The sequence below is a fragment of the Alosa pseudoharengus genome, unplaced genomic scaffold (assembly GCF_046254945.1).
Source record: "Alosa pseudoharengus isolate Yale_2024_CS ecotype anadromous, Long Island Sound unplaced genomic scaffold, YU_APseudo_1.1 YU_APseudo_1.1_scf_15, whole genome shotgun sequence".
NCBI lineage: Eukaryota > Metazoa > Chordata > Actinopteri > Clupeiformes > Clupeidae > Alosa > Alosa pseudoharengus.
The window spans coordinates 26704728-26776816 of NW_027468620.1; the positions used below are offsets into that span (position 1 = coordinate 26704728).

At 40.5% G+C, this 72089-nt stretch overlaps 2 protein-coding genes and 3 long non-coding RNA genes across 9 annotated transcripts; 1 reads left to right on the forward strand and 4 right to left on the reverse strand.

The window, feature by feature from the left end:
• Positions 1 to 6174: 6174 nt before the first annotated feature.
• Positions 6175 to 41253, reverse strand: lhb (luteinizing hormone subunit beta). 4 transcript variants are annotated; one of them, XM_076286065.1, is made up of 4 exons: positions 40918 to 41253; positions 32809 to 32855; positions 8807 to 8987; positions 6175 to 6575 (listed from the first exon to the last, which is right to left on the reverse strand). In XM_076286065.1, exons 1-4 carry the CDS (start codon positions 40918 to 40920, stop codon positions 6312 to 6314), a joined length of 495 nt encoding a protein of 164 aa, XP_076142180.1. In that variant the 5' UTR covers positions 40921 to 41253; the 3' UTR covers positions 6175 to 6311. The 4 variants fall into 4 exon arrangements, with proteins under 4 accessions (XP_076142180.1, XP_076142181.1, XP_076142183.1 ...); XM_076286066.1 differs by having other exon boundaries at positions 32809 to 32859; positions 40918 to 41251; XM_076286068.1 differs by lacking the exon at positions 32809 to 32855 and having other exon boundaries at positions 40918 to 41252.
• On the forward strand, positions 26470 to 29424 carry cox20 (cytochrome c oxidase assembly factor COX20). Its single transcript, XM_076286070.1, has 4 exons — positions 26470 to 26681; positions 27126 to 27240; positions 27353 to 27416; positions 28105 to 29424. Exons 1-4 carry the CDS (start codon positions 26649 to 26651, stop codon positions 28241 to 28243), a joined length of 351 nt encoding a protein of 116 aa, XP_076142185.1. The 5' UTR covers positions 26470 to 26648; the 3' UTR covers positions 28244 to 29424.
• A 2443-nt stretch (positions 41254 to 43696) lies between the features above and the next one.
• Positions 43697 to 44711, reverse strand: LOC143123827 (uncharacterized). The gene is made up of 2 exons (XR_012986913.1): positions 44146 to 44711; positions 43697 to 43991 (listed from the first exon to the last, which is right to left on the reverse strand). It is a non-coding gene; the product is annotated as an uncharacterized LOC143123827 (long non-coding RNA).
• A 1704-nt stretch (positions 44712 to 46415) lies between these two features.
• LOC143123828 (uncharacterized) lies at positions 46416 to 49246 on the reverse strand. 2 transcript variants are annotated; one of them, XR_012986915.1, is made up of 4 exons: positions 49124 to 49246; positions 48404 to 48473; positions 47714 to 47874; positions 46416 to 46949 (listed from the first exon to the last, which is right to left on the reverse strand). It is a non-coding gene; the product is annotated as an uncharacterized LOC143123828 (long non-coding RNA). The 2 variants fall into 2 exon arrangements; XR_012986914.1 differs by having other exon boundaries at positions 46416 to 47874.
• A 7341-nt stretch (positions 49247 to 56587) lies between these two features.
• LOC143123829 (uncharacterized) lies at positions 56588 to 57564 on the reverse strand. The gene is made up of 3 exons (XR_012986916.1): positions 57550 to 57564; positions 57259 to 57431; positions 56588 to 57107 (listed from the first exon to the last, which is right to left on the reverse strand). It is a non-coding gene; the product is annotated as an uncharacterized LOC143123829 (long non-coding RNA).
• Positions 57565 to 72089: the final 14525 nt, after the last annotated feature.

A 72089-nucleotide genomic window follows, 5' to 3' on the forward strand; every position in this document is an offset into this window, starting at 1 on the left:
TCCCATGTTAACAGGTTAGACCGTGCACACCGCCTGCGTGACACGCACGTCTCAGGCGCAGCTCGAGCCGCACCAAAAACGCGTGCATGCTAGGAATAGGACTCACGCCTATTTTTCACGCCACAGGCAGCGTTTCCTAACCTGACTCTCGCCAGATGAATTTCGTTTCGCTTAGCTCCGCCTAGCTTCACTCACATCCATCTGGGACCTCTTCCATTGAGAGTGATTTCTGTGGTACAGCCAATCAGGACGCAGGGCGGGAGTTTCATAGATGTGACATATAGCGTAGAAACGACTGTGAGACTGTTATCAGCGTCACGGGTTGGCTTTGATGTGAGTGGTTGAAGTAGCACGTCAATAGATGACGGACAAGTGGCTTATTCATTCATATGCAAGCATTTTTTGATTAGGCCCAGCCTTCTGAAGCAACACTCCAATGGATTGGTCCCAGATGGATGAGTGGAGCTAGGCGGAACGAAATTCCTCTGGCGAGAGTCAGGTTAAGCGTTTCCATTCAAAACAGTGAAGGAAGACGTTTTAATTGGCAGAGAGGCCGCTGCAGCGCCGCATCAGACACGCTTCTGGTAAGCAAAGACATAGAAAACACCACGCAGCCACCAGGCTTGTGCAGAATTGTGCAGAATTGTTCCAGAATTGAATTGAAACTGGATCTTAAATTCCAATTCAATTCTTGAATTTCACTTGCATTTCTATTGAGGTAGCAAACAGGAAGCAGAATTGCAACTCGAATTGTGCACACGCAACTGACACGCAACAGACACGCGTCATTCATGCCATGTTCCTGGTGTGAATTGGGCCTTAGGCCGGTTGCAGACTGCCGGCGTGGCGTGAGTGTAGCGTGTCTGTTGGGTGTCAGTTGCATGGCGGCTGCGTGGCGTTTTATATCTCTATTCACACCAGAAACATATCTCTTTAGAATGGAAACGCTTCCTGTAGCTGACACTGGAAGGTCAGTTGAAGCATAGGAGCATTTGGGGCAGCCGTGGCCTACTGGTTAGCGCTTCGGACTTGTAACCGGAGGGTTGCCGGTTCGAACCCTGACCAGTAGGCATGGCTGAAGTGCCATTGAGCAAAGCACCTTACCCCTCACTGCTCCCCGAGTGTCGCTGTTGTTGCAGGCAGCTCACTGCACCGGGATTAGTGTGTGCTGAGTGTGTTTCACTAATTCACGGATCGGAATAAATGACGAGACCAAGTTTCCCTCACGGGATCAAAAGAGTATACATACTTATACTTAGGAGGAAATAAGATATTTTATGTGAATGTATCATTGTATAGTATATGTAAGAATTGGGTCATTATATTTGGATTATGTAATTCATGTAAATTGATCATGTTTAATTTTGTACTTGGGCGGAAAGGTGTGTTTCATGTGACCTTTCCTTATTCGACCCGGACGTGTTAGCGTTCAGAATGGACTAAGAATAAGGCCTCATTTATGTGAATCTAAAGTTGTACGTGAATCTAAAGTTGAACTGAATTCTACTGCTGGCTATCAGGCGCACACGGTAATGAACTGTTTTATATGTATCGTATTTTAAAGATTGATTGTATGTTTCTTGTTGTGATGTTATGTGTAAAACTGTTGTTGTATGTTTGTCTTTTTGTCTGTCTTAGTTTTCACAGTGTTCCAACAGTAAATAAACTTGGATATTAGACATCAGTACGAGACGTGGAGTCGGTGAATTTAAGCTATAGCCAGTGGATAGTTACACTTCCAACACGGCGACTCAAGCCGTGCCTGAGATGTGCGTGTCCCACAGGCAGTGAGCAACTGCGCTGAAAATGTGTGCATGCTAGAAATAAGACTGGCGCCTATTTTTCACACAACATGAAGTGTGTGATGTTATTGTAACTCAATGTTGTTTTCTGTTCCTCCGGAAACGCCTTAGCAATGCACATGTTTGTTTCTGCAGTTCAAAGGGTCCATAGGCCTATGAATACATACTGAACACACCCACACGCGCAGACACATAAAAACGTACATCATTTACATACACAAAAGTTACAAGAGTAGGGGCTGGAGTAGAAGATGGAGACAAATTGAAAAGCATGATATTTTTGCGGAGAGAATGTACAGGACTGAGCGACGGTCTCGCACAATTTATCAGAAACACTTTGGGCCAATCCCAAAGTGAGCCCTGAGGACTAAGGACTAAAGACCCACAGACTTAATTGATCTCAGGTGCTAAGTGAGTGAATGTGTGAGATCACATGGGCTCAGATAGGTATGAATGGGATTGGGACAGCACCAAAGTCTGAGTCTGTGAGTCCGGACTTTGGGATTGGCACATTGTCAAATGGCTGCTGTGTCCTGTTGTGAAAACACCCTCAAATCTAAGATGTTCTATATTCATAGTGCCACATACCTATCACACATACAAAGTATGAGCCGATTTGGCAAACCCCCATCTTCCGACCTCTGCCTGGTTTTCTCATGCAATGACTCTTTAAGTATACTTGAAGGCTACAAAAATCACTTGGTCCATACTTTAAAAGAATAATTGAAGTAGCATTTTCACCTGGATATATTGGTAACTGAAACTCATGCAATGTGTACTGAACATTGCTCGAAACTGCCACAAAAAGACTGTGAGGAGAGCCAGTGACTGCTATGATGAAGGTTGCACATTATATTGTTTGTTTTGTGGTAACTATGAGACAAACAGTAAACAAGAAATCAATCCCAGTTTCTCCTGGAAGCAGCCCACCTCTTCATTATATTCTATGAATTGCTCTTTGTGAACTTTTGTAATATCCTGTAATTGACCCACCTGACACTTGATCCTTTGTAAACTGAGCATGAGGCAGTAGACATTTATAACCCTGTGGACACTGCAGTGGTACCTGCAGACACTATGAAGACCTACCCGTGGGCAGCAGTGGTGGTGGTGGTGGTCCTAGTGGTGTGTCACGATGTTAAAGGACTCTTAACGAAGTGCAAACTGAAAAGCATCCTTGATTCTCTCTATGCAGGCAACAGCAAAAGCGAGGTCCTAGTCACCAAGTGTAAGTTCCCCAATATTTACAAAAGGAAGCTGGAAGTTATTTAATGATGAGGGTGAATTTGCTTTTGCTCTTGCACTGATTCTACTCTTTGCTGTGCTTTAACAGTGGTGTGTAAAGTTGAGTTGACCTCAGGCTTCAGCACCAGTCTGGTCACCCAACCCGGCCCGATCAAGTTTGACCAGAGGACACACCAGAACCTGCCAGACTGCAGCGGGAAGGGCATCGACATTGGCATGCTGTACGGTGCTTTCCAGCTCAGCAATCGGGTGGCCTGCACCGATGCCTCCACTGCCAGCCTTAACCTGTGCCAGATGCCCTGTACCGGTCAGTCACTGGACACTCCAGCAGTCTGGTTTTAAAGACTCAATGAGCCTTGTGTAACTCTGTGTGTGTAAATACTGGATGTGAACTTCAACTTCTGCTCTCTCTCTCTCTCTTGCTGTTGAAGCATTAATTCCACTGCTGCTTCCCACTGCTAATTTGGACAAACGAGGTCCCAATGACCACATATAAGATATCCCAGTGTGCATATGCTAATACTACTTTAAATAACTGCATTATCAGTGCTGTAGTATTTCAATTTGAGAAACAATATTAATAGCTCAACAACATACACTGAGAAGCACTACAATCAGATGGGAAACGATATTAATAGTTGGTAATAAGTAAGTATACTCTTTTGATCCCGTGAGGGACACTTGGCCTCTGCATTTATCCCAATCCGTGAATTAGTGAAACACACTCAGCACACAGTGAGGTGAAGCACACACTAATCCCGGCGCAGTGAGCTGTCTGCAACAACAGCGGCGCTGAGGGAGCAGTGAGGGGTTAGGTGCCTTGCTCAAGGGCACTTCAGTGCCTACTGGTCGGGGTTCGAAAGCACTAACCAGTAGGCCACGGCTGCCCCCCGTTTTTTATTGACAATGACAATACAGAGCTTTCATCTTTTTGTGTTTTAAGATCTGCTTCAGCTGAATGTCACAGACGACGCCATTTGCAATGAGCTGCTTCGAACCATACCAAATAAGTAAGTATAAAAATGGATTCTACTTAGATTCTTAGATTGTGTATTTAAACTGTCAAACCATCTCTTGTAAGGCACTTTGTTCCCGAGTACCTAGGGCCAACCTTGTAACGATCTTTGTTCCCAAGTACCTTTAGCTTGCGTCAACAATGACAAACACATCCGGTGTTTCCTGGATAGTTTTTTGTAATCCACGTCTGTCTTATAATGTTTATCTTAAATGATCCCTTCTATGCCATCGGCACGTTGTCCCCTACACTCCTCCCTTCTACTGTGCTCAGGTCATCCTAGGGTCACACCTAGCCTGGTTTTAAGGATGTGATGTATTGGGTGACTAAAAGATGTTAGCATAATGGGGTTTGATGTCATTTAAATAGTATCTATGTCTAAGGAGTCTGAACAATAGGATGTCATGAGTTTCAACCGACAGTGTTTATGGTAGACAGTATGAGTTTCTACTTACATTGTTTATAGACAACTATGTAAGAGTTACCACGTTTCATAGCTGCACATGCTATATCAAAGGAACTATGAATTTCCGTTAATCCAAATTTGGGTAAATTCTGCCATTTTCAGAAGATAAAGATAAAATTTTGACGAAAAGCCTAATTCTTTTTTAGCAAATATCCTGTCTATCATCACCAAATTAAATAATATTTTGCCTACTATACACCAAGCTTTACAAAGATTTCCCATGAAACAATTTTCTTGAATGACGTGTGTTGCTGATTTAATTTAATTTTTTATGTCATCATGAAGTAAAATTCCCAATGGTGATTCTGAAGCGGTGAAGATTCTGAAGATTATGTGAGTAAAAGCAGTACATGGTATATGCAGTATATGGTCTGTGACAACTATCTCTTATTAGAATGATATATTAATTCAGTGATCAGTTAATCAAGCAAATCTGTCAGTGGCATTTCCATACAAAAGGAATAAATGATACAAATCTGTTCTGCCTGTTGTGACCATCAATTCAATCTTCACCATACTTCACCATTTCTTTCACTTAAAGGAGATCAAGTTTGTTTCCAACTGAATGTGCCTCGCTGGAACCAAGAACTTACTTCTCAGAATGCTAGATGTATTCCAAATCAACTTTTTAAGTTTTAAATTTAACTTAAATATTAATACTGGTTTCCTTACTCCATGATTATTTATATCCATGTATTAAATACTATATGCCATTAATTGATTACACAGGAGCCTATAGAAACTTTAGTACATGAAGTATCATTAATTTGCTGTATTATGGTGTTTAACTCAATAAACATATCCTTCTGAAGATGCCCCAAATTTCCTCCATGTCTGGTTAATCACTATTTTATCCATGGTTAGTATTTTCCTAAATAATGAGAAAAGTAAGCATTGAGACTTTTATATAGAATATTATCTGGTTTCTTCTACATGAACTGATGGCAGAATGACATGGTCAATTATATTTGCATATAGGGGCAAGGCTCTATAGTGGCCGCCCTGCCCAACAAAAAACCTTAACTCACCTTAACCTTAAATCAGAAGCACAAAACCTGTTGCCATTGATAGTTTGACATTGGTAATTATATGTTTCAGTGGTAATTGTATATGAATTTGGGGTATCCCATTCAAGTCAATGGAGCGTTCTACTAGCATTGTGAAGAGTCGTATAATAAATCTATCTAGTCTATGATACCTTTATTGTTGATTATTGGTCCTGTTTCCTATATGGATTATGTTGGTGGTGTTATTATATTCCGTTTGACATGATTGCTGTTAATGTTGCATCCTGAGATTGAGACTTAATCTCAGGATACAAATAAGTGGTGGAAGCACCAAACATATTAATCATATTTAACTAGCTTTTGTTAGAAACTTAAGATGATCTAAAGGGAAATTCTATCTCTGCATTTACCCATTCATGGTTAAAGAACACATAAAGCACGCAATGAGCGTGAGTAATGAACACACACAAACCTGGAGCAGTGGGCAGCCACTGCTGTGGCACCCTGGGAGCAGTTGGGGGTTAGGTGCCTTACTCAAGGGCCTCTCAGCTGTGGATGTGGACATAGGTGATGGTCAACCAATCCTCCCACCCACATTTTTCCACAGTAGACACAGAATATTGTAAACTACACCGAGTGTTAGTTTGTTTGAGGGACATTTATTGAGAGAAGAGACCATTACATCCATTGGCACAACACTACTCTACTGGGGTGCTTATTAATCAATAAAATGCATGAGATTGGAATTCAGAATTCAGCACTGTCTACACAGGCAGCTAATAGTCATAGTGAGGCAGTCTCTGACTCTCATAGGCATGCATTCTCTCACTCATGCAAAATTCAGGCCCCAGGCTCTCCAGGGTGCAGTCAGATGTATCCATGGAGCACAAACTACACTTACAGCTCAGGGCCACTGGGTAGCTCACGAAAGGGTCCACGCCATCAGCACAGTCAGGCAGACGTACCGTCTCATAACGGAAGTTGCCATATGTGCACACATGCTGGGACACCATGGAGAATGGGCTTTTGTACACAGGCTCCTGGAAAATACAATACAAATGGAAAACAAAAACAAAAAAAAAACATTTAAATTTAAAAGTCAAATAATAACTACTGCCAATGTCCAACTAGCATGACATTGACGCATGGAAATACAAAAGTGTGGGCATCCAAAACATGAAACAGCAGAGCTTACATAAAATCTTCACAGCCCTTTTGATTACCAGACAGTATTACAATAAAGCTTCTTCTAATCAAAACTAATATACTGTATGTCTGATGACAAGTCACAAATGGCACAGATGCCAGCCCTTGAGGGAAAAAGAAAGAGACTAGGAAAAAAAGGTAGTGTGTGTCTCTGCAAAGGATTGAATGTATGATGGCTACCTGCAGGGGCGTCACTAGACCTTATTCACTGGGGCACGTGCCTTAGTAAAAGTCTCCAGTGCCCCAGTAAAATTCTAGCGCGGCTCTAGCTGGAAACGGCATTCATGAGCGCATCTCCGTGCCTGCTTTAATCATGGCTCGAGTCTGTCACTTACCAGCCAATAATAAAAAAAAACAAGGAATAAAGAAAGGGGCCATAATAGCCAATCAGGAAATAGCACCTCTGTAGCTGGCTAAGATTGAACGCAACAACCAATGAAAATCGTTCACATGATTCTTCCGAGTGTTTCGTTGTACTGCACACACATACACTGTGGATTGTGGAATCACTTTGAGCATAGAGTAAATCGTCCCCTGTTTAATGTTACAACAAATTCACAAATTGTTTGACAGAAAAAATTACAAGTTGATCGCTGTTAGAGAGTGTTAGGGTAACATAACATAACTAGCATCTGTTTTTCAATGCTTAGCGTCATTGTAGCCTAAATTTAGCAACAGTTTACCAGCTTGTGCTCTCTCCCTCACACACACACTCACACCATGCGTAGGCTGCATGCACACATACGGACAATTAATAAGGATTTATACGTATACTGTAGAGACTCCTGTAAAAGTAGCCTATACTGTTTGTGAAGCTGTCCTACTGTAAAACTAAACACAGCCTTCTGACTATTCAGAGATGGACATCAGAAAATTCTTCCTGAACAGAGGGAGAGAGGAACAGTGAGGAGGATGAGGGAGGTATGATAATTTTGCCCACATTAACGGTAACATTAACATTTATGCTGTAATAGCCAGTGCTGTGATTTGATCAATGGTTTAATGGCAAACTTAAATAAGTTTGCTGCATTTGCAAATGTAGCCTATAATAATATACACAGAATCAGAATAGCCATCTGTGTAGATTATTATAGGCTACATTTGCAAATTATCACCAAAAGTCAGTATGAAGGCTTTAGTAGGCTATTTAAGCTACAAAGAACTGCAGTATTGCCAGGATGTATATAGGACCCTTGCCTGGGAGGGAAGTATATCTCACTTTTGACTAAAAATAAGCTTCCCTTGTGTTAGTAGGAAAGCCTATTAAATTAATGCATGTGAGTATAGGCCTACTTATGCCTATGTGTTTGGATGTTGCTGGATAGTGGCTGCTACAACAATTGAGGGAGAGAGTGCTGGAGGAGGAGGAGGAGAAGGTCGAAGAGAGGGAGAAGAGAGGGGAGAAAGAGCACAGGCTGGGCAGTCCAATACCAGGCAGGAGGAGGAGGAGGAGGAGAGACAGGCAAGAAACGGATGAGGACATGATGGGGGCTAGGCGTAAAACTATTCAGAGTATGGAGGAGGATGTCTGTGACCTAGGGGAGATATGTGATGGTCCAAATCAGGCTAGCCATTTATTCATATTGCGCGCACAGTTATTATTATTTTTTTTTAATGTATTGGGAGTTGGGGGCCTGTGCCCCAGCAAAGCTCTAGGTCTAGAATCGCCCCTGGCTACCTGGCAACAGGTTGGAGAGATAAACAGCAATCAAAGCTCTCCCTCACCATCGGTGAAAGTTGAATGTTAAGGTTAAAGTTGCCATGGCCTTCCCAGTCTCCAGACTTGAATATAATAGAAAACGTGCAGAATTGTGCATGGCACATAGCCTGAAAAACTGTTTTTTGGGACAAATATGTCAGGAAAAATGCAAATGTATCATATCAAAAACAGAGCGCTGGCGACCGTCGGCTTGGAGTGTCTCAGGCTTTACATGTATGTGTGCACACACACACAGACGTGTAGTCGCCAAGTAACAAAAACATTAAACAGAATGCACACACACACACACACACACACACACACAGCACAACAGACAAGCACACTCTTGTATACACCCAAACATACTTTGGTCAGGCAGTGTCCACTGCAGATGGTGGTCTGGAACACCAGGCACCTCGGGCAGCCCTCTTTCTCAACGGACACAGTCTCATTGACCAGTACACAGGGCTGCAGGTGGAAGCACTGTGATGGCACAGCCAGTGCCGACAGAAAGAGCAGAATAGTGCACTGTGGGGTACGGGCCATCCTGTGAAAGACAAGCACATTAGAATCAGCATCATCACTTTTATGAAGAAAATACACCAGCTTCTGGAGTATAATGATTGTACAATAAAACATTGTGAGATTTGGGACAGAGTTTTGATTATATTGTATTTTAAAATAATCAATTCTCCTATCATAAGCATCTCTACAATGTATTTTCTGTACCATTAATTACTTTCTGTTTAACTCTGTGAACGTGCAAACCTCTCCTTCACTCAAATGTATTTTACCTCCAGTCAGTCAGTCAGTCCAGTTGGTAGAGAGTTAAGTGTGTTTACTGACATGTTTGCAGCATGGTTTATATAGCACATCAGATTTCACATGCAGGTTGACAGTCTATGACTGCCAATGCTGTTACCTTCAGTTACACTCAAATTAATTCCATGTTAATCCCAAGGTGGATCATAACACTCTGACACAGTCACTTCCTACTGAATCCGGCGAGGGACAAACACATTGACCCCCAAGTGACTAAGGTACACAGAATTCAGCATGACCTTACAATGCCATTTTTTTTCTCTTATAATAACAGCTTAATCAGTGGTGATCTAATCTGGAATGAAAGTCACACAAGGGACAGTGAAGGAGCTGGCCAGGTTAGAGCCTCCACGGATCTGATGTAAAAAGTGAGAATAATTCTCAATTCTCATGTCACTAATCTCAAATGCTTGGTGGTATTGCCTAGTAGTTCATGGCTGTTCAGAACAAACTTTTCTGAATTACACATTTCTTACTGAGTAAAGGTGAAATACGAACAATTAAAAAACAATTATTACGGATCTAAAACTGTTATTGCTGTGCAGTGGGGCCAATCACTTCATTCAGCAGCAGCATACCCTGAAGCCAGGGGACAACCTGAGACCTCTGCACCTGGCTCAGTTGAAGAAGCCTGTGGACATGTTACAGCTGGAAATATAAAACCTTTGCTATTAGTTTGTGTCATTTTGTGCCCTTTGTGATTCGTCACCTGATGCCCAAGGTTGGAACCCATAGCAAAGAGCTGCTTTGACAAACTTGTTGCTAAGAAACTCAGAGGAATAAAGAACACCAGTCTGTTTGCATATGCTCTGCATCATTTGACCGTTTTGGAATGATTTGACTAATCTATGGTTTGACAACCATTTGAATGGTTTGACAACTAAATAATCTTACTATTTGATCATTTGATAAAACAATTTACATAATACCTTTTTCAGAATTACATTACTTTTTGAAGCCATATTGTGCAGTTCCACGACATCATTGATTTCCATCATAATTACAGTAGCTACTGTAACATCTTCAAGAGATCAGATCTATTGTTTTTCATTAAATCTAGTCTAAGTAGGTGGTTAAAACGATCATTGTTATCTTTTTATCTTGTGGCCATGTTTTTTTTATATGGACGTTTTCAAAAATCGTTATTTTGCAAACTTTAAACGCACATCATTATACCAAAGTCATGCATTTTACATATTTCCACGTCAGATGCCCCGCAAATTGACAGCATACCATGTCCAACAGCAGCTAAATTTGCTGATCTGATATGACTGCATCTTGGTTGTGATAAACACTTGCATCTACTAGCCTCCAGGTAGCGATGACTTCTGATGTCAAGTAACAACCATTTAGGATATGTTGTAGGATGTTTACAAAATTGATTTCTATCTATATATTGGACTTTTAGTCTAAGTCAACACAGGGTAACATATGTGAAAAATATACGCCTATGTTAACTGGTGATATCACAATTTAAAATGGGCATATGCAAACCTCGAAACAGTAATTAGATTCATCTTGCCTCACATACCAAAACCTAACCGATGTACTGTACAACCAACTGGCATGGCCCCACTTAACACTTTATTCCGTTTTGGGGGTTAACACATCAGTCATGCGGAAACGTTATCATTACAGACAGTGCATGAAAATACACTGTACTGTTCTTCCTATGCTTTTTCTCTACTGTTCTTCCTAGGCTTCTTCTTCTTCTTCTAACACAGTTAATGCAGTTTCAACCACTTAACGTAGATACTTCATTCAAACTGTGTTGCGTAGGTCTTACGTAGGACATGTGGGCTTTGATGTTTTAATGAATTTTTTTAATGAACTATTCATTAAAAACTATTCACATTTAGCATTGGGCTGATGACATCACAATAGGGCCATTAAGCAATTAGAATCCTGTGCCAGGTGGCCAGGCCAGAGCCACATAAAGGTAGAGTTGCGACAATGGGTGTTCAAAATTTATTAAGGTCACGTGGTTCATGTAAACTTCATAGCAACTTCCAGCATAGCAACCAACATGTACCATCATTAAAGGTGCTCTAAGCGATGCTGGGTAACGTCACTTCTGTTGACTTTCAAACAAAACAGAGAGTTAGCTCACGACTTCCTCCCCCTCCCTCCCGTGCTGCTCCCGTGTAATCTAAAATTCTCCTAAACGTGCATCTCGTCTGTGATTTGCTGGAACAGTTTATTATGTTTTTATGGGCTAGGTTTGCCCAGGTTCTTTTTGTTGCCATTTTTGGAGCCTGGGCTGTCCACAGAGAACGCGTTTTTTAACAGTGTATTCAGGACACAGACAGCTAGCGGTTGGTTAGGTGATGTTTGCAGTAAGTGACAAAATGTTTTAGCCTAAAAAACATGTGGCATCGCTAGAGCACCGTTAACCTAGCAACCAGCATAGCAACCACCATAACTACCCTAGCAACAGCCTAGCAACCATAACTACCCTAGCAACAGCCTAGCAACCACCTCAAGTACCCTAGCAACAGCCATAGCAACCATGTCAAATACCCTAGCAACAGCCTATTGCAACCACTTCCACAATGACAACCTAGCAACAAACATAGCAATCAACATGATTACCCTAGCAACCAGCATAGCAACCACCATAACTAATCTAGCAACAGCCTAGAAACCACCTCAAGTACCCTAGCAACAGCATAGCAACCTAGCTAAGTAACATGGTTAGCATTGTTAGTATAGCTTCTAGCAAACATCAGCTGAGGTTAGCTAAGTAACATGGTTAACATAGTTAGCATGGTTAATATTGTTAGCATAATTAACATTGTTAGCATAACTGCTAGATAACATTAGCTAAGTTAACTAAGTAACATGGTTAACATTGTTACCATAGTTAACATCAGTGTTGGGAATAACGCCGTTTAAAAGAACGGCGTTAGGTAACGACGTTATTTTTTCAGTAACGGGGTAATCTAATTAATTACTTTTCCCGTTGTTACAACGTCGTTAACGTTACTAGACGTTAAATGTGGTGCGTTACTATGCATTGATTGAATAAACTGTGTAATCCAAACGCACCGCTGGCTCACAGCTAGTGAGGAGATGGGTTAATAACGACGTAAGCGATTATGATTGGCTAAGGCAGAGTCATGTTTCATGATAGCCAATCAGAGCCAGTGTTTTTACACACTTGCCAGCACACACGCCACACACACACACGCACCAGCTAAAATAGAGATTCGACGAAACAGCAGTGGTCAGGAGCAATCCGATGAAAAGTTGGCATTTTCAAGGTGGAGATATGCACTACTTCAAATGCATTGTGGTCAAAGGCAAGAACGTGCATGTAATGTGTACATTATGTCCAGGAGCGAAGACTTTGTCGACATCCGTTGTAAGCAACTCTGAAGCATCTCATACACGCATCTAAAGCTAGTTACCTCCACCACAGATGATAGCTCGCCATCCACTAGCAAAGAAGGACTCGGAGCAAAGTCCTCCAAGCAGCAAAAGCTAGATCTTTCTGCCTCAACAACAAAAACCTATGACACAGGCTGAAGTCAACCGTAGGTCTGTCGATGTGCAATATCTTGAATTTTCCCTTGGGGATCAATAAAGTATCTATCTATCTATCTAATAAATATCGAAAGTTATGTAGCCTACAAACACCTGTCTATTCTACTCATTTCAACTGGCTGCTCAAAAAATCTAAATTCTTTGACATATAGCAAATTTTTTTTAACAGTAACACAAATAGTTACTTTCCCTGGTAACGAGTTACTATTATCATAGAGTAATTCAGTTACTAACTCAGTTACTTTTTGGAACAAGTAGTAAGTAACTATAACTAATTATTTTTATAAAGTAACGTTCCCAACACTGGTTAACATTGTTACCATAGTTAACATTATTAACATTGTAATTTGTTTGTTTAGTTTGTTTAGTGTTTCCAATTCTGCATATCGCATTTTTTGACTAATGCGACTTATACTCCGGAGCGACTTATAGTCCGGAAAATACGGTATAAGTATAAACATATAACCAAACTCCACTGTACAATAGAGACAGTAAGAGATAAGAAAAACTAACAAAACTAAATACTAAATATACTATATAAATTAAATGTAAAAAATCCAGTGTGCTTGAGAGTGATCAAGCATGAGACGCTTGTAGTGACAGGGCCTGTAGTTCTGTGTGCATGGTGAGGTGCTCAAGAGAGTGAGTGTCATGGTGAAGGTCCAAAAGTAGTCCAACAGTAGTCCTGTAGTTCTGTGTGTATGGTAAGGTGCTCAAGAGAGTGAGTGTCATAGTGAAGGTGCAAAAAGTAGTCCAACATTAGTCCAACAGTGCAACAGTGCAATAATAAGGTCTAGAGACCAGCATAAATAATATGGGCAAAAAGGAGAGTAAAGTATAATGTAGACAAGGTAATATAAAAAACTATAAAAAACTATGTCAGTGCAAGAACAGGTTGAGGTAATAGGGTTACAGCCATTCATTATTGTAGCAGAAGTCATTGATCATGTGTGCTAATATAGCATGAAAAACAGTGTAGCAGGAAAACAGTAGTAAAAACATTAGGCTGTGGACATTTATTAAACAGTAGTAAAACAGTAGTAAAGCAGCAGTGGGTAGTCAGTACTCAAGCATGGAGAGGGTGGAGAGGCAGACAGACTAAGCAGAGAAGTCTATTTCTCCTCAATTCCCTTTAGTGAAGCATTGAACAGTTCAATGGCCCTGGGGACAAATGACTTCCTCAGCCTTTCAGTTGTGCATGGCAGTATACGGAAATGAGTGCTGTGCACCAAATGCTATAGCAAGACATGGAAACGGAGGGCAATGGAGAAGGAGACAGAGCGGAGAGCGATCACATCTGCTATCACGCATATGCTTTACTGACCTCCGGCAAAAAATAAGTAGACCAACAGTACAATTTCATGAACTTCTTTTTGATAAGGACAGGCTCTGCCACCCGCTAAGGGCAATCCAAACTTTTCTCATCTATTGTTCACCGTTGGTGGAACGTGCTACTAGTTCCTAACAGAGCAGGGACGTCCCTCTCTACCTTCAAAAAACTTCTGAAGACCCAGCTCTTCAGAGAGTAGGCTACCTCCTCTCCTAGCACTACAAACAACCAGACATGCTAAATCTAGCAGCTACCACTTGACTATCCTCCTTCTAGAACTGTCAATTGATTCTGCAATGTTTCATGACCAATGACCATGTCCTCTCCCTCAGATTCGTGAAAGACTGCAAAAGAGCGGATTGCCTTCAGATGCGAAAGTGACTTGGAAGAAGCAGACAGATGGCAATGTTTTCCACGAAAAAAAAAGAAAAAGACCGTGCGGAAGAGGGATGATCTTTAAGATCCGATCCAGATGTTTCTGAAACAACATTAATAAGTAACAATAACTAATAAACCAGCACATTAGCCAATAGCATTTCCTAGTAACCTCTACGCTCTTTATTATACTGTTTGATATGTTAATAGCTGGTTAATATCTTAATAGCTGGTTAATAGCTTTTAAAAGCAACTCTGTCAAGGTATGTCCAGTGTGTTTTCTAGACTTGCACTACTTCAATATATTAATCTTAAAAAAAGAGTCATTGTTTAATTATTGCTCCTAGCTCAGATTTTTCATAATTCACCATGGACAAATGAAAACTTGTAAAATGTATACCTTTTTACTGCTTGGTTGGTATTCTGTTGAAAACCTATTGGTCTAAAAGTAGGATTCTGTAGTAGGTTTCGAGTGATCTTGAATGCCACGTTTCCAATGACTTGCATATTGTATTGCATTGTAAGCTCTACTATTACAAGAGATAGCCTGTCTCTGGCAAGTTATTATGATGCTTTAGATGGGTAATGCAGAGTGTTTTGACATTATAAAGAAACAAAAAGATTATCCACACTCTGTCTCGTATGCTCCCAGTTTAATGGTATTACGTGGCATTAAACTGGGAGCATACAAGACAGCGAGCAAAAATCTTTTCTTTTTTTCTGTGTGTTTGTGTTTGCTAGTATCCAACACCTGTCGAATTTTTATGTGTGTACATTCGTACACAACGGTTCATTTTTTGACATAATGTCATTTCATTACATTTCTTCACTGTTGCTATTTCTGTATTGACCAAATTAACAACTAGATGTCTCAAAAATAATTAGCCTATTTGATGAAAAGGAAAAAATAAGGATAGCAACTCTCCTTGACACAAAAGGGCTTAAAGCAAAGGCTACTGTTAAATCTTGGTGTCTGATCTTAATCTAAATTTCAACAACCACATGAAAACAGATCCCCCTGGCCTGCACTGGCTTCCAGTAAGTCACAGAATTGACAATAAAAGAGCACTGCTGGTTTATAGCAGGTCAAAGCAGCCCCAGGCCCGTCCTTATGTGCAGGGGCACACAGGGACAGGTTACTGCCTTGTCCTTGAATGCTTTCTTTAAAGGACACAGAGAGAATTATACATGCATTTGTTTAATCTCGACTTCATTACTGCAACGCCTTATTCCCCTAAATCATCAATCCAGCTCTCGTTTATAGACTGTTCAGAACTCAGCAGCCAGACTTCACCTCACATCACCCCAGTTCTGGTCAATCTTCACTGATTGCCAGTGAGTTTTAGGATTGATTTTAAAGTCCTCCTTATAACCAATAAAGCATTATATGATTTGGCACCTGACTGTTTAAAAGATTTATTAACCCCCTACTGTCTGGCTCGGCCCCTCAGATTCTCCAGCCTGGGACTTTTATTTGTTCCAGAAAGTAAACTGTCAACTAGGGGTGACCGATCGTCAGTGTTGGGAGGGTTACTTTCAAAACGTATTCCGTTACAGAATACAGAATGCATGCCCAAAAATGTAATCTGTAACGTATTCCGTTACGTTACTCAATCTGAGTAACGTATTCTGAATACTTAGATTACTTTCGCATTGAATTGCATTTTATAAGTGTAGGAATCCGGCCATCAAATCCTGCTTAGGCCTACTAAACAGGCCTATTCTGGTGTGTTCTTCTGTTCCAAATGGCTGAAGTGTTAGGCCCACATAGGAGAATGTAAAGGCAACTAAGCTACCTGATACAACTTTAAAATAGCAAGGTGACCACTAAAACTACAGCAGGCGACTAGGCTAATTAAAACAAACAAAATAAATAGGCTACTTTAAGGGCGTAGCCAGAAATTATAATTAAGGTGTGCCTGTGAGATTTTTCGGTGGCATCAACCCAGTAGGCTACAAGTGAGGGGCGCATATGACAGGTGGAACGCAAATGACTTGTAAATGTAAACACTATGGGCTAGGCTAATGTATATCAGTGCTCTCAAAATGAACGTGATCGCGTAATGACAATCAAAAACCGTAAATGTAGATCTAATTAGAAAAAAATAATAATCCATAAAGCTATTTAAAGTTAGAATAAAAAACTTAGAATGCAGTGCCTATTTTAGAGATTGGTTTTATTGTAGGTCTAAATCAACACGTGAACTAGGCTTTGCTTGCTTAGCAAACTGTGTAACCGATTGGCCGAAGTAGCCTGAGCTATTAATACTTGGGAAAATATCCTTTGAACAGACATCAGGAACCACGATCAGTGAGGAACAGGAGTTACCTCCACTTACTTTACTCCTAATTTGCTGTGCAAACAGTCATTTCAGGGTCTCCAATGACGCATCCATAATGCGCACTGGCTGCGTTTTGAGGCTAGTGCAAGACGGCGGGGCTTGGATTTAAACATGTAAACAATTTCATCATAGATTGCTTTCAGGAGCTTCTGGGAAATGGAGTTGCCTTAATTTATTTAGAGAGTGAACAAACTTATGAAACAGAGAAGTATCGTAATGTAATCCATTGATTTCAACAATGTAACTGTATTCTAAATACCAACTATTTAACTTGTAACTGTATCGGAATACAGTTACTCATAATTTGTATTCTGAATATGTAACGCCGGTACATGTATTCCGTTACTCCCCAACACTGCCGATCGTTTGCAGTTAGAGCACCCAAGCTTTGGAACAGCCTCCCTTATAACATCAAATATGCACCATCAGTGGCTGTTTTCAAATCTAGTCTTAAGACCCGCTTATATACAATTGCATTCCTTAAATAGTGAATGATTCCACTCATGTCTCTGCTACTGTAATTTATTATCATTACTATCATTTTTGTTTGTTTATTTTATCTTGGGTACTGTACTGTATGGTTTTTTCCTTTTGTTTCCTATATTGAGTTAAGTTTGTGTTTGATAGTTTGTCCTTTTATTTATTACTAAATGTATTACTATTTTATTATGACCGCCGCTAGCGAAGCTAGCGAAGCGGTCATATAGGGATTGTCAAAGTTTTTTTTTTTTTTTTTTTTTTTTTCGTCATCTACTTCCTGAAATTTTGGTCAACGATACCCGGGGCACCGAAACACCGGGGCACATGAAATTTGGTGGGTATGTAGCCCCACTAGACTTTTACGGAAAATTTTCGTTTGGTCCCCGGGGGCCACTCCCCCTCCGCGCTGGGCCCCCCGAAACCCAAAAAATGCAGTTTTTCCTAAATAACTACCTGAACCGTGGCACCGAGGATGAAGACATTTTTATGGTATGTTGGTCTCAAGGGCCCACATCAACCTAGCCCATAATCACTCATTTGTGATTTGCACCCCCCCGGTAAAAAATGAAAATGCAATATCATTCTGCTTTAATCGCCCTTCTCTTCAGTTGAGACGTTCAGAACTGCACCAAATTTTATGTGTATGATTAACCTGACATTCTCTGGGGGTATGCCAAGTTTCGTAGAATTTCATCCATGGGGGGGGTCTAAAAAATTAAGTTATGTGTACATTTAGTGACTGTACACTCATTGGCCTGTAGATGGTGGTGCACACATATACACACGCACACACACACACAGGCACGTATACCATCAGTATCGGCAATTAGAACGGCCGATACATAATTACAAATTCTGTAGGATTAAAGGAAACCCAAATATTCATCATAATAATAATTTGGCTGCATTTCCAGTATTGGCGTCACGTAGTCGTTTGTCCACTAGATGGCGCATCGTTGCAGTGAGACGTAATTTTGTTGGAAGTTAATCTAAAGTGGGTTGGAAAGACACTATGCTTCCTACAAGGACAAGACAGTAGGCTACAGTAGTTTACCGCAGAGAACGTCTAAGGGTAGGATGATTTCTGCATGACATGTAATTCCGAAATAAATCTGAGAATGTTTATCGGACATGCTTGTTTTTTACTGCAGGTAGGCTACGTTAATCCTATCAATAGCAGAATGTAGGTAAAATAATGTTACCATTAGCATGGTTGAGTGATGGATAAACCTATGCGTTTATAGGCTACCAAGCAAATTGATAACAGCACTAATTGTATCTTTCGACTGTCATCTCATTTGCTAATGACCATAGGCTACTAACAGGAGCTAAGTGAGTTAGCCACAATACGTTCGCTACGTGATGGTTTTTTTAATGGAAAATATATAGGCTACCTGAAAGATAACCTGTCTATGATGCATCCTAAACACCGGGCTGGGACATTTCTGACATTTTATTGGTCTCAAAAAGCATCTGAGTCAACGTTCATTCCCAAACACCCATATAGGCTACTTCAATCCTCTATTTTCAAAGGTGATTCAAGTAAGGAAGAGCATGGCTCAAAGTAAAGTAACTGAAACTACATAAATTCGTCAAAGTGAATAATTTGTGTCAACTCGCCGCAATGTAGATTTATTAACGCACCCGTGATGATCTACATCTCCATTTAAACCAGATGTTTTAGAGCGTACGTTGAGATGTATTCAGGGCAGGGCTGTACCTACACATATTTGTTGCACGTGCTACAAAAATCATTCTTTGCGATGAATGATTTAGTACCAACGTTACACCGGCCAGATACAGTTTTGCTTAAGGCTATACCGTGAGACTGAGGCGCTTTTTGTTTGTTCGAAGTGCGTGTTTAGGGTGTGAGAGGGGAGTCGATGTGCTTTGATTCCAGCTTGGTAGTTGTAGTCTATGCGATTAAAAAACACGTGTGTGTGAAGTATCCAAACAATGATAACGCTTTCATTATGGCTGCTTTAGCCACAGACCTTGAGCTACTGTACAGTGGGTTGGGTTCCATTTAGAAGTGTCCACTTCATTCGCCCTTTCGGTGATTCAGCTACTTGAAATGTATTACTACTGATATGCAAAACTATTAACTTTTCGCAAAGAGGTGGCAGCTTGATACTGTAAGGTGTAGGTTCCAAAGGAGATTTTATTTGGGTCGCCAGCATAGCCTAGTGACAATTTGTGTTGTGTAATAGGCCTAGCATAGGGCCTACCTTATATAGCTTATAGTTTATAGTTTGTTAACAGTCACGGTTTTGTCATAACTCCCTCTATGCATTTTTGCATTTACAATAGCTCTGAAACCGGGGGGGGGGCGAACACGTCGCAGGGGGGGGGGGGGGGGGGGGTGTCGCCAGTGCGTGGATATTTCAATCGCAAAATTAAACAATATTTCTATCGGGCGCCTACCATGGACTAGGCTGGGTGAAAATCAAAAGATTGCGTCAAAAGATTGAGCTTGGTCTGGCGAAAGCCAGACTAACCATGGACCTCATAGTTGCAAAATGCAAGGGAACATGAATCAGCATATTATTTGCACAAACAATAACGGACAGTAGCTCTTCAACTTTGCCCGTTAAAATGTGTATGAACAGTCTCGCAACGCATTTCATGAAGGCCCTTTTGGACATGTCAGTTATTTGCACCACTGGGTAAAACGGCATTTTGTTTTAGACTACTGGTATTTAATTTGTGCATTGACAATAAAGCTGAATATCATATGAACTAGATGACTAAACTTATGCATATGTAGAAGAAGAAACATTCACAAAAATCCGTTACATGACCTCTCTTCTTGATAGCTGTTGAAAACTGCATGGAACTGACAGGGATTGTTTTGTTTAATAATAAATAAATAAATACATTATGCTGCTACCTTCTGCTTTTCCCAAATACAATGTAGCCTACAGGTGTACCTTTCATCAGTCTAGTTGCAATGGATGGACTGTGATGAACTGCCCTACTTGTGATTGTTTAGAGATTTTAAAGGTTTTATAACAATGCTGCAAATTTTTTGGCCCAGAAACAAATCTATTCACCTTTGCAGCGCCAGTAGGCTACTTTGTGTGCGGAATGTGTGCACACACACATTCCAAACAAATATACACAAAAGTTTCAAGAGTGGGGGATGGAGTAGAAGATGGAGACAAATTCATTAATATGATTTATTTTCGCGGAATGGATGTACAGGACTGAGCGGCGGTCATATTTTGTACCGCTTAGGGTTAGAGAATGTTCCAGATCATATCTGGAATTGTGATGAGACTGGGCTCCAAGATCACTTCCTCTCCACCAGGGTGGTTGCCGAGGCTGGGTCAACTTGTTTTGAGATCACTGCTGAAGAAAAAGAAGAAACCTCAACCTGCCTTTCCAGCATCAACGCTGGTGGTGGGTATGGGCCAAACCTGATCATCTTCAAGAGCAAGAGGATGAAGGCAGGTTGGCTCTTTGGGGCTCCCAAGTATACTTTCCTCAGGATGTCGGATAACGGGTGGATAAACACGGAATTATTCACTGAATGAGGCAAGTTTTTTCTCCAAAGCCTGCCCAAGGACGATCCACGACCCCACTTGCTCCTTGTTGATGGCCACTCCTCCCATGTGTACAACACTGACTTTTTTAATTTGATGAAAGACAACAATGTATGTGTGTTTAGCCTTCCCGCTCACACTACACGCAACTCCAAGCCATCCTCCGTGTGATGACAATAACGGGGATGATGATGATGATTCCTACCATCAAGAAATTCTCAATCTTCCAGACCACACCCCTTGCCACCCTCTGCATGATGCTGTTTAGCCAGCAATCTCTCCGCAATCTCCACAGCACCTTCTTCAGTCCGCCATTGTTACCCCACCACCTCTGGCACAGGAAGTTGAAGTGGTGAGGTCTCCTTCAAAAATAATTCCGTGGAAAATCCATGCATTTCCACAGAATTATTTTTGGAATCTGATCCCTTATCATACCTGTTCATTCGTGCTCGTCGCTCGACTTATCGTGACTAAATTCAAGATGGCGGTGAACGGTAAACTTCCTAAAGGTACTGTCTGTTTAATCGTCTTATAAATAAACTACCAGTGTTTTTTCAAAGTTCTCAATATCTGGTTTTAAATGTGAAGGCCCTCGGAAGTCTACCAATGAAGTATGGAGCTACTTTGAGCCTCGTAAATGGTGTAAAACAGTGATTTATTTGCATGGCTAGGCCCGATGCCCAAGGCACCCCCATCGAAAAACTGTTAGTAGCATCGGCTAACTAGCGCCAGATTTCTGAGCGCAGGGGACAAGCCGAGATGAGCTATAAGACATACGTTCACACTCGGTATCATGTTTCAACACACTTTAGGTCAATATCACACCGGAATTCTCCTTTAAGCTTACAGAAGAATAAAAAATCTTTTGGGAATTGGTCTTAATGCCTTACTTTTCTTTGTAATGAATAATGTATCGTAAATAAATAAATGTTCTTCCTCAAAATATAGGAGGCATAAATCAAATTCCTATAGAGGCATGCAGATTTTTATTTTTTTATAGGCCAGTTATTTCATGGGTCCAGGATACTGTGCATCCTGATAAAGTTCCCTTGGCCTTTGGAATTAAAATAGCCCCACATCATCATACCCTTCATCATACCTATTGGCATCTGCTACTTTCCATAAGATCATCTCTCAAAGCAAATCAAACCAGCTATTAGGCTAACTGAAATAAAACCATGTAACCAACTAAGTAAGTATCCCTAAAAATTTTGCAACACTAAAGTAGCCATAAGAAGTTGAACCTCTGAACGTCTGAGTACCTGACATTCAAAAGGTTATTACATGGTCTGTCAGTGTCGATACAAACATTTTGATGGGGTCACCGGGCTGGGGCACAGACCCAGAGAGGGGTGGCACATGAATATAACATGTGAAAATTAAAATGCATTTTAAAGCCTAGATTCAGTATTAAATTATGCATTATTAATAAGCAAACTGTTTATTTTGTGTATAGGCCAAAGAAGAATTTAAAGGGACACCAGGCAAGCCTGATGCTTTTTCTCTACGAAACTCCCCCTCGCTCGGTCTGAAGCTCTTTTCCTTTTCTTTGCATCTTCCGTCAAGGGTTTTCGCTGCTTCTTCGCCGGCTCTGCCATTATACACACGTTTGCAACAATCGCTAGCGTTTCGTTAGCCTCCCTCTGTGCTGTGGATGCAGGATGGAAACTGAAACTGCTTCGGTCGCCGGGTACGATACACTGAACTTGCAAGCGGGATATTCTTCCTACAGGCAGTAGGGGCGGGCGAGAGAGTCTTCATTCGCCCTATAATGAGTCATTTAACCATATACCGACTTACGAAGATAAGTAATTAACACGAAAACGTTGCCTGGTGTCCCTTTAAAAAAGCATTTTTACATAATGAAGTTGTAGAACATCTAAAGCATAACTTAGGCAATGCAACAAGAATCAAAGTATTTTTAAGTAAAGCAGTGGTCAATTAGAATGACGTTTTTTATCACATAGGCTATGTGTAGGTTAGATGTGCACAACTTAATTTCAATGGGGAAAAAACGTTTTTGAGCTCATGCATGGGATTGTAGCCCATAATATAGCCTAAACAATCAAACAAACTAATAAATAACACCTAAGGGACCGTTCGTTATTTATAAAACGGGTCAGCGGAGGGATTTTGAGTGCTTCAATCAAAAGTTGCATGACCCTCCACTGCCTGCAAGACAATTTTCAACGACCCTCCAGCAGTCTTTTCAAAATAGACATGACCCTCACCGGCCAAATGTCGATATATTCCACCCACGCTATAGGGCGCTATGAAAGCACATCGACTCTAACAATTGTTTTAAAGCACCCTCTGCTTTTCTGATCTTACACATCACACTTCACCAAGATGGTGGCCATTTCAGATTTACTCACTAACATTGTTGTGGAAACACAATAAGCATGGAAACTAAATGCACACTTCCTGCAACTGCATTAGCCTACTTGAAATAATTTACTCCTCTAGTAAGTATTCACATGAAATAAAACAATAAAACATTGAGACCATTCAACAAAGCACACTAATGAACTTGTTGCTATGGACTCGTCTCTAGGCTTCCTCAGTCATTGTAAAGCAGCCGAAGCTGAACATTATCCAAAACTCAATTTCTCAGACGAGCGTCAATTTGCGACCTTGCTACACTCCTTCCTTCTCAAATGACTTGAAAAGGCCGTTTGCACAATTTCACAAATAATCACAGGGACCGAAAAATACCTAACATGCCAACTTTTTCCGGGTTTGGTTTAGGCCTATCATTTTAACTTTTCCCCGCTGTCTTGCCGTTTTAATATTTTCCCGTAGAATATCCCATATTACTGTAATACTCTCATAACATTAGTCCTGCATTCTGGCCTGTCTCTGTGTTGTCCTGTTGTTACCCCTTGCCCTTCCAGAGAAACAGATGTATTCAAATCATCGTTTTGCTTGCTTGAATGCGACCTCAGAGTGATGTTAACCTACAGTAGGCCTATTTAAGTTAACGACGTGGTTGTCGTGAGGGCACGATTCATTGGCGCTTGCCGTGTTCGGCCATAGGCTATGTCTACGTGCGCACCTGCCAGACTAAGAGCCAAAGAAATCCCCCTGTAGCCTATATTCACTCCAAGTTGGCCTACCATAACTTACCAACTCTAGCCTACACTGTAGACCATAAACTGGCTATTTATATGACCAATGTATTTGTATTCTGTATTCTGTATTCTGCTTTATGAAGCAGAATTACGCACTGCTACTTGGAACGTAACACAATTTTGTTGGCAGGAGAGAGAATGACAGCGATTAACAAATTGCACTTGTTGCTGATTACCAATAAATAGGGCCTACTATATATTTTTTTGCAAACAACAAAAACAGAAAGGATGGAGACAGCAAAGCTAGAGATGGGCAGGAACAAGGTCAATTGGTAGAAATGCTTGTCAAAACGTTATGGGCTGGATGTGTGGATGAATGAAGCACAAGTATGCTTTATAAGCATGCACACTGTTTAAAGTTAGGCTAGGCTACACGGTAAACTACAAGTAAACCAAAGTTAGCTTTTTTACACTCTTAAAACGAATGTGTTATCCCTGTCTGGACACAGACATGTGTTAAAAAATGATGCAAGTTGTGTTGTTTTCAACAAAAGTTGTGTTATTTTCAACACATATTGTGTAACAAATAAAAAAAGGAAACAACACAAACTGTGTTGTCCCTATCTAGACACAGAGATGTGTTGAAAACAATGCAAGTTGTGTTGTTTTCAACACATTCGTTTTAAGAGTGTAGGGCTGGATAAAGTTGACCAAATGGATATAGGCTGTTAGGCGTGAATAAAGTAGGCTACTTTGTTGCTCCAACCCTTCCAACGTTAATGGGGACGGATGTTGACATTTTCCGTATTTTGCGTGAGAAACCCGGGAAATCTCCCTTATTTTCATTGTTCAATGTTGACAGAGCTATGGAATGAAAGAGAACGTTATATGGCGACAGAAATCAACAATCAAACAAGCCACTTTGATTTTTTGCTGTTTTCATTAATAAAAAAGATGGGTGACCCCCCCCTCCTTGACAAAAAAAAGTTAGGTGACCCTCCCCTCAACAAAGAATAAAAAGACATGACCCTCCACCATTTTCCTCCGGTGACCCCGTTTATAAATAACGAACGGTCCCTAACATCTCTCTTAGGGTGGCTGACTAAATTCTGGGAGTGGCCTCCATCTACCCCTGGAATAGATTTTAATTAAAAATTTCCAGTTCTGTTTTTAAGTGTGCATGAAACTGTGGAGGTTGAGCTTAACGACATCCTCTAGAACAGTGTTTCCCAAACTTTTTTTCTGGCGACCCACTTTTTAAAAATGACAGACCATCGCGACCCATTTCACTTCAAATCTACCCTGCAACCACCAATATTGTTTTAGGCCACAGGTTCTCCAACTTTTCTATACCTCCCCCAACCATACATTGATATAGGATCCCCGCTTTGAACACGGTTGTGTTGCATTTTGAGCACCATCAGCGTGAAAAGTTGGAAATGACTACTGAAAAGATACGTTTTAATGCGCATCCGAGAGTAGGGGAAATTTTCGCATGTTGTGCAGTCGTCATTCGTCAGCATAAGCTGTTCCTGTATTTCTAAAAAAAAAAATTGTAGGCTCGTTGCGTTGCAGACAAATGGGTCCATAACACCGTGGACGTCAATTCCAATGTAAACAGCAAATAACTCAAGTCGTTATATTGTATTGTTGTATTATATTATATTGTATAGTCATTATATCAGAACAAGAGGCGTTTGCGCAATAGCCGGAAGAATGCGTCTTTACTTTGGAGTTAGCGAGGTAGAAAACGAGAGGAATAGTGTTTAAAATGCCCATTAAAATTGTAGACTATAATGCACTGTTGTACATTTTCAATCAGAAATAAGAATGTGAGGAGGTTGCTATTAACTTTAAAGATTGCATCTGCAATCGAAACTGTATGCAAATTGAATGGCCTTATGTCCGGTCTATGGATGTCTGCTTCAGTTGACAGCGCGGTCACTAGATTTGAATCGGTAAAGTTGAGGATCTGGTATCTATTAATGTTTGTGCAAATAGGCGGATTCATGTCCCTTGCAGTTTGCAACTGCGAGGTACATGGCAGGCGCCCCACAGAACGGTTTCATTTTGAGAGGTAGATCATGCCGGCACCCCCTCTGCGATGCGTTCATCCCCCAGTTTCATGCGCCAGTTTCATGAGCTTTTATGACAAAACCGTGACTGTGGTAGTTAACAATCTACATCCTTATTGAAAACTGTTAGCTTTTCTGGTATCAAATGACAAATGGTATCAGTTAGGCCTATAACACAACATAAATTGTGCTGGGCGACCCAAATAAAATCTCCTGCGACCCACCCGTCGGTCGCGACCCAGACTTTGGGAAACACTGCTCTAGAAGGTAGTGAATTGCCAACCAAAACAGATAGCCTAGACCAATAAATGCAAATATGATTTTGCTATCTGGGACATTCCTTGTAGTTCTAAAATTGATTAACTGCAGAATAGTGCAACCAAAGTTGTTACACCCTAGGAACTGAAGTCGTTCACCTCGTTTCTGTCAGAACGATATTGGTGCTACACTCAACTTTTACCTAAGATCAGAGCCCGTTTATCATTCTCTGCTAAGATCCATGCACACAAGACATGTCAGATGCTTTTGCTGTCTCTGGATGTCCTTTAACTACCTCAACAGTGTTTAGAGACATGGTCATTTGAAATTCGCTAGTTTGTCACCCTTTCGGACTGTTATTGCAATGGCTGGCGAGGAGCAAGGTGACAAAAAACAGGTTCGATATATTTACATCCTACATTATGAATGATGTCACACTTACCAGTCAATCCTCTCCCATTAGCATTCACGTTAGCGTTAGCTGTATAGTGTAGTTTGTGTGCAGTCATTATTATTAGGTGTAGGCCTACTTTTTGAACATTGAAGATGTCAGTGGTGGTCCTGCGATAACTAAACCACCAAGCGATGTGTTTAAATGTCAAATAGCTAGTGCTAGCTAACGTAACTTGCTAATGTTAGGTCACCTCCACTCTCCTTTTCCTTAAAAGCACTGTCTGTCGAGGATATCGTCTACAACTGCGTAATGCCAGAAGAAGCACTAATACTAGCGTTTTCCATTTGTTAAAAATTATCTTTTGGTAACCTAGGCTTCTTCCAGTAATCTTGTTATGTAGGACATCTTGTAAGCTAACAATTTTCTCTCTCAAATGTAAATTCTTAGGGATTCAAATTAATGGGGATTCTAGACATCCAGAACACCGCATGTGCCAGGGAAGCACTACTGCACGGCGCAGGGGGGTCTTTAGTGGCAGGACTCCTTCACTTCTTAGCCACAAGTAAGTCCTACATCTCTGTAGCACTGGGCAGTGTAAATGAAAATATGCTACTCTACATCTTTCTTTCACTGACAGACCGAGATGTTTTGCTCATCATACCCCTTATTTACAGGTCGGGTGAAGAGGTCATTTGATGTTGGCTTTGCTGGGTTCTTTCTGACAACACTGGGATCATGGTTAGTACTGTCAACCGGGCACAGCTATTGGACGGTTCAGTCATACATACCAGTGGAACAAGCTGTGTGTCTAGATCAGTGAAGTTAGTCGTTTGGTTTGAGGAAATACGAGCTTAATTCCACTTAAAGGAGAATCCCATGTGTCATGTGTGTTAAAATTGAGTCCGTATGTCATTCTATTATAATACAGTTTGGTGATTTGTCTGGCATTTTCTCAGATATCTTACTCACTAAAAGTACTAGAACTGTAGCCTACATTTTGTAGTCATGTATTGTTGATAGTCTCTCATATGGTCTTTGAGGTTCCAATAACTTAACTGGAAGAGTGAAGGACACCAACGTCATAGATATCATAGATATATTGGGGCAGCCGTGGCCTACTGGTTAGCGCTTCGGACTTGTAACCGGAGGGTTGCCCGTTCGAACCCCGACCAGTAGTTATGTAGTTCACGGCTGAAGTGGGTGAAGTGCCCTCGGCACTGCTCCCCTGTTGTTGCAGGCAGCTCACTGCGCCGGGATTAGTGTGTGCTATGTATGTATGGATATATATATATGTATGTATCCACTCATACAGTTAATCTTTTTTGATACATTAACAAATGCAGAACATTTATCATGTAGCACCTTTGTGTTTATAGGTATGGCAACCTTTGGTGAAAAGGTTTCCTGTTGTGTTTTTTTTTTTCAGGTGCTACTGCAGATACAACAATGCAATGCTGCGTGTTCAACAGAGAGTGATACAGGAAGGGATAAAGAACAAAGTCATGTATGAAGGCACCAGTATTGACCCCACACGGAAGCCCAAAGTAGATGAGAAGAACTCCTAGCACCCAGGCTGTCTTTTTGCAAAGCGCTAATGCCACCATTGTCACTCACTCACATTTCATTTCACTGTTATTAAGACACACTTTTTAAATGAAGTACTATGTCTGGAAACTGTGAATCTTATAGTGGTATGTGAATAGTCTTCCTAAATCTTTTGGAAGTCATTTGGATCATTGACCATCAAGCCATGTGATTAGATTTCAAGGTGTAAAGTATAGTGTGACAAGTTCAATGCAGTGAAAGGACATTCTAAATGAAGTGTTTTTCAGACCACTCTCTAACTAGTCTGAACATTTTATGGTGAATTTTTATCAAGCCTGCACCTTAGAACATTGACAGGGAAGATGTTGTATAATCAGGTGGCCACTAGATGGCAGTTCACACACTGTGTAATATATCAGACAACATTTCAGCATATAGTTGCTGCACAGGAAACACATTTGGGTGAGATGCCTTTCGTGGTTCTTTAGTCCAGCAAAGGTGTCGACCTGTTTTCCTTTCATCGCAGTCTTCAAGTGCACTTCAAAGCATTAAAGTGTAATTCCAGCGAAAATTGACCCAAGGGTGTTTCTCTGCATTAAAACACATCAAATAAGCCGTGGAGACCGTTTCTTTCGTTGATCAACCACTACAGAGCATGCTCCGGTATACGCTATAGCCCCAAATAGCAAACAGTGGATTAGCTAAGGGCCATGAGCGAAACGCTTCCCAAGTATCAATTATTTTTAACCAGTAATATTGTTCAAAACAGCATCAAACCTCGTCAGTAGCTTGCTCAGGGTCCCTTCACATAAAACAAAGAACCAACAATCAGAAAGACTGGCTGGGCCACTTCAGAGAGACTACACCCAGGGATGACCGGAGCACTCAGAGAACTTTTAAACTTTTTTTATTAAGGTGCACAAATGACTGACGTTTCGACACACTGCGTCTTCCTCAGAGTCTACTATGGGGCTATAGCGTATACCGGAGCAAGCTCTGTAGTAGTTGATCAATGAAAAATATTGTCTCCACGGCCTATTTGATGTGTTTTAATGCAGAAAAACATCATTGGGTCAATTTTCGCTGGAATTACACTTTAATATAAGGTGCAGTGAAATCTTGCTGTTGTTTTGCAATATGGCTTATGGTAAGCTTATGGTTTATTAATGAAATGTATAATTAAATGGTAATTGAATTTTGACAGACTCTTATCTGGTCACTTCTTAAAGTTTTTATTTGAAAATTAAATTTGTATTCAATTTTTATTGACTTTCCAGTAAAAGATGTAAGCACTTGTGGAAAGTTTAGTAATAGGCTTGCGCTTAACACATGGAGTTTATGAAATCATAGCTTTAAACAATCTGTCTTGCGTAAAGAAATTGTTTTTTTCTCTCTGTCAGGGTTTGATTACTTTCTACTCGGTAACACTTTATAATAACTACACACAATTCATCATTTATTAAGTCTTTGTTACTTATTAGTTAATGGTTTGTTCATCATTAGTAATTTATTGTTCATAATTTATTATCAGTAAAGCAAGTGTTCACACAGTTATTAATGGTTTGTTCATAGTAAATAAGTCTATATCTAAAATATGTTTATACATTATTGTTAATACTTAATAAATGATGCAATAATATGTTTTTGATGAAGTAATATTTCTATTATTTAACAGTTGTTACATACACATACACTAATGATTAGTTAGAATGTAAATGTAATCTTTACAACTCATTTGAAAATGGCATAGAAAGGCATAGAAAGTCCTCACTTTAGATAAGTTCACAAAATATCATTAACTAACCACTTGTAACTCCTGAGTTAATCATGAATTATAGTATTAGGAATTGGTTTATAAAATATGTATCCTCACCCTAACTAATCATTAGTGCATGTGTATGTAACAACTGTTAAATAATGGAAATATTACTTCATCAACACAATATTATTGCATCATTTATTAAGTAATCTATAAACATATTTTAGATATAGGCTTATTTACTATGAACAAACCATTTATAACTGTGTGTACAAATACTTTTTTTGATGAGAATTAACATAGGAGCAATGCTTTACAAATGATGAACAAAGTAATTGGGGGCCAAGCAGCGAAGCTGCGAGGCAACCATTGTGTTTCTATGATTTCTTCTTATTATTATTATTTAACATCTTTCTTCCGCCATTGGAGTCTATGGCAGCCCATAGAACCGTCTGGTGAAAAGTTGTGAAATTTGGCACACTGATTGAGGACAGTCTCATGGTCAATTTCACCAAGTTTCATGTTGGCACCTTGACCGCTCTAGCGCCACCAACAGGCCAAAGTTGGACGTGCGTTCACGCACGTAACTTCTGACCCGTATGACCGATTGTCAAAAATGAGGTATCGTTGGATTCCTTGGGCCAAGACGAGTTCAACGCACCCTATGACGTCATTTTCCGCCATGATGGATTTTCCGCCATTTTGGATTTTATCAAAAACACTAAAACGGCTTCTCTGGTCACAAATTTTGTCCAATCGACACCAAACTTCACACACATCATCTACAGAACACGCTACTTTAGCGAATTACTTTTTGTCTTCGGAAATAAAACCGTTCGCCCGTAACAGCCAATCAAATTTTGTGGCGAAGCCGCCAAACAGGAAGTGAACTCATATCTCAGCAACCCTTTCATGTATCATAACCAAACGTAGTATATAGACTACTGACCCCATCAAGAGGACGCTCAAACATTTTGGTGACCTTTGGCCTCTAGGGGGCGCTGTAATTAAGAAATATGCCTTTTGGCCTGTAGCTGCTGTTGTGTTTAGAATTAAAACACACTAGTGGTGTCTGACAATACTGTGGAAGGTCCTTTGGTCAACAGAGGACAACTTGTGACATCACCATAATTGATTTGGCCGCCATATTGGATTTAATCAAAAACACGAATAAGTATTCGCAAGTCACAAATTTCAGCTGATCCTCACCAAAATTGGCAGAGACCATCTTCAGACCATGCCTTATCAGTGTATTTTTTTCTGGAACAATTGATAGAAGCGTTCGCCTGTAACAGCCAATCGAAATTTGCGGCGAAGCCGCCAAACAGGAAGTGAGCTCATATCTCAGCAACGCTTTCATGTATCAAAACCAAACTTAGTACATGGTCCTCAGGACCCACCAGGAGGACGCTCAAGAAATTTGGTGACCTTTGACCTCTAGGGGGCTCTGTAATTGGCAAAAATGTATTTTGGCCTGTAGTTGCTGCATTATTCTGCAATGGAGGTCAATGGCAGCCCATAGAACCGTATGGTTCATCCTGATGATGCACAAATAATTTGGTGACCTTTGACCTCTATGGGCATTGAAATCATAGCAAGCATGATCATATCTCAATCAATCTTTTATTTTTGATGTGAAACTGATGACGGCGAGTTCAATCCAGTTAATTCTAAAGCGTGCGTGCAAGGTTGGGGCAGGGTGGGACGGGCACGGGCGATTGCGGCGGTGGGTTGCCTGGCTGAGGGGGCGGCGACACTCAGCCCTGGTTCAGCCGCACAAAATCAGTTATGTTTTGATGTGAAACTTGACCTTGTAACTCAGTCAATCTTGGGTTGTTTGACATGGAACTTGCTGTGACTGCTTAATGCTATATGCCTGATGCCACGGCATTGAGTTGCATGGCAAATCTGGACTGCTGAGCTGTCTGCTTGGCCCCCACATTGCTGCTTGCAGCTATATTTTTGTAATAGTTTGCAACTGGTTTATAATGGGAAAATGATTTCATTTATAAGTAGTTGTTTCATAGCCTAGAAATCTAGACGCACCCTAGCGGCGGCAAATTATTTTGCTCAGCTTGTACGTCTAGTATCGAACCATAGGAATTTCTATTGGCTTAACATCGTGGATGACGGCCAATCACAGCGCTCTATTTCGTTAGAGAGTCTTAAGGCGGGCTTAACAGGATAACGACATCCTGCGACGGTGAACAACAAGGAAGGTGGCTATGGCAAACGAAGAGCGGTTGTTTGAATCGGCGTTGGCGTCAACTTTGGAGGAGTTGGACTTTGCTTTGGAAGTGCTTTTCTTTGAAAGTAGATCAACACAATGCACTTAAGTCATTCCTTTCGAAGAAGGATGTAATTGCCGTTTTGCCGACCGGATACGGATATGGTCGTAGCGCTGGCCTATTGCATGCCTAGGCAGTTTGAAAGACAATTCTCTGCCCGCCCCTTGGATTAAGCGAGGTGAATGATTCGATGCCAGACTATACATGTCAATGATATAGGATGGCCCGCCAGGCTAGTTGTTTCATCATTTATTAAGTAAAAATCATGTACTTACAAACATATTTTTTGGATAGGCTTATTTTCTATGAACAAACCATTTATAACTGTGTTAACAAATGCTTTACTGATGATAAATTATGTATGAACAAGAAATTACTAATGATGAACAAACCATTAACTAATAAGTAACAAAGGCTTAATAAATGATGAATTGTGTGTAGTTATTATAAAGTGTTACCTTCTACTCTTCTGTACTCATTCAGAGCTTACACAGATGTTAGTTTGTCACATAGGACACACACACACACACATACTTACAACTTAAAGTGTCTTGTGTTGACAGCAGCGCACAAATTCCTTCCTGCCTTCCTTTAGTTTGTTTGTCACCAGCAATTGAAAACATAAAATACTGCATGTTGATTATGGTCTTGTGAAGGCAATTTTATTTATATAGTTCTTCACACCATCGGAAACAGGGAGAACAAGCAATAATAGTACAAGTACAAAGGACAAATAGTATAATTAAGACAATAATTCAATAAAATAAATACAAATGTTTTAAGAAGTTATTAAACACATCACTAAAAGTCATAAAACAATCATAAAACAGTGCAGCCAGTTTAAATAAATACATTTGATCAGGTGAAAGCAACGGAATACTTTGGTTTTAGATTTAAAACTGGTAGTAGGTGGAGCATATTTTATATTGGAAAGTTTGTTCCAGAGCTGGACTGCATTACATTAATACACAGGATTAGATGTTAAAATCCCTTGTGCCAAAATCCAAGGTAAAAACACATTCAGAAGCCCCTGCTCAAGTTTAACTTTAAAAAGCACACTACCCAAAAATCCGCCAACAAATGGTCACAAGCACAATGCAAATGGCCTATCCAACAGCAGTAGCCTATATAGTATGCGGCATGTCATTGGGGTTATCAAGTGGGCACCCTCATTCACCGATGTTTCGTTAAGTTAGGCCCACGACACCTCATGAAGGCTTAACAGTGAAACCAGCGTCCTGGAGACACTCCCCTCCATGCTGCCACCATATTACCACATTGAAATATCCAATACTCAAAATACTCTTAACCAGCCCAGGCATGGTCTAAGTTGGCTAGGTCGGTCCGTCCCGTTGATGTGGACTGAACCATAAACCATAAAGAACCTTAGCCAAGTACCATCACCCTAGGCACAGCCCATCACAAACACAAAACAAATTAGCCAGTTAGCTTAGCCCATTATCTTAGGCCCCATCCCAAACACAAAACAAATTAGCCAGCAGTTAGCAGTTAGCTTACGCCCCATGCTGCCCCATATTACCACAACAAGCATCCAAATACCCTTAACCAACCTAGGCATGGTCTAAGTTGGCTAGGTCGGTCCGTCCCGTTGATGTGGACTGAACCATAAACCATAAAGAACCTTAGCCAAGTACCATCAACCTAGGCACAGTCCATCACAAACACAAAACAAATGAGCCAGTTAGCTTACCTTAGCTTGCGCCCCAGGAAGGGTAACTTCTCCTTACCCACCACCAAAACAAATGAGCCAGTTAGCTTACCTTAGCTTGCGCCCCAGGAAGGGTAACTTCTCCTTACCCACGACCAAAACAAATGAGCCAGTTAGCTTACCTTAGCTTGCGCCCCAGGAAGGGTAACTTCTCCTTACCCACAACCATTCGCTTGCCCGTTCTGCTGCTAAGGACATGTTACTAACCACCTGCCTTAGACTTCGACCACAAATGCCCAATTCAGACAGCAAGCCAATAGCAGATCTGGCCACAAACCCACGTGCACCGATTTCAATAGGCCTTAATCGTGCACTCCAACCTCGCTTAGCTGCCTCCTCTGCTATTTCAGTATATTTAGCTCTCTTCAGCTCATTGGCCACTTCCACTCTGTCTTCCCAAGGAACAGTGAGTTCAATGAAGTAAATTATCTTCTCTGAATCCGACCATAGAATTACGTCAGGACGTAGCTTAGTACTCACTATATGTGGAGGTACCGCCATCTGCTGGCCAAGATCAACCTTCATTTCCCAGCCCGCCCCATTTTTCAACTGGCCGGTTTTACACCTGGCCTTCGCGGAACAAGGTTTATCCCCCTGACGTACAAAGTTAATTTGCCTTACCCCTTTACTAGCTGCTAATGAATTGACTTCTCTTCTTTTATCCTCTATTGCCGCTGCCACACATTTCAATACCTGGTTATGACGCCACGTATACCGCCCCTGGGTGAGACTTACCTTGCATCCTGATAGGATATGGTGGAGACTGCCCACACACGAGCAAAGTATGCATTTATCATCCTCACCAAACCATTGACTTAAATTCTTGGGAGATGGGAGCACATCATATGTAGCACCTAACATAAATCTGATCTTACCAGCTTCCATGCCCCATAGATCTTTCCATTTAATCTGTCTTTTTTCCACCCCTTCCCAGTTCACCCACTGCCCTTGTTTTGCCTTAGTACATCTTACAGCCTCCTCCTGTCTATGCATTTCCTCCACTACCATTTTCCTCTTTTCTCCTGCAGAAGCCTTACTCCACAAGGGTTTACTTGCACCCACCCCTAGACCCCCCCGCCCGTGCTGCACATGGCCCATTATATCTCTATGCTTCAATGCTGATTGAGCTTGCTTAACTGCCTGCTCTGGGTTCCACTTCCTCCCTGCATTAACTGAGGGTGCAACTTTCCTCACCACTGGGTCCTTGGACTGAGTAAGAGTCAATTCCAATCTAGCCTTAGCACACTTAAATTCCTCTGTCAGACTAGATATTGGCAACTCTACAATACCCTTCCCATACAAGGCTACACTGCTTAAGCAGCGTGGGACTCCGAGCCATTTTCTGACAAAGGAGTTGATCATTTTTTCCAACCTCTCTACCTTTGACAGAGGAACTTCATAAACTGTCAATGGCCACATTAGCCGAGGCAACAAACCAAACTGCAAACACCACAGCTTGAGCTTACCTGGCAGCCCCGACTTGTCAATTTTTGCAATACCTTGCCTAGTGACCTGTCTCAAGTCTTCAACCTGTGATTTATCACTAAGGCTTGCATCATACCACCTTCCCAGGCTCTTCACTGGTTTCTCCAGAACTGTGGGAATCACCTCCTTATTTATAGCAAACTTCTTATCTGTTACCTTCCCTTTAATAATTGAGAGACTCCTAGACTTACTTGGTTTCACCTTCATTCTGGCCCATTGCAGATTACTATTTAACTTACCCAGCAACCTGTTGGTGCATGGAACGGTTGTCGTCAAGGTTGTCATGTCGTCCATGAAAGCCCGAATCGGGGGGAGGCGTGGCCCTCCCTGCAACTTCTCCCCGCCCACTACCCATTTTGAGGCCCTAATAATGACCTCCATTGCCATTGTAAAAGCAAGTGGGGAGATGGTACATCCGGCCATGATTCCTATCTCAAGTTGTTGCCAACCTGTGGTGTAATCAGCTGTAGTAAAACATAATTGAATATCCAGAAAGTATGCTTTTACTAGGCTTTTAATGCTACCTGGGATTCTGAAATAATCAAAGGCCTCCCACAACAGACTATGCGGCACAGACCCAAAAGCATTAGCCAAATCCAAGAACACAACGTGCAGGTCTCTCTTCTCACGCTTTGCTAATTGAATTTGGTGCCAAATCATGCTGGTATGCTCTAAGCACCCGGAGAAGCCAGGAATTCCAGCTTTTTGCACCGTGGTATCAATTAGTTTATTCCTTTCAAGGTAATTTGTCAGTCTCCGTGCCACCACACTAAAGAAAACCTTCCCTTCAACATTCAGTAGACTAATTGGCCTAAATTGATTAATCTCCACTGCGTCCTTTTCTTTGGGAATAAATATTCCCCCAGCCCTCCGCCAAGCCTTGGGAATACTCTGCTTTTTCCAAACTATCTTCATTAATTGCCATAAAAATCTTAAAACATCTGGTGCACTCTTATACAACCGGTAGGGCACTCCATTAGGTCCCGGGGCTGAAGAGGCCCTTGCACGTTTTATTACTTCTTGCACCTCTTTCCACCTTGGTGGACTATCGTCACATTGGCTACTTAATTCACCAATAGGTGGGATATCAGCAGGAAGTACCATCTCCCTGAACCTCTCCCTATCTTTGTGCACTCCCTCTAAATACTCCTCAAGCTTCTGCTTAGGTTCCAAAAGACTACCACTCTTCTGCATTACGAATAAAGACTTAACAAACTTAAATGGGTCTTTATAGAATGCTAGTCGGGCTCGTGATTTCTTCTTCCTATTTTTCCTAATATTTTCAGCTCTTCTTAGCACTACTAACCGCTCCCTCACATCTGCCTGTAGACAGTCAATACCTTCCTTCTCATCATCTGTAGCTTTTCTCCACTGTTTCTTAAGCTGCCTCCTCTCCTTGATAAGTTTATCTATCTCCTGCTGGCGCCTAGATTTAACTACCTCATGTAGCCGTTTTGTCCTTCTCTCAATAGTCCCAAATCTTTCCTTACCATAGCTATAAATAATGTCTCCCATTTTCTCTAATTTGCTTTCAGCCGTCCCCTTGAGCTGACCCAGGATACTGACCAAATCACTATTAACATCTTCCCACATTCTACATTCTGCTGCACCTGGCCATCTAACCCCAGGCCTATGACCATTAATCTTCTCCCTCCTTGGCTGACTGGCCTCTCTCTCTGCCTCAGTGCTAGAACTTACCTCAACAACAGGGGTACTGATGTCCTGCGAACTGTGGGTTTCTTCCTGTCGCTGGACTTCAACCGACTGACTTGATGCACTTCTTAAGAAATAGCTATCAATGCGGGGACCCTGTGTTCCCTCTACCAAGCACTTCTTTTTCCCTTGATGAATTTTCAGGCCCTTTAGACTTGTAACCTTCTGCCAACCACACACACACATCTGCAGCTTTTTCTCAGTTTTCTCTGAAATAGTGGCTTCCACAAACATGTTTTCCTTACTCGTAATCAAATTCGTTCCAGGGTCAGTAACCATGTCTATCACAAGTGAGTCATCTTCCGCCCCTGCTCTCGCTGACTCTAGGGGTATTTTTTCATTATGTCGTACTGTAGCTTAGTAGGGTGCAGCCCATAGCTTAGTGAAGCCTGGGCTACTGCCACAATGAGCTGCTAACCCATTGTAGCCCCGGCGGGGTCTATTCCCTCCTGTCAGCCGTCTTTCCGTGCTGTCACAAGGTCTTTACCTAGTTGCCAGCTGCCCTATTCACAGCAGTCACTAGCCTACGCTAGCTTCAGCATTACATTAATACACAGGATTAGATGTTAAAATCCCTTGTGCCAAAATCCAAGGTAAAAACACATTCAGAAGCCCCTGCTCAAGTTTAACTTTAAAAAGCACACTACCCACAAATCCGCCAACAAATGGTCACAAGCACAATGCAAATGGCCTATCCAACAGCAGTAGCCTATATAGTATGCGGCATGTCATTGGGGTTATCAAGTGGGCACCCTCATTCACCGATGTTTCGTTAAGTTAGGCCCACGACACCTCATGAAGGCTTAACAGTGAAACCAGCGTCCTGGAGACACTCCCCTCCATGCTGCCACCATATTACCACATTGAAATATCCAATACTCAAAATACTCTTAACCAGCCCAGGCATGGTCTAAGTTGGCTAGGTCGGTCCGTCCCGTTGATGTGGACTGAACCATAAACCATAAAGAACCTTAGCCAAGTACCATCACCCTAGGCACAGCCCATCACAAACACAAAACTGCATATTAGCTAAATGCTGTGTCACCATGTTTTGTTCTGAAAGAGAGGTTTCTTAACAAGTGCTTCTCCTGTGACCTGCCATGTCCGGAAGTTATGTGTTATTGAAACATGTCTGAAATGTATTTAGGTCCCAACCCATTTAGTAATTTATAGACAAGCAACAGTGTTTCGTTTGTTTGTCAGAATCCCAGCAGATCATTACTCATTGAATCAGGAGTCATTGAATCACTCATAAATCATTGAATCATGTGCCATGAGCATCTGCAACTGCACTAATCCTATATTCCTGCTGCACTGACCCCAATCATCTGCAACTGCAAGCTCTATCCCGCTGCAATGACCCCAAGCTCTGTAATGGCAAGCTGTACTCCCCTGCAATGACCCTTAGCTCTGTAATGGCAAGCTTTACTCCCTGCACTGACCCCGAGCTCTGCAACTGCAAGCTGTATTCCCCTGCACTGACCCTGAGCTCTGCAACTGCAAGCTGTATTCCCCTGCACTGATCCCGAGCTCTGCAACTGCAAGTTTATTGCCTATGTCAAGTTAACCATGGAGCCTACCCATTCTTTTAGGATTGGTGCAGTCTTCGCACTTCAACCCTATCAGACTCTAGCTAACTACATTGCATATTGCAGCTCCATTGCTTATCAGGCTGATCCTCTCTTTGCTACAGATGACGGCCGGCCAGTCACCGCTTTTGGTTTCAGTCCCAACTTAAACCCATACCACGAATCGGAATTCCTGCTGATCGTTATTCCACCCACTCTTTCAGAATCGGTGCAGCCAACAATGGCCTGCCAGATCTAACCCTCAAAGCCCTAGGTTGGTGATCCTCTGACTTGTAACACTTACATCAGATCGAATTCTTGTCTCTGATGTTTATAACAAACCAAACCATTTGAAAATCGGTAGCAAATTGAGCAAGTTATGGTAATTTAAAAAGTATGCACCATTGAAACACAATGTTATGAGTAGTGAGCTGACTGTGGCAAGATGGCCGTGAGGTGCGGACGACGTCAACCTCCATTGGCCAGCAGCGTGGACGAGACATCTAGCCTTTATTATATATATCTATGGTCAGGACCCCGACTAGTAGTGACCTAGACAAAAGCGCTCCCACGTTTATTTATGTCTGACGCGCCCACCGTTAGCCTAGCTGAGCATAGCTCATTGGGCAGAACCAACAAGCCTATCTCCCAAAAGTGACAAAAGAACTCCAACATGGTCCTATTTACATGTTGTGTAAATGTACCACAACTCACTGGTGTTTGAACTTTTAACTAGCCTATATTTTTACACTTGTTTGGTTTTACATTGCATTGGGTATCCATGTGTTTTAGAACATAAAAGTTCTGAAAATCACTCCTGAGAACTTCCGTATCTTTTGAATCTTGTTCTTTTGGTTGTGCTGTTTTGCTGATATGCAAGTCTGTCCCTATGTACAGAGAGAAAGCGTCAAGAGAAAGATCAAAGTTGGCCAACTTAGTGCAAGAACAGCACACATACAAGCACAGATCATTTTACAATACATTGCTATGTATTTTTATAGGCCTTCCCACTGTTCACAGAAAGACCATCAAGCAGCTCCAGGTGGTAAAAAATGCACATGCAAGAGTTCTTATGAAGACCAAAAGAACAGACCACATCACTCCTACACTTAAATCCCTGTGCTGGCTTCCAGCAACGTTGAGTTGATTTTAATACTGCTGCTTGTCTGTAAATCACTAAATAAGTTAGGACCAAACTACCTGTTCAAGATGTTTTTAACAATTGATACCTTCCAGACGTCTCAGATCACAGGAGAAGCACTTGTTAAGAAAACCCTCAGAACAAAATGTGGTGTAGCAGCATGTGGTTCAGCTCTGAAATTAACTTCTCACCGACATAAAATATGCTCCGACTACTACCAGTTTTAAATGAAGACCTAAGATGATTTCTCCTTAGCTGATCAAATGTATGTATCCATCTATGTCTATCTATCTTTATTTATTTTAACCGACTGCACTGTGCTCTGTGTTTAATGACTTTTTAAAAATATACATATTTATTTTCTTGATTCATTTTTATTATTTTATTTGTCCTTTATGCTTTTACTTATTATTGCTTGGTACTCTCTGTTTTCTGATGATGTAAAGCACCAGAAAATAGAGCGATATTTGCCCAGAACACTATGTTCTTCAGCAACATAAAACAAAAACTGAAAATTCTCAACCAAGCCATTAACATATAGGCTTATCAATGTCTACAACATTGAAGTATTCAGTTTAACATCAAATAGTTAAGTTCAACAATCCTCAAATCAAACTTCCCTAGTCCCTTGAAATGGCAGCCATCTCAATTTACGGACAGGAAAGTTAACTTGTACAAAGTTACGGTGCATAAAGCCTTCAGTGTATTATTACCATACTTAAATGATTCATCAATGAATGAGACACTTGGAGCACTTGCTTTTAGTCAAAATGGTCATAGCTATTTCCAATAATTCCCATATGTGGAGAGGCTCTAATTTGTGTGACATTCAATTCACCCAGCAAAATTTTCATAAGCACAAGCTAATGCTGGTAATTCTATTGTTTTATTAAATTAGTCAAAATAAATTTGCCCATATAACCATGCGCATGATCTTGCACACAAACATGAGTGGGTCAGCGAACAGACAAGTAGTTCTCAGCTATTTAATTCACACAGTCTCACACTCACCATTTCTATGAAGGTCACTGTTCCTGTAAATGTTACCACCTGTTCTTATTATGTGGTTTTCAGTGCAGAAGTCTGTTCACAGTGCATCTTGTGGTTTCAAAAAATGTTTCAGAAAGACTGGCAGAATACCGTCTCAAAGTCAGGGTGGGCTGGCCAGATAAGATTAAAAATGAAGAAAATAAATGCATTTCCATTCAAAATGCTTCTTCCAAAAAATTCAGATGAAATGTGTGACTGTCTTACAGGTTTGTATGTTTAAAAAGATACATTGCTGGGAATGCCTTACACTTCAAAAACAGCTTGTGTTATTAATCTTATATTAAGATAAAAAGTATTGTTTTTAGTATAAAGGCTTTCTCACTTTCTCGTAAAATCATTTGACTTAGTTTAGAGTTTGACTTATTTCATGACATATTATCAATAAAACAGTGGCTGCCAGTACATAAAGCAAATTTGTTTTAAGAACATTTGGTTTTAAAATAAAGTATCTAACACTTGGTTAGATAAGCATTGTTTGGATTGTAGGTATGTTTTTTTACATTCAGAACACAAAACATCTTTTGGTTTTCTTTGGGTTTTTTTCTTTTGTGTGGTTCCACTAAAATGTCTGTGTATTACTTGTCCCTATGCCCCATACCAGTTGTGTACAACTTGCAACATGATTTCTGCTTTGAGAGAAAGTGTATCTACATTGTGTGTGAGTGTGTTGGGGGGTGGTGGTGGTGGGGGGGTGTCTACCACCAATCTGCCACTCAATCTCATTCTGAGTCATCACCTGAAATTTCTCTGTGTGGTTACCATCACATGTACCCTTTGGTTGCAAAAACAGTGTGCAGCTTGTCTCTGCACAAGATACATTTTCCATTCACAGTTTCACACCTCTGGCCCTAAATGGAAGGCAAAGTCTAAAGTCTATAAGCTATATAATAACACGGCTGAATCAATTTGCTAATTCAATACAATGAGAACCAAAGAACAAACATTGGTGGGTCAGCACAGTGCTCCCACACACCACACAACAGGTTTAGTTCATGCATGAGACAGTGGCTGCACTTTGCCCATAATTTAAACAAGATAGTTAAAGGCAGGGCAGAGAAAAGTAGAGATGTGAGGAAATAAGGGTGTACTTTAATATACAACAGGTGGAGGTAGATCATCAAGTATGGCACTTAAAAAGTGAGTGGAGTCTGAAACTAGCTAGCAAAGAGCCAAGAGACTTGCCCTCAAATATATAATGAAGAAAATGTTCAATTGTTCAAATGTTTAATGTTGAAGCATTTTGGATTATTTTTTGTTTTAGTTTTTAATAGTGATTTATCATTGATAAACACTACAATGAGCGACACCAACAAATCATATTTTGACGATTTAGTGGCTGAGCAACAATCATTGAAATTAATATTCACCATCTAAGATACTGAGGGAAGATCTTCAAAGCAAATTTTATGAATCTTCGGTGTAATGTTAATCCTTTACGCTGACAGATTTCGTGATTTAAGTCTGGGACGTATTCTTCTGGACACCTAATTCTTAACTGTTGTTGATGCTTACAGTTCCTAATTCACTGAGGCGTTTTGTTGGAATTCGCAGGTTTGTGTATTACACCACAACACCATCAGCATGATTTCTGCTCATTGTGTGTGTGTGTGTGTGTGTGTGTGTGTGTGTGTGTGTGTGTGTGTGTGTGTGGTGGGGGGGGGGGGGGGGGGGGTAAATTATAACATTCAAAGTGGAGCATTGTAAAGGTGATGAAAAGGTGAAGGCACATAACATCTTATAGTATTACTGGCACCCCTGGTGAGATGAGTAAAAAGTGTCATGTGACATTTGCCTGATAGTGAAATACCTTAATCACAATATAATGAGAAAAATCCAACTTTTTAAAGCAAAATTATTCTGTGGAATAAAAACTATCCCCTAGTGTAGGACCTCTCATCAATATATACAAAAGCACATGACACAATGATTTTTTTTTAAATAACATTTTGTTTTCCTGGTGTCAGTGGAACTGTAATTGGGTTATTGTTGGGTGTTATGTTGTTATTAGTGGGCTTTACTAAATCAAAACATCACAACTGCAATTCTATTGATTTACCTAAAATACACAATTAAATGAAATTACTTTTTAATGTTTTTAAAAATGAAGATATAGTGTTTTGGGACCAAACTCTTCAAATTCTTGTCACTGTCATTTTAAACAAAGTTCACATTTATTTATTTATATATTTATTTATATTTATTTATATATATTATTTTACGTTAATCAGATTGTTTTTGAACTTTCCATCAGTAACCCCCCCAGGATTACCATTACCCCCCTCCCCCCCACCTTAACTGTGCCACCGAGGATGGAGATGTATGGCCCTTTTTGTTCCTGTTAAGATTGTCATGGTCGTGGACAACTCAACAGCAACTTGACTGTTTTACAAGTCGCCTGCTCAGGGTGCTGTTCGCTTTATTAAGATTCGCCCAATTATATATATATTTCAGGGTAAAACAAACTTTTTAGTGGGCCTTTAAAGGTTGAAATTTTCATCATTGTTTTATGAAGCTAAGATATATAACCAAATTATTATTATTATATAAATTATTAATTTTTGTTTACTTCTAAGGTGCTGTTTTATCAAACTGTTGACTTAAAAACACCTTAAGTGTTGTAATTTTATGTACTGTCTGTGAATTCAAAAACAGCATTCTCTGACAAATAGCTTTTGCTTTAACCAATTGAGATTTAGTTGTGTGAAAACAATGTGCATGACAAAGAACAGAGAACAGCATCTGAGAAAGGATAACATTTATTAGGAAACAATTTATATCATTAAGTATTGTTAGTTTTCACTGTGTTCACTCCAAACACTTGCACCACTTTTAAAAACAATGTCAATTAGCCATCTGCCAATACATATTCTATTTAATTATGATGCAGTTGTAGTCTTCTGTTCATTCATCTTTAGTATAATGTATATTATTAGGCATATGATCCCGAGAATAAGTCCAGCAATATTAAAATTTCTGGCTGCCCGGGATGAATGTCTTGCCTTCTCCATATCACCTGCCGCATTTGCTGCAGTGACCTGCAAATGTGCAAAGATAAAAACCATATCAGCTTCCAAACTTTCAAAGATACATGTATACACAGAAACACACACACACACACACACACACACACACACAGAGACACACACACACATACACACACCATACATTTATAGAATAAAACAAACTGACCTTATTTGAGGAGTAGATGGCAGCTATTCCCAATGGCAAACAGCAACATATTGTTGTGAAGACGGACCAACCCATGTAAGATGGTTCTTCATTGGATGGAGTTGACATATTTCTTTTTAGAGCTCAAATTCAGGTAGCAGGTTTGGTACTTGTGAAATTTGGTTGAGTGTGTAGGGTATATATACTAGAAGGCGTGGCTCCTGTATCCTGTGCTGTGGGTAGGTTGCGTACTACAGCCAAGGTAAAGGTGTGTGTGTGATGTTTGTGTCTGTGTGTGTGTGTTTGCTTGTGAGTGTGTGTGCGGTGTGTGTGCCTGCTTGCCTGCATGTGTGTGTTTTCATGTGTCTGTGCATGTTTGTGTGTGTAGCTATGTGTGTGTGCATGTGAATGTGTGCATACTGTACATATGCCTACATGTCTACTATGTGTATGTGTGTGTGTGTCTGTGCTTACACAGATCCTACACCTCCAATTTTGTGCAGTTTTAACCATGTTAGCCAGAGATATCTGCGATTACAACACCTCAGTTTTGGTTTGTCATTTTAACTAGGTGGCACTATACATCAAATGAGTGGTTATGGGAGTGATTGACATGGCCCCTTAAGGCCAATATACAAACAAAATGTATATGTTGGCCTCCAGGGGTCATGTCAGCCCATCCCATATTGATTCATTTGATGTATAGTGCCATCTAGTTAAAAATGAAAAACAAGGCATTGTAATTGCAAGTATCTTTGGCTGACAGGTTTAAAACTGCATGGAATTTGAAGAGTAAGATCATTATGATACTCTCTGAATGCATGGAATTCCGTTCAAGGGGGACTATACAATAATTAAGGGATAACGGCCGCCAGGGTGTCCTGTTATACGGAATTAAAAACACACACACAAACACACAGGTATGCACACACATGCACGCATGCACACACTCACACATGCACGCATGCACATACACACATACACACAAACACATAAAAAGACACACGTACGCACATACACATGCAGTAGACATGTAGGCATACGCACGCACGCACATGCACACACAGACTCACACACATGCACACACACACACACATACAGAAAAACAATCACGTGCATGCATGCACAAACACACCCACACACACACACTAACATAAGCACACACCCCTTCACACACATAAAAACACACACATGCAGGTACACAAGCACACACACACACATACACACACACACACACCATTACCCCCACACACCCGCTCACAACCGAACACAAACAAACACACACACACAGACATATAAAAAACTCACATACATGCAGGCAAGCAGACACACACACACACACAAACACACACACACACACACATGCACACACACACATACACACACACACACCATTACCCCCCTCCCCACACACACACACTCACAAGTGAAAACACTCATACAGAGAAGCACACATATACTCAAAAGCAAACACACACATGCACACACTAATTTACATATAAAAGATGCAAGAGTAGGGGATGTTATAGGAGATGGAGACAAATTAACAAACGTGATTTATCTTTGCAGAGAGAATGTGTGGGACTGAGCGGCAGTCATACATCTAGTTCATAACTGTTTCTTTGGGATTTCTGTGGTTCACCTGCTAGTGTGTGTGTGCATTTGTTTTTAGACAATAATCTTTCTAAGGATCCAGATAATGTCTGACAGATCCGACGCGTGTTCATGGTGTCAGGTTCATGTATCTAACACATCTTTTCAGGGATTCCATATCTCACCTGCAAGGGTGGCCATGGACCCTGGAAAAGTGCAAGCAGTAGACTGACAGGAACCCACAAGTGCAACGCTTCCTGGGGTTTGCACGTTTACAAATGTTTCATTCGTAACTTCAGTTTTGTTGCATCTCTGATTACTGCTATAACCCAAGGTTGCCCCTCCAAGATGAAATGGTCAGTCGAGGCCTATAGCACCCATTCCACACTGACCCTACAGTTCCTTTCATGGTGGAAGTAGACGCCTCCAACACCTGGATTGAAGCAGTGCTCTCCCAGAGGTCGTCACATGATACGGCCCATCCCTGTGTTTTTTATTCACAGAACCTAACAGCTTTTATGTTGTTAATGTATTTATGTTTTAATGGGCCCTAAAATCCACCATATATATTGTCTTTTGTTCCTTACCACCTTCACCTGTGTGCTTCAGACCCACTTACTTTCTATGAAAATACTGAATAAAAAACACAAAATGAGTTTGGTGTAGGGGTTTATTTTTCTTTAGGAAATTCTCACATGAGGAAATTGTAAAGCACAACTCTTTTAACTCCAGACATCCTCCTCCTCTTCATCATCATAATCAATAATCATCACCATCATAAGGGAAATGGGATGCCAGGGTGCAGATTGTATAAGGAGAATGTAATACATTTCTTTTGTTACAATAAAACATGATGAAGTACCCCTAGCCTGTGCACAGATGATACAGACAATGTTTCATGGGTGTGTTGTGTTTTGGGCAGTGGAAAAACTTTCTCTAGGTCTGTCATTCATGGTATGTTCAATCATTCTCTTCTCAGTGGTGTCTGGGTAAAGAATGGAATGTATGATAAACTATCGCTGTGATTTTGTGATGCAAATGTCACCTTATTCATTAAAACGGGAATGAATGGATGCGACTGCACTAAAGAAAACTGCATATATGGCAATAATAAGTATGATAAACATTTTAAAAATTGCCCCGATGGCAAGGCCAATTATGTTGAAAAGTTTGGCTTTCCGAGATGCTTCCGCTGCTTTAGTGGTGTCTCCCGCTGTGCTTGCAATTTTAACCTGAAGTGAACAAAGATACAAAATACCCTCCAAACATTAAAACAAACAAGAGGAAATGAAAATTCAAAATTATATTTATTTTATCTAGTATATTTCTCATAATTGATTGAGTTGAAATCAACTCAATGTAGTTATTTTACCCTAAAACTGGAACACTTGGCATTGCAATATGTACTGTAATGTTGTTGCCGCAGGATGAACCTTTTTGTGAGTTTTAGACGTAATGGGTAGCCCCTTGAGACTAACTGGTTAAGTTGAAAATGTATGAAAAGGGGAGTTGCTACAATGTGTTACTTCGACATCAAAATAAGATGTTGCCAATTTTCTCGTATTGTTTAGTTTCAACTCAAAGTAATAACCCCTCATCTATCCTCAGGCCAAGTCCAATTGTGAAATGCTTGTTCTTTTCTTTTGCCACTCCTTAAACATGTTTAAGGGAAGCAAGCCAGAATTCAGTCGTCTCTAAACAGCGGACTTATTTCTGTGATAAAAAGAAAAGGCAATATTTTTCTCCATGAATGTGGCATATATATAGACCCTTTCAAGAGAGTTCCATTATCAGCATAGTTGGCCCCACAAGGCTTCCGTTTTAACATTCCATATGTTATCTTAATGCAGAGGAAGTAGATTGGGAACCAAATAGAATGTTCAAGCATTGTTTTTGTTTTTATTGTTGAATGAAAGGGTCTATATATATGAAACACACACATACATGCATGCAACAGTGGCTTACCTGATTTGAGTCTGCCAAATGTTTTTTTTACCTCATTTGAGAAGAAGAGGGCAACAATTCCCAGTGGCAAACAGCAGAATGTTGTGAAGATGGACCAGCCAAAGTAAGATGGTGGATTGGAGCTTGAAGATTCCATTTTTTCCTTTTTAATGCTTAGCTCAAAGCCTGAATCCTTAGTCCTGATAGCTGATGCTTTTGAGAAAGACATGTGAGTACATTGCATAGACTATGTAATGTATTGGCCACAGAAAAAAAAGGTGAGGCAACCATTACACACAGGGCCGTTTCAAGGAATTTGGGGGCCCCAAGCAAAATGGACATGGAGCCCCCCCCCCCCCCCCCCCCCCACCGCACGAAAAGCCTACAGGAACCACCGCATAGCCATACAGTTTTAGTTCACCCACAGTTTACATAAATACAAAATTTTGACAGAGCAATACTGCAGTTGCATATATATATACTGTGGTACCACCGTACCATAAAATCCAATATAAATGTAAAAAAGTGCACAATAACTAAATCCAACATACTTAAACACACACACACACACTCACATTAACATTTTTCAGTTCTCACAAAGTGAGAAAATAAAACACTTGCCATCTTATGCAGAAAAAGGATGCATTGTTCAAACTATAAAGAGTGCAGGTTGTATAGCAATTTGAAAATCCAACATAAATACAAGTACACACACACATACACACACACACATAAGATTAACCTTTCAGGCCATCTTCATCAGTGGAGGTATCTAGGAAGAGCCTGAGGGCTGAGAAATGTAAGCAAAGCACCTTGAGGGAGAAAGAAAAGATGTTAGCATTTCCATATTTTGATATTTAGAAGGGATGCACTTTCACAACTACCAATGCTTACTGTAAAAACATCCCAAGCTAATGTTATACATTGACCTAGGCCTACTTGTAGCTTAACATAGCATTTAAGCATTCTGCTGTTTGAGAATTAGACAGACGCACCTGATGCTTTAAAGACAGTAAACAGCTGGCGTGCATGAATACTATTAGACATGAATGTTCCAGTCTGCTTTGATGCACGGAATTTATCGTGTGGTTTTCCTAACCCCCATTTGGTAAATAGATTATCACGGTCGAATAGTTAGTATAGCAGAGAAGCTATGCCACTTTCATCAAAACCTATTACAAAGCTATAGCAATGTTATGTCATTATATACGATAAACAGTGATTCTGGAACAGATCTGCGTCTTCCTTATCCTGTTAATAAACATATTACAGTATGTAACCATATTCCGTCCGTTCGAAAAAAAAAGTTGCGCTAACTGTTCTAGTTTGTTACAAGCAGCATGGGCCGTCAGGCAGGTAGTTAACATAAACATTTTTTGCTAGGCTAGCCTTCCTGCTGCGACATTACACCATTTGTACAATACAAGTAGAGCTATTTTATCCAGTGTAATTTATCACTTACCACTATCTTGTTTTTTATTGTCATCCTCTTCCTTTCTCTTCTGGCTTCCGGACGCATAACTCCGCTTCATCATGACTGCCTGTTTTATATTTTCGCGGCAGCAGCAGAGGGCTGGCTGCTGTCAGCGACTACTGAGAGGGGCCCCCTTGAGGGGGATCGATCCCGGTATTGCCGGTAACAGTGTCGTTGCACTTTACTGCATTGACTATCAAAGGGGCGCTCACAGTTTGTCGTTGCATTTTATTTTTAACCAGTCGTTGTCTTGGGGCCCCTGGCCAGCTCGGGGCCCCAAGCAATTGCTTGGTTTGCTTGCCTTCTAGCGACGGGCCTGTGTGTGTGTACTTGTATTTATGTTGGATTTTCAAATTGCTATACAACCTGCACTCTTTATAGTTTGAACAATGCATCCTTTTTCTGCATAAGATGGCAAGTGTTTTATTTTCTCACTTTGTGAGAACTGAAAAATGTTAATGTGAGTGTGTGTGTGTGTGTTTAAGTATGTTGGATTTAGTTATTGTGCACTTTTTTACATTTATATTGGATTTTATGGTACGGTGGTACCACAGTACATATATATGCAACTGCAGTATTGCTCTGTCAAAATTTTGTATTTATGTAAACTGTGGGTGAACTAAAACTGTATGGCTATGCGGTGGTTCCTGTAGGCTTTTCGTGCGGTGGGGGGGGGGGGGGGGGGGGGGGGCCTCCATGTCCATTTTGCTTGGGGCCCCCAAATGCCTTGAAACGGCCCTGATGAAGGTTATTTAATAGATAGCAACAAACTTCTCCATTTGTTTACTCACATTAATCTTTTATCTTTTAGCCTTATCCACCTAAATATGTCTTCATTTGGATATGATATTATTTCCAAAAGAGAAATCTGAACATTAAATAAAACTAAGTCCAAAATTACTGTTGCATTTTCTTCACACATTACTGTAGATACTAAATAATAAGACACAAATGGAATTAATCATTCTATAATTCTTAAAATACTGTCAGAAATAAAATAATAATAATAATAATATGTATTGTATTCAAAATCTAAAGACACAAATAGACAAAGTGTAAAATAGATACTAGCAATATGTAATTTGGACATTTCTTTGCTCTAATCTCGAATACACATTTTAGAAGCAAAATAATCACAACAGGAAAAGAGATCCACACACCATTTAGTTCCCAGTCATAAACTTTTTATTGTGTGATGTTTCAAGCTCTTGGCTCTTCCTCAGACTTGACTCTTCCTCAAGAGCTTGAAACGTCACACAATAAAAAGATTATGAATGGGTGTTCTTTTCCTCTTGTGCTACTCCAACTTTGGCCTGGGGTGTGCGTTACCCTACACTTCTATTTTATAGAAGCAAAATAACCCAAAATCTGGAATTTGACCAATGCATGAATAAGCAGTGTTTTTGCCTGCAGCGTCTCATTAAGACCACCATGTAATTCCTAATGTCCTTTCTCTATAACAGGGGTTCTCAAAGTTTTGATTGGTGAGGGCCAATTCAGGAACCCAACATTAACTGAGGGCCGCCAAAGGGGCGGGGGAGAAAAAGAAAAAAAAAACCTGGGAAAAAAAAAAAATTGTAATCATTTTAATGACCAGGTTGCATCTCTACAGTTTATATTTATTGCATTAAACACATTTTAATTCATAACTGAGGCTAAACCTGGCAAAATCTTAAGAAAAATTGCAATGCACACACAATCCCTGGGGTTCTCTACCCTCAACAGACAAATTTGGGATATAACCGTTCTGGTTGCAGTCCATTTCAAGTACAAACTTATTTAGAATAAACAGTATCAGTGTGCCTTGCTTCTTATCAGCATAGGCCTTATTCAGGGCCAATTCCAGCTACCAAAGCACCACAGGAAAACCTGACGGCCACTAAACACCACCAAATGGAGATTCATTCTTTTCAAAGCACACAGTGCAGTTGTACAGTTTTAACAGTTTTACAAATGTTATCAGATGTTATCGTGGGCCGCCAGAAATGTTTCCGCGGGCCGCCATTGGCCCCCGGGCCGCACTTTGAGAACCTATGCTCTATAATGTGAAACAAACATCAAGAAATGAAATGTATATACAATCCATGATTGTAAGTGAATGAGGTGGGTTATGAAGTACCCTGTACGGATTTTTACATAACCACATTCAAAACCTTTTGTAAGAAACAGGAAACATGCTCCCTTTGCATCATGTGGTATGTCTTCATACTGTTTGCAAAGTAAACTCATTTTTAAAGCTTCTCAGTGCCAGAACATTTTCTCTGGGACTTCCTGTAACACAATGTGAAAAAATTGAAAGTCTACTGGCGTACTTCAATCTTACTTGGTCTTCTCAGCACAGACCTTCGGGAGTTCTTAGACATATCTGTTAATTTTACAAATAGGCCCTAAAATCCACCCGCATTTTGTTGAAAGATCTCGTTCCAGAAATCGATGGGAGGTTGTGGGAAAAAGTGACAATACAGTGCCCTTCACAATTCTGGTAAAAATTAGTAAAAGGGTTATAAGAAATTCACTTTTGTGGAGTTAACTTAGGCAAATTCACACTAGTCCGTTTGGTCCAGACCAGAGTTCGTTTGGACTGATGGTTCAGTGATTTTTGTTAATGTGAATACCAATGTATCACAATTATTGGTAGCCCTAGAAAATGCTATATACAAAATGTAGCATAACTTAAGCACTATTCCATTCATATACATAACCCTGTTGGCAAAAAAGTTGGGACACTGTAAAATGTAAATTAACCTAACCAAACCTAATGTTAGGCAAAACATTTAAAAACATAATAGGTATTTAATTAAGGATAGTACATGTATGTGTTGCATATTTATTTTCAATTTGATGCCAGCAACACATTTCAAAAAAGTTGGGACAGGCATTTTACCAGCATTTCATCATCTCTTTTATTATCAATTGTCTCTACCTGAAAACTGGGAAGACCCATTTGCTAGAGTTTTGAGACCAAAAAGTTGTCCCATGCTCGTGCAATATGTAACTTCAGTATGGGGTCTTTTTATTTGTATTTTTTGTATAATGATGCACCAAATGTGATAGGCCTAGATTGGTAGGCCATTTTAGGACCTTGGGTCTGCAACTATGGAGCCATAATATGTGCAAAATGCAGTTTGGCATTGAAAATTATTTGCATTGGCTTTGGCAGTTTGGCAATTGGAGTACACAACAATGTCTGCACTGTTTCAAATGTTTTGATGTGCGCAAAAAGCTCCGCTACACCAGCTTGGCCCCACCCAACTAGATGTAGATCTCGATTCAGGGAGATCTAGTCTGGGACACCATAGTTCATAACCGCTTCCCTCAGACAAGAAAAATGTCAGGGCCCAGGCCCAGGGGCTCAAGGGGTCAGGGGGGCCTGAAGCCCAAGCCTTTGCATGGAATCATTGCCTCAATATCAACAAATCAGGATGTAGGCTATGAATCTGATTGAATTTAGTATTGGCCATCCCCAAAATGCACCAGAATACAGGAAATCACATTAAACAAATAAAAAAAATTCTGGGGGAGGACCCTCAACCCCATTTGACAGCACTCGCAAATCTGAAGAAGTCACCCTGCTTTGATGTGAGTGTTTTGTCTATTTGCATAGGCGTTCATTAGCCTACGTGGTTTGATACGTGCTGAAAAGTCCTGTTTGCTGTTGAACTTGTGCTTCACCTATTCTATGTTGATTGACAAAGCCATAAATTATGGCCCATAATGCAGCCTACAATGATTGTGTTGTCTGATGATCTAGCTATCCTCTGCCATTCAGAGCTCCGGAAAGCTGGCTTTATTCATTTCTGCCAGTTAGTGCTTTTTCCCCTGTGTATAAGTTACACTACATGCATTATTGTGTTTGACACTGAGGATAGCCTATCTGAGACGGTGGTCTGGTTTAAATGAGTTACGTTGTGAAATTGAGAATGGCACAGACTAAATCGTTTAGTCTATTTCTTTGTATTGTGAAATTGAAATGAGATATGGACTATTACAATCAATAATATGTTGAAATTAATTAAAAGTAATCAATTTCTATGAAAAATCTATGTCTGTTGTGTGCGTGTGTCAAGGTAAAGCCTAGGCCTACCGTGCATATGTACTGCGCAAAAGCGCCACTTGCGCCTAGGCTATTTCATTGTATCGCCTTGTTAGGCTATGCGCGGGGTGTGCCAACTTTTTATGAGATAGAGAGCAACATGCAGAGCATATGCAACAATTAGTGGGGGGCCCTTAATTTATCTGGGCCCAGGGGCCCGAAAATTCATAATCCGTCCATGCGAGAGGGGAAGAAGAAACTGAAACTTATTGTGATAAACAAAAGCAGTAACACTTGAAAAAACGTCAAAAAATTCAGTTAGGAAAATACAGAAATGTATTTACAGCAAAGGTATTGGCTGGCGGGGTGGCTATTAATTCTGAATAACGGGGCACCTGAAGTAGATCTGGTAAAAAAAGTTTAATCGCCGTTCCATATCAATGCTTAACTATAACAACCATAGTAGGACGACGGTTGAGCCTAGAGACAGGCTTCGCAACAATGGAATTACTGTAAACAAGCTTGTCAATGCTATCGCTGTTATAGGGCCAAAGAAAGTTGTACAACAAGCTGAACTAGTCGGCTTCTTTTTAAATGGAACCGCTTGTTTCCTTTGCGTCAGGGCCGTAGTCACCATAGACTTTGGGGGGGACGTGTCCCCCCCAATATTCAGAGTGACCAAAATGTCCCCCCAATATTCGGACATAGAAAAATAAATAAAGAAAAAAACGCTATAGGCTATTACAGGAAACCAACAAGTCCCGCCATCTGAAATGCAATCAAACGTAAATAACGTACAAATGAGTGACCTGTTGATGGTTTCAGAGAGAGTAGCCTACACTGTGAGTGATTTGTCCTGGAGGTTTTGCGTTTGATGCGTGCGCTATCAAAAGCTTCCTGAACCCTGCTGCGGTGCAGGCTGTCAACAATATCACAAAAGATACCGGTACAATTCTCACAAAACTTGTTGGAAAGGCGTAGCACTGTCTAAGGAAACCCCATTCATTTTTGAAGCTGATCAGACTCAAAGGGAACTTTGAAGCAATTCCATATTGTAGCCTATTTTCTCGCAATGATAGCGTAGTGTCCTTTTATTTGAATTTGTGCGTGCCTGTGTCATTCATTTCTTTCTTACAACATAAATAATGCATTCATATGCTAGTAGTAATGTCAGAAATGAACCGGTTTATAAGCCTCTTAGAAATGGTTGTTGCATCTTGCATGTTACATTTAGATGCACGCTCAATCGCGCATCCATGCAGGCAAAACGTACTCAAATGTGGCGACGGCACAAAAGTTGAAATTTTTTTTACAATGGCGGTGATAGCCTGCAGTTAATGTGAATCGCGGACAATAACCAAAGAAAGGAATTTCCACCTCCATTCACCAAATAAAGGCTGTGTTTCTACATGTTAACACAAAACGTAATTTCTGTCAGAAACCTATAGGGTAACTTGAGGTGAGTAAGACAGAAGAGGGACCTGACTTAGTAGGCTAACCTATCTTGAATCCCATCCCGTTCAAACTACCTTAAAATTGTGTGATTAGCCGCCAGAATAATAAAATCAAAATACAAAATATGATTGGGCTATAGGTCCAAACCTATGAGTAAGCATTCAGTGTAATATAGAGGTTATCAAAGATACTCTAGTTTGTATTTTCTTTTAAAATATACATTTTGGAGACAAATGGAGTCATACCACAGGTCTATATCCAGGGATGGATTATTGAATGTACCTACTGGGCCCAAGAGCTCAGGGGGCCCTGAAGCCTAAGACTGTGAAATTGCTTCTCTGCCCTTCTCTTCTATTTCCACAAAACTCACAAGTTTTCATAATATAAAGGGTCATTTTATTTAAGTCTTCCGGGGAAGTATGCCCCCGGGCCCCCCTATCTTAACTGGGGAGGGTTTTTTTGCATCTATGCCCAGGGGTTCATAATCCATCCGTGCCTATGTCCGTCAAAAGTTTGGTATATCCTAATTGACTGACTTAACTAATGACTTGTTTGTGATTTTAATAATATTTTTGCATGGCAGGAAATGTATTGAAATTCTGTTATTTGAAATTCACACCGCACCACAGATTTGGTCCCCCCCAATGTTGACATTATGGCTACGGCCTTGCTTTGCGTGATATAAAGGCACGGCTATTGCCTATAGTGGCAACCGGGTGATAAGCGGGATAACGGCCTTCGAGGTGTCGTGTTATACAGAATCAATGGACTTGGGCGGAGGCCAAGGCTACGCTGCACGTCGGGGAGTTCTTTGCCTCTCGCCCTGGGTCCATTGATTCCGTATAATATGACACCTTGGCGGCCGTTATCCCTTACATAAATGATGCAATAATATTTGTTGACAACAAATTCAGTAATGTTTAAATAAGAGTTTATTTATTTTACAAAGGGAGTCAATGTTTTTTGGTATTCACACACACAATGCACACTGTACATGATTCATGCATTACTGCATTTATGAATCATCAGGAATTTACATGAGTTCATAGTCTCTCATTCATGACCTCGTGTATGAACAACATATGAACTAAAAGATGGGTACATCATTATTATTTATTAATATGGGTGTAGAGAATTGCACAAGTTGTGTGATGACCACATCTTTGGCAGAAAAAGAAAGCATCATGATAAATCATAAATCATAATGATGTGCCCACCATACTTGATGCTTTAGTTTAGCTCAAAGGTAAACCTGAAATGTCCACTTGAAATTTCCATTTACTCCAGGGTCCGGAAGATTTCTTTGCTGTGATTGGACCTAACTCTCCACCTAACAGATGAAGAGTAGAACTAAACAGAAGATGAGTAGAACTAAAAAAACAATACAGAATCATACAAAAGCTTTTGGAAAATTTAGTGTAGGTAGGTTGAGTAAATCAGCATAGTGATTAGGTGACGATCTGTATTTAATGTTGTTTGATTCCGGATGTGGACTGGAGTCTGCCTATTGAGTACCCCTGCTTTAGCTGATGAGTTGTTCATGTATGAGGTCAGTCAGGATAGGAGCAGGCTTCACTCAATTTGTCTATTTCTAAACTTTAAGAGTGCTGGCCTGGATAGTTATACATACAAGAAAAATAGGAGAGAGGCCGCACTATGCATACATACTCTTTTATTTGCACATACGCGTTTCGGCGTGTGCCTTCTTCAGTGTGCAGGCACACGCCGAAACGCGTATGTGCAAATAAAAGAGTATGTATGCATAGTGCGGCCTCTCTCCTATTTTTCTTGTATGAGCTCACAAATGACAGACTATGAACTCATGTAAATTCCTGTTGATTCATGAGATATTAAGGAATGAAGTAATACATGAATCATGAGTTAATTCATGCTTAAATTCATGATTATTCATGTACTCTTACCGTAAAGTGTTACCAAATACTGAATAAAAAACAAAAAATGAGTTTGGAGTTGTCCTAGAGGTTTATTTTTCTTTTTGGAAATTCACACAGGAGGAAATTGTAAAGCACAACTGTTTTAACTCCAGACATCCTTCTCCGTGTTAATACATGTCTTTTGTTACAATAAAACATGATGAAGTAGCCCTAGCCTGCGCACAGATGATACAGACAATGTTTTATGGGGGTGTTGTGTTTGAACAGTGGAAAAAACCTCTTCACATTTCTTTTTCTAGGTCTGTCATTCATGGTATTTTCAATCATTCTCTTCTCAGTCTGGGTAAATAATGACATTTATGGCAAACCGTTGATGTGATTTTGTGAAGCAATTGTCATCTTATTTATTGCAGAGGAATCACGTACGTGCATGAATGGCTGCGATAGCACTGATCTGAATTGCATATACGATAATAATAATTATAATAAAAATGGCCCCGGTGACAACTCCAATTATGTTGAAAAGTTTGGCTTTCCGTGATGCTTCCGCTGCTTTAGTGGTGTCTCCTGCCGCGCTTGCGGTGTTAACCTGAAGTGAACAAAGATACAAAATACCCTCCAAATATTTAAGAAATCAAGAGGAAAGGAAAATTCTAAATAATATTTATTTTATCTAGAATATTTCTCATAATTGATCTGAATTGAAAGCAACACAATGTAAAATGCAAAATGTTTATTACCTGATTTGAGAAGAAGATGGCAACAACTCCCAGTGGCAAACAGCAGCAAAGTGTTGTAAAAATGGACCAGCCAAAGTAAGATGGTGGATTGGAGCTTGACGATTCCATTGTCTATTCTTGTTTTCTGATTGATTGAGTTCAAACCCTGAATCCTTAGTCCTGATAGCTGATGCCTTTGAGATAGACAAGAGAGCAGATTATATATGTATTGGCCACAGGAACAAAAGGTGAGGCAACTATTGCACACCTCCAATTACACGACTTCCTTCTATTGTGAAAATCAGAACTTACATTTGTTGCTCTCCGTATGTTCTTCACTAGAAGTCCCCTTTACCCTGGAGATCACCACCAGTTGTACAAACCATATATTGTTTTAAGGTGAGACTTAATAGATAGCACCAAACTTCCCCAGTTGTTTATTCACATTATTATGACCGCCGCTAGCGAAGCTAGCGAAGCGGTCATATAGGGATTGTCAAAGTTTTTTTATTTATTTATTTTTATTTATTTTTTTCCCGTCATCTACTTCCTGAAATTTTGGTCAACGATACCTGGGGCACCGAAACACCGGGGCACATGACATTTGGTGGGTATGTAGCCCCACTAGACTTTTACGGAAAAATTTCGTTTGGTCCCCGGGGGCCACTCCCCCTCCGCGCTGGGCCCCCCGAAACCCAAAAAATGCAGTTTTTCCTAAATAACTACCTGAACCGTGGCACCGAGGATGAAGAAAATTTTATGGTATGTTGGTCTCAAGGGCCCACATCAACCTAGCCCATAATCACTCATTTGTGATTTGCACCCCCCCGGTAAAAAATGAAAATGCAATATCATTCTGCTTTAATCGCCCCTCTCTTCAGTAAAGACGTTCAGAACTGCACCAAATTTTATGTGTATGATTAACCTGACATTCTCTGGGGGTATGCCAAGTTTCGTAGAATTTCATCCATGGGGGGGTCTAAAAAATTAAGTTATGTGTACATTTAGTGACTGTACACTCATTGGCCTGTAGATGGTGGTGCACACATATACACATGCACACACACACACAGGCACCCACATACTATTGGTATTAGAACGGCCGATACATAATTACAAATTCAGTAGGATTAAAAGAAAGCCAAAATAAATATTCATCATCATCATCATGGCTGCATTTCCAGTATTGGCGATAAGTAGTCGTTTGTCCACTAGATGGCGCATCGTTGCAGTGAGACGTAATTTTGTTGGAAGTTAATCTAAAGTGGGTTGGAAAGACACTACGCTTCCTACAAGGACAAGACTGTAGGCTACAGTAGTTTACCGCAGAACGCGTCTAAGGGTAGGATGATTTCTGCATGACATGTAATTCCCATTTCCTCTTGAAGCTGAAATAAATCTGAGAATGTTTATCGGACATGCTTGTTTTTTACTGCAGGCTACGTTAATCCTATCAATAGCAGAACGTAGGTAAAATAATGTTACTGTTAGCATGGTTGAGTGATGGAGGCCAATTTGATTATTGATGTATTTGTAGAAAACCATAAATGCGTTTAGGCTACCAAGCAAATCGATAACAGCACTAATTGTATCTTTCGACTGTCATCTCATTTGCTTATGACCATAACCTAGGCTACTAACAGGAGCTAAGTGAGTTAGCCACAACACGTTCGCTACGTGATGGTTTTTTAATGGAAAATATATAGGCTACCTGAAAGATAACCTGTCTATGATGCATCCTAAACACCGGGCTGGGACATTTCTGCTCAAGGTCTCAAAAAGCATCTGAGTCAACGTTCATTCCCAAACACCCATATAGGCTACTTCAATCCTCTATTTTTAAAGGTGATTCAAGTAAGGAAGAGCATGGCTCAAAGTAAAGTAACTGAAACTACATAAATTCGTCAAAGTGAATAATTTGTGTCAACTCGCCGCAATGTAGATTTATTAACGCACCTGTGATGATCTACATCTCCATTTAAACCAGATGTTTTAGAGCGCACGTTGAGATGTATTCAGTGCAGGGCTGTACCTACACATATTTGTTGCACGTGCTACAAAAATCATTCTTTGCGATGGATGATTTAGTACCAACGTTACACCGGTCAGATACAGTTTTGCCTATGGGTATTCCGTGAGACTGAGGCGCTTTTTGTTTGTTCGAAGTGCGTGTTTAGGGTGTGAGAGGGGAGTCGATGTGCTTTGATTCCAGCTTGGTAGTTGTAGTCTATGCGATTAAAAAACACGTGTGTGTGAAGTATCCAAACAATGATAACGCTTTCATTATGGCTGCTTTAGCCACAGACCTTGAGATACTGTACAGTGGGTTGGGTTCCATTTAGAAGTGTCCACTTCATTCGCCCTTTCCGTGATTCACACAGCTACGTGAAATGTATTACTACTGATATGCAACACTATTAACTTTTCGCCAAGAGGTGGCAGCTTGATACTGTAAGGTGTAAGCCATTGGTTCCAAAGGAGATTTTATTTGGGTCGCCAGCATAGCCTAGTGACAATTTGTGTTGTGTAATAGGCCTAGCATAGGGCCTACCTTATATAGCATATAGTTTGTTAACAGTCACGGTTTTGTCATAACTCCCTCTATGCATTTTTGCATTTAGAATAGCTCTAAAACCGGGGGGCGAACCCGTCGCAGGGGGGGCGCCAGTGCGTGGATATCTCAATCGCCAAATTAAACAATATTTCTATCGGGCGCCTACCATGGACGGCTGGGTGAAAATCAAAAGATTGCGTCAAAAGATTGAGCTTAACCATGGACCTCATAGTTGCAAAATGCAAGGGAACATGAATCAGCATATTATTTGCACAAACAATAACGGACAGTAGCTATTCAACTTTGCCCGTTAAAATGTGTATGAGCAGTCTCGCAACGCATTTCATGAAGGCCCTTTTGGACATGTCAAACGCCATTTTGTTTTAGACTACTGGTATTTAATTTGTGCATTGACAATAAAGCTGAATATCATTTGAACTAGATGACTAAACTTATGCATATGTAGAAGAAGAAACATTCACAAAAATCCATGACATGACCTCTCTTCTTGATAGCTGTTGAAAACTGCATGGAACTGACAGGGATTGTTTTGTTTAATAATAAACAAATAAATACATTATGCTGCTACCTTCTGCTTTTCCCAAATACAATGTAGCCTACAGGTGTACCTTTCATCAGTCCAGTTGCAATGGGTGGACTGTGATGAACTGCCCTACTTGTGATTGTTTAGAGATTTTAAAGGTTTTATAACAATGCTACAGATTTTTTGGCCCAGAAACAAATCTATTCACCTTTGCAGCGCCAGTAGGCTACTTTGTGTGTGGAATGTGTGCAAACACACATTCCAAACAAGCATACACAAAAGTTTCAAGAGTGGGGGATGGAGTAGAAGATGGAGACAAATTCATTAATATGATTTATTTTCGCGGAATGGATGTGCAGGACTGAGCGGCGGTCATATTTTGTACCGGTATGCGGTACATCTAGTTATTATAATATAACACAACGTTTCGGTCTCAGACCTTCATCAGGTAAATTTCATACATTTCAAATTTTAACTTCAATCAATAGCCTAATGAAACTAGACTAAGTGCATGTTGAACAGACATGCCTTTAGACCCCTCTTGAAAGACCCAAAACTATCACAGGAACGGAAAGCACTGGGCAACTCATTCCACCAACAAGGAACCACTGAGGAAAAGAGTCTTGAATTATGCAATTTGCAGATTACCACATTGTGTTTTTACATTTAACACAGTGTCCCAACGTCTGTGGAAACTGAACAAATAAGAAAGGAAAGAAAAGACAAAGTAACAATCTCATTTTCCATCATGTGGTGTCTCCACATCCCTTTCCCATAATATGTCACAAACATTTCAAAATAATTTCATGCAAGGCAGGGTGTTTTGAGCAAGCAGTCCTCCTCCTTTGTACAGTATGTCCTCCTCCTTTCCCCTCATTACTACGACTGATCCAAGTATAATGAGACTGATTATCTGACTGATTATCTTACTTGGATGTTTTTTGGGTATAGTAGCCAGTAAATGACAACAATTGGAACAACCACATCAATTGAGTCCTGGGTTTTCAAAATGTCAGGCATGTCCATGTTGAGAAGTGTCCCTGAGGGAAAAAGCTCTTCCTTAGTTTCTCATAGAAATTCACCGGGCTAGAGGAGACTTTGACCAGGCTACACAGACTTTTTTGCACATAAACAAATGTGTTCTCAGCATGCTTTCTGCTGGCTACCTTCTCGCCACTCAGTCGGCCACTGGGCTATTCACATTTGGAACTAGACGGGCTGGCAGCATAAGCAATGTTTGTGAGTGCCTCCTCACTAGCTGTTGGCACATAGACCATGAGTAAGACTCCGTCTGAGAGTTCTGCGCTGCTGTCACTATTGGGAAACAGAGGGCAGCATCTTCATATTGGCGTCAGAATTCGGTGTGTTTGTTGATGTTGGTGAGGCATCGCTTCGATTTCGCACACTTTTGATAAATCAAGGAGACCAAAAGACCAACAATGAGGAGGGAGAGAGGCGCTAAAACTACATACAGTAGGCCTACATAATGGGATATTTGCTGTTGATACCCTTGTTAATACCAAGGTCTGTCAAGTGGTGGCACTGTTAACAAAAAGAATTGTTACAATCATTTGTTAGATTTTTTCCCATTCATACAGTATGTGTCGTATTTGTGTGGATAATGCTTAAATGGGCATGTATTATACATAAACTGGTGATATTTTCAGTGATATCCATTATTTTGTCTCACTTGCAAGTGTAACGGATGCCAGCTAGCTTAGCTGTGCATGTGGAATGTTGTTGGTAAACTTCACTCCCCGACGCCTCAAGAATGCTGCTGGCATGCGAGCTAGTAGCCTGGGTTTTTAGCTCAATTGTCAGCACGCTCACCTCCCTGTTTCGCGGGTTTAAGTCCGGGTGTGTGCAGGGCTAAATCACGCAGGTTCAATACAACACAGGTTAAAGGAGAAGTTTGGTGTGATATTGACCTAAAGTGTGTTGAAACATCTCGGCTTATCCCTTGCACTCCGAAATCTGGCGCTAGTTAGCCGATGCTACCAACAGGTTTTCAATGGAGGTGCCTCGGGCATCGGGCTAGCCATGCAAATAAATCACTGTTTTACAGTGCAGCAACTGGAATCCATGCATTTCCAACTGGAATCCATGCATTTCCACTGAATTATTTTTGGAATCTGGTCCCTTATCATACCTGTTCATTCGTACTCGTCACTCGACTTATCGTGACTAAATTCAAGATGGCGGCGAACGGTAGACTTCATGAAGGTACAGTCTGTATAAATCGTCTTGTAAATAAACTACCAGTGCTTTTTCAAAGTTCTCAATGTCTAGTTTTAAATGTCAAGGCCTTCGGAAGTCTACCAATGAAGTATGGAGCTACTTTGAGCCTCATAAATGGTGTGAAACACCGGAATTCTCCTTTAATTTAGATTTTCACGTAAGATTTCAAAGCTGCGCTAAATGTTTCATTGGTTAGGATAATAGTATTTACTTCAGTAGCTTCAGGAACCATCATTTCCCTTGCTGCTACTCAGCCAGTGAAATCTGTGCATTTTGATAAAGTCGAATCAGTGAGTAAAGTTACTATGGTGAAGAGACTCACTGATAGCCTGAAATGAGCAGGAAAGGGAGACGGGACGAGAAACTATCAGAAGGATATCTAAGTTAGCGATAAGTAAGTTATTTTCGAATCATGGATTGCTCAAAGAGGAGAAAACTAGACAGCGAGAAGAGAGCTTTATTTACGAGGGCAATTGTGCGCAAAACTGTCACGTCCATTTAGATGGCATTATGTGACAGTTTTGCGCGGAATTGCCCTGGACCGACTCTTCTACATGAGACAGGTGATTTTTTAAAAGCGCCAATTTGAAGCACCTCTTCTAGACAAAACATATATTTTGAGCAAGCATAGGGCAGGCTAGGCTTACCCATTTAACAGTGAACTGAGACCACAGAATATTTTACAATTTAAGAGGGCAATATGATTGATCCACCACAATATAGTTAGGCCTACATCCATTCACCGCCCAACAACGTGATGTTCCTGGGTCTCCAGGATTTCGGGTCAACATAAAAAAAAAATAATAATAAAATAATAAACTTGCTGATTGATGGGTTCAATGAACCAGCTGTGGAATATCCATCCTTGTCTCAGCTCAAATTTTATTTTAAGTTCACATTAAGATCTTAATAATAGCCAAGGCTACTCAGTTTTTCTCCCCAATTATATTGCCTTATTATGACCGCCGCGCAGTGCAGGTTTTGTCAGATTTTTTTTTTCTTTTTCGCATTGCCAATTTTCCGTCAAGGATTTCTGGGACACTGAAAGACCGGGGTACACGAAACTTGGTGGGCAAATAGCCCCACATGGATAGCATGGAACCATCGTTTTGATCTGTTGCCCCCCCGCTGGACTGGACCCCTCGAAAGGAGGGTAGGGCAGACACAGTTTTCTGTGAATATCTTGAGAACCGTAGGGTTTAGGAGAACCACCCTTTTCATTTCATGTATAGCGCCACCTAGTTAAAAATTAAAAAGCAAACAATTAGGTGTTGTAATCACAATATCTCTGGCTGGCATGGTCAAAACTGCACGAAATTGAAAGTGTAGGATCATTATGACACTCCCTGAATGCATTTTTTGTGGACTTTCGTTCATGGGGGGCCATACAATAAATTAATTTATGTGTACATTTAGTGACCGTACACCAACAGAGTTTTCTGTGAATATCTTGAGAACCGTAGGGCCTAGGATGACCAATTTTTTGCATATGTTTGCCTCCAGGGGTCATGTTAACTAATTCCATATGCACTCATGTGCATAAACAGATATTCACACATACACATACATTCACAGTAATCATACGTATGACACACACACACAGTAGATATATATGCATGCATGCACATGCACACACAGGCACAACCACAAGCACATGCATGCACGCACACACACACACACACACACACACATAAACGCGCACAAATGCACACAATTCAACAATTTCTCAGAATTACGAACAGGCGTGGGGTTGGGGTTGTATAAAATTTATTTTACATGTGAAATCCATGAACTAATCATGTTTTGGTACTTGTTGTCTAGCAGATACCAGTGAGAATTGAGTGTGCATAATGCAATTCAGTGAGACAGTTAGAATCATATATGCCTTTCAACCTTTTGTTTTTAGCCAGCAGCCAGACCAGCAGATACCTTGACTTTGGTGAATTACTGAAGCTAAGCAGGAACAGTAGGAAGTAGTAGGAAATTAACACAATTTGACAAGTGTGACTTATTTTTGTGGAAAAAATGTGCCGGATTGGGCGGCGGTCATATTTTGTCCCGCTCCGCGGGTACATCTAGTTGTTATATCTATTGTGCCTAATTTAGGCCGAACTGCTTATCAGTTAACTGAACTTAACAGTTCCTCTGGAAATAGCATTAGTTGATGTAGTACTGATTGCTACCTAGGATCTCCCCTGCATTGTAGCAGAGGTGTAAGGTTTTATATTTTACATGGGAGTATTAATTGCTGTGGTGTAGTAGTCACAAAAGGTTGGTAAATATGTCAGGACATGGACAATGATGATAGTTTTTTATATCCAATTGTAGTGTTATTCTTAGTGTTGTTCTTAATGATTTGGCTTAATGGACTTGTTATGGATTTAGTGTGGAGAGATATCATAATCAATCAGCCAACACTGAATATTCCAATGTAGGGTGTCCAACTTGTGATCAGCTCACTGTAGAGGAAAACACAGATATCAATATAAAACTGTTGAAACAGTTCATACATCAGAACTTGGTATGGGCTTGCCTTGCACCCACCCCACATGGAATGTGTGCTACTATGTGGGTAGTTATTATCCTCAATTATTATTATTCACTATTGACAATTATTTGTTTTCTACCTAGGGGAAGCTGAGATAAAGGGGAAAGGGGCTGGTCATATGGCAGCCTGGATAAGAGTACTCCTGGCTGAAAAATCATATTTACTTTGGAAGACAATGCAAAACTATTTTAAGAGAAGTAAAGTATGGTGAGGGAATTGTAAAACTATTGGGAGGGAATCTGCAAATTCCTCCCTCAAGACCCTTCATGGGCTCTCTCAAGATTGGATAGGAAGTTAGGATATGTTTCTGTAATTAGACGCTCAGAGCCTAGTCTGTTGCCAAATTGAAACTGTCACAGATAATGAAATGGTTGCCTAATCTGTTGCCTAATTTTCACTGGGTGTTATATTCCTGGAATCCATGTGCACTTCTTGGTTCCCTAAAGGTATATTGAGTGAGCAGTTTGAACAGTTGGCAAACTAGTATGGCAAATTATTAATAACATACTATAATATATATATATATATATATATATATATATATATATATATATATATATATTATATATATATATATATATACAGGGCATGAAATTGGCACCCGCCCACACGCCAAATGCGGGTAACTTTTGTGATTGGCGGGTGAAACTGTCAATGTACCTGCCACGTTGGCGGGTAGCCAATAAGACAACACAACACTGAGCAAGGAGATGCACTGTCCACTCGGAGAAAGCGAGATCAAACCCATTTGCAGGGGTGGGTAGTAGCCTAACACGTTACATTTTTTTTTTTAGAGGAACGGCAAACGACTTTCCTTTTTCAAAACGGTAGCCTACTTTTACTCTTACTCAAGTACATTTTTGAGCCAGTAATCTACTCTTTTACTCTTTTACTCCGCTACATTTCAATTGCCTTACATTACGAGTACAAGTTTATTATTGGAGAAAGTATCTCGAAGAGGGAAAAACGCACCTCTCCCAGGAGAAAAGAAACAGGGCTTCAGAATGCGTTAGCCCACGATTATAAAAGTAATGCCTGGCCTAGCTAACAGCTCAGTTAACACAATGACGGACAGTTGCTGCATCTTCTGGTGAGGCTGCCAGAGTAGCAACGAGACTAGAGGTAGGCTATGACATGACACGGAAACTTTCACGTATATTCATTTCTGGCCAGCATCGTTCAACAATCACATTGGACAAGGAAAGTAGGCCTACAACTTAATTTACAAGCAAATCAAATGCACTGGAAATCGAGCATACAAGTTAGAAAAAGCCTAGCATTCATTTATGTAGCCTCAATGTTGCAGGACATGACATGAGACGGTCGGCTGAGAAAAAAGATAGCCTGTTCTGTCGCTCTGCCCGAGTGGATATGCCTAGGCTATATAGCCTAAATATAGGTCTACCCATAATATAGCCATTGTATTTAGGTTACATTGGCTGTATGGTGGAGTTATAACCAGACTTCTAGCAATGCAAAGCAGAAGAATCAGCTGCAATGTATTGGAAGACTGCTTTTCAATCCATAGCCACGTAATGCTTATTCTGGCTATGACAAAGTATATTAAATAAAATATATTTGAATTGGGCTTTTAAAATATGTTTGACTATATGATTAGCCTACAGAGGAGGAGAAAAGCAAATAGGCATAAAGGATACTTTTATATCCCTTTAAAGGTCCATCAAAAATATAAAAATGTAGGCCTACAAAAAAGTAACTTGTTAGGCCTACTAGTAATTTATTAACAAAGTACTTTTTTACTTTTACTTGACTACTGTAATGTGTATTCTGTACAAGTTCAAGAACCATTCTTATGCATTTTCTGAGTCGTTCACCTTTATTTTGGGCACAAAATAATTTTGGCAGGTAAAAAACCACTGTCGCAGGTGGATTTCAAAATTCACCTGCCACAGTGGCTGGTGGCCAAAAAAGTTAACTTCAGGCCCTGTATATATATATATATATAATATATATATATATATATATATATATATATATATATATATATATATATATACAGCGGGGAAAATAAGTATTGAACACGTCAACATTTTTTTCAGTAAGTATACTTCCAGTGAGGCTATTCGCATGAAATTTTCACCAGACATTAGTATTAACTTAGGTAATCCACACATATATAAAAATCCAAACATTAATGTCTAAAAGTAGAGTTATGAGTAAAAAAGTGGAATGGCACAGGGAAAAAGTATTGAACACACTAAGAAAAAGCAGTACACAAAGGCAAGGAATGGCAAGGAACAAACTGGAATCTATAAGTATTTAGAGAAATTATCCCTCCTATCTGTGCAAATTGATATAAACTGGGTTAGTACATACTGGTGGGCTATAAAAAGGTTTTTTGTTACCAAGGTGTCACACAAGAAACATTTCATGATGGGCAAAAGCAAAGAGCCCTCCCAAGACCTTTGCAACCTTATTGTTGCAAAACATATCAATGGAACTGGTTACAGATGCACTTCAAAACTTCTGAATCATCCAGCAAGCAGTATTGGAGCCATTATCTGCAAGTGGAAGGAACATCAATGCATCATCAACTGGCCATGCACAGGATCTCCTTGCAAGATTTCTGACCAGGAAGTCAGAAGGATAGTCAGAAGTGTAGCCGAAGATCCAAGGACCACTCAGAGAAAGCTCCAGAAAGACTTGGAGGCAGCAGGTACAATTTTTACAGAGAAAATCATAGGTAATGCACTCCACCACCATGGCCTCTACGCACACTCATCCCGCATGACTCTTTTGCTGAAGAAAAACATGTCAAACCTCGTTGAAAGTTTGCTACACAACATTTGGACAATCCTATGCAATACTGAGAGAATGTATTCTGGTTAAAAATGTAACTTTTCGGATGTCATACTACACACCATATTTGGAGGAGAAATGGCACTGTGCATCACCCTAAAAATACCCTACCAACAGTGAGGTTTGGAGGTGGTGGCATCATGGTGTGGGCTGTTTTTCATCTTGTGGTACTAGCAGACTTCATACAGTTGAAGGAATGATGAATGGAGTCATTTTTTTCTGGGAGAATCTTTACATCCACCAGGATGATGAGGATGACACATGGCTAGACCTTCCAGCAGGACAATGATCCTAACCATTCAGCAAAGAAAACTCTCAATTGGTTTCAGAGAAAGGAAATCAAGGCCCTGACTTCAATTCAATTGAACAGTTTTGGAAGTTAACTAAAGATCAGGATTTACAAGAGGGACCCCTGAAATCTTCAATATTAAAGGACTATCTGTTTAAAAGAATGGGCCAAACTCACACCAGAATACTCTGACTGATTAGTTTCATCATACAGGAAATACCTTGAAGCTGTCATTACGAATAAAGGCTTTTCCACAAAGTATTTAAGAAATTTCAGCAGGCGTGTTCAATACTTTTTTCCTGTGTCATTCCACTTTATTGCACATAACTCTACCTATGGACTTTAATGTTTGGATTTTTTTATATGGGTGGATTATCTGAGTTAATACTAATGTCTGGTGAAAATTTCATGCAAATAGCCTCATTGGAAGTATACTTACTGAAAAAAATGTACGCCGGCGACCCGGGTTCGATTCCCGCCCCGTGGTCCTTTCCGGATCCCACCCCTGCTCTCTCTCCCATTCGCTTCCTGTCACTCTCCACTGTCACTATCATTAAAAGGCATAAAAAGGCCCAAAAAAAAAAAGGAAACGTCAGTGAGCACAGCTTGCGAGCATGAACACAAGGCTAAAATGGGAACGTTTCCATCTGAAGACTGATTCTGAAAACGTAAAATGAACTGTCCGTTATATCGCACACTGCAACGAGTAAGTATTGCTGTGTTAACCCTGTTCGGCTCCACTTGCATGTGAGAAATCTTTCTCACATATGAAAAATATAAAGACAAACCTGCGCTCACATTTAAGGGCAATTCCGCGCAAAACTGTCACATCCATAACGCCAACACAATGTCATGGTGCCACGGATATGACAGTTTTGCGTGGAGTCACCCTTAAATGTTGCATGAAAATTCTTGCATGAAACTTCACCTCACTGAATATGAGCCAGCCAGACTCCAAGGCCATCACCAAATCTAATCTCTGATGCCCTAATGTTCAATTTCGCCAATGACATGTCAACGAAAATCGAGTGTTGTGTTGTTAACTATGATGTTAGTTTGCATACCAAAGGACATTGGAAAAATAGGGGGTGGTGTTTAGCCTACATGGGAAGCCTAAGGCCTATACTTTTGTCATTCCACTTTTCATGTCAAGTTACTTACACATTAAAACTAGTAGAAAATGTAGGCTATTTAAAAATCCTCTGTTGAATGAAAGTAACTACGTTAAATATCCAAACTTTTTCTTGTAACCGACTTTATGTGGCTCTTCTGAGATTAAAAAAATAATACATTTGGTAAAAGTGGCTCTCCAGGCAAAAAAGGTTGCCGACCCCTGTTCTAGCCACAGTTTTTGTTGCAAACATAATCAACCTAAGCTGATGCTCACCTGTCCATCATCGTAAAGCCCGATTTGATTGGTCCGCAAGCTCTGGGGCGAGCATAGTTGCTCCACAACGGAGCAATGCCAGACCGAACTTCCCGACCTCAAATGTTGTGGACGGGACTAAGTTCGGCTGGCACCTAGGCTAAATTATTTGTGTAATCCCTCTGATATATTGTGTTTTTCTTTTTAAACTTCGTTCCTTTATAAATGCACGGTGTGTATGTGTATGCATACGCTGTTTAGATGTTTTCTGTCATATTTTTTTACTCATGAATCAATGTTTTCTTGTAAGCTGGTAAGCTATGTATTGTTTAGCCATGGCAATAACACTTAGTAGTGAGCTCTGAGACTAATGTTACCTCTTCAAGCAATATTGGAGTCCTCTAGTGACAATACTTTTAGTGAAGAGTCATAATTGGTGGTGATTAAGATTATGTGGAAGTAATGTAAAATAAAACTAAACAACATATTCACTATTAGACCTGTAATTTTTGTTATTTTAGATGGAGGGAGAGAAGTATGTGCAACTGGGGTGAAAGCTGGCTGCTGATGGCAAACATGACCCCAAGGACCACGATGGCATGGACATGGGACATGGATGGGTAGAGGAAGACAATGATGTGCTAGAGGAGGAGAGTAATCTCCCATCATGCTCAGCTGGGTAAGCATGTTTGTGTGTGCGTGCGTGCGCCCTAATTCAATTTCTACTTTTCTTTCTTATCTGACAATTTCTTTATTTTGCGTTTGGTCAAGTCCCATATCAGGTAGAAAGCATACACTTTGCCTTTCCTTCTAACACAGACAGACACCAACTCCAATAGCATTTACATCTCAAAGTCTGCTAGTGTAACAGAGGTCGTAATTCGTCCGCAGCTCACGGCCCTCGAACCCGCCACCTCGAACCCGCCACCTTGACACACACCGGCATGGGAGTTGAAGGCTCTAACCACTGAGCTAAAAGCCCAGGCTTCCAACTCAGCGGCTAGAAGCGTTCTTAAGGTTAGGGCTGTGAGGATTTACACCATAGACATAATATACATAGACGCCGCATTGGCTGCTGGAAACAAGAAATGCGGCCGCCATCTTGGACCGGTCATACTCCTCGTTGCGTTGCAGCAGAAAACACAAGATGACAGCACTGTGCAGCATGTTCCTGCTCAAATCGGCGGACCATACTCGGGGGATTAACTTTTCACAAGTAAGATTTAACATTACCGTACTATTGGTTGTATTTTGTATTTTCGAACAATGTGGCCTGTATCATAGCTACATGTATGACCTTTGCAGCAAAAAAAACCGCGTGAAAATCTGTTCGGTATTCAGTGAGATATGATTAATTAAGTGCGCTGACAGCTCATTGCACCGGCCAAACAGATTACACTGAGTGGAGTGGATGACCGGTCCAAGATGGCGCCTCAAAATCTCCTCAGCGCTAGTAGGGAGCAGCGGTCGATGCGGCGTCTATGTATATTATGTCTATGATTTACACGGGCAACTAGCACGCTAGCTCAGTTCACATCCGTTACACTCACCTCCCTAAATCCTCACTCCCATGATCCGGGTCACGGCACCACTGTAACAGAGGTTGTAATTCGTCCACCGCTCATGGCCCTCGAACCAGCCACCTCGACACACACCGGCATGGGAGTTGAACGATCTAACCACTGAGCTAAAGGCCCGGGCTTCCTAGCATGTTGTAACCCAGGAGATGAATCAGAGAAAGCAAGAAAGAGTATCCGATGACCTGAATAAATATACTATTAATAAGATAACTCATGATTTCATAATAATTCAACCACCTGTAACTCAAAGATTTAAGATTTGATTTGGTGCTATAGAAGGGAGTCAAGCTTGCAGATGTTGTTAACTAACATGAAAATTTAAATGCAAATCAGGTTTCTCGGTATAGGATACTTGCATATGTATACAGTGGGCAGTGCTTCGACTTTAATTTGTATTTTCCCAGCAAGACGCTGCAACAACCCAAACAACCGGTAGATGGCTCAAGTGAGCAGGGTGTCTCGTAAAAAGAAATGGAGCCTGGAAAACCCTACACAGACTTCACTACAGACTTTAGCAGACTGGTTTAGAAATAATTTAATAGCCAGAAATATGCCTGCCCTGCCCTAATAAAGAAATATTTGGTTAACTGCGAGTGAATCCCGTTTGCAGCCGTAGAAGAAACGCAGGACAAATTAAACATTCTGGTTTTCTCCGAGTGCAACGATGATAGACAGACATCATTTGGACAAAATAATGCCTTCCTGTTACGTCCTGTTATCACGGAGTTACAGGCGATAAACGATTTTTTTAAGGTCACAAGTTTACTTCATTAGCGGTTTATTTTTTTTATTATTAAAGAGTGTTTTTCATTTAAAGGTTTGACTTTGTGCTTATTCAGTAGAGCATTTAGTGCTCTTCCCAATCCCACACGTTCACATTGCATGTTTGTTTGTAATGGATGCAACCGCGAGA

Excerpts from the sequence above, each read along its gene's own strand:
- lhb (XM_076286065.1), bottom strand. Across the intron at positions 8,988-32,808 it reads AACACAAGACACTTTAAGTT|GATGGCCCGTACCCCACAGT; the intron begins GTAAGTATGTGT and ends TGTCTTTCACAG. Across the intron at positions 6,576-8,806 it reads GTGGACACTGCCTGACCAAA|GAGCCTGTGTACAAAAGCCC; the intron begins GTATGTTTGGGT and ends TGTATTTTCCAG.
- cox20 (XM_076286070.1), top strand. The coding sequence starts at position 26,649 with ATGGCTGGCGAGGAGCAAGGTGACAAAAAACAG. Across the intron at positions 27,241-27,352 it reads CCTTCACTTCTTAGCCACAA|GTCGGGTGAAGAGGTCATTT; the intron begins GTAAGTCCTACA and ends CCTTATTTACAG. Across the intron at positions 27,417-28,104 it reads CTGACAACACTGGGATCATG|GTGCTACTGCAGATACAACA; the intron begins GTTAGTACTGTC and ends TTTTTTTTTCAG.